The sequence below is a fragment of the Bos mutus genome, chromosome 9 (assembly GCF_027580195.1).
Source record: "Bos mutus isolate GX-2022 chromosome 9, NWIPB_WYAK_1.1, whole genome shotgun sequence".
In the NCBI taxonomy this organism is placed as follows: Eukaryota; Metazoa; Chordata; class Mammalia; order Artiodactyla; family Bovidae; genus Bos; species Bos mutus.
The window spans coordinates 75026648-75098736 of NC_091625.1; the positions used below are offsets into that span (position 1 = coordinate 75026648).

General features: G+C 41.0%; 2 protein-coding genes across 2 annotated transcripts in view; both read right to left on the reverse strand.

Moving 5' to 3' along the window:
• Positions 1–16726, reverse strand: part of IL22RA2 (interleukin 22 receptor subunit alpha 2) — a 19355-nt gene extending 2629 nt beyond the window's left edge. The window contains exons 1-3 of the mRNA XM_005899120.1: positions 16666–16726; positions 12474–12609; positions 8561–8739 (exon numbers count right to left, since the gene is read on the reverse strand). Of these exons, the coding sequence (XP_005899182.1) occupies positions 8561–8739; positions 12474–12609; positions 16666–16726 (376 nt within the window). The remainder of the gene's footprint in view (positions 1–8560; positions 8740–12473; positions 12610–16665) is intronic.
• Positions 16727–24858: 8132 nt separating this feature from the next.
• On the reverse strand, positions 24859–49272 carry IFNGR1 (interferon gamma receptor 1). The gene is made up of 7 exons (XM_005899096.2): positions 49071–49272; positions 37299–37413; positions 36477–36640; positions 34956–35128; positions 32786–32972; positions 28292–28419; positions 24859–26254 (listed from the first exon to the last, which is right to left on the reverse strand). The coding sequence occupies exons 1-7, from the start codon at positions 49255–49257 to the stop codon at positions 25706–25708; spliced, it is 1503 nt and encodes a 500-aa protein (XP_005899158.2). The 5' UTR covers positions 49258–49272; the 3' UTR covers positions 24859–25705.
• Positions 49273–72089: the final 22817 nt, after the last annotated feature.

Below are 72089 nucleotides of genomic sequence, written 5' to 3' on the forward strand. Positions count from 1 at the left end.
TCTTAAAATCAAAGTTTTAATTTAACTGATTATAATTTTATTTCTATGAGTTCTATTTAAGTACTTTCCAGTCTATTTGGTCTTAGTAATATTTTGTCCTTTGATTATGTTTTTATTCTCCTCTATTATTTCTTTAAACTTATTTATTTTATTATCTGCTTTCAATAATACAAATCCTTAAAGCGCTGGTCCAGCCAAGTGCTTGTTTCTTACAAACTTGCTCGTGTTGATCTGCTTCCTTGTGTTTTTATTGTGAACACATGTTGAAAGTTGGTACTCATTTTTGTTGCTTTGGTTTGAAGTTTTAAACTTTAAATAAACTTTTTAAAAAATCAACCTATAAGATAGATGCAGACAAATAAATCATGACAATATGGCTAAACAAATCTTTACAGATAAACACCATGTACAGATACCACCCAGACAAGAACAAGGACATTACCAGCACCCCAGAAAACTCCATGTTTTCTCCAATGACTTAACCCCAGAGAATAACCACAATTGTCCTAGCTTTTATTGCCATGTGCATTTGTTTTTGGAATCATGCAATGTACACTTTTTTGTCTGGCTTGTTTCACTCTTTCACTTTTACTTGTATGTATATAATTATGGGCTGAATTATGCCCCACCTCAGACTCATAGGTTGAAGTCCTAACCCTAGCACCTCGGGATATGACTGTATTTGGAGACAGGATCTTAAAAAAAAACACACAGTTAAGATAAAATGAAGTCATATGGGTGATCCCTGATCCAATGACTGGAATCCTTATAAGACTGAATACAGAGGGATGACCATGCAAGGCCACAGTGAGTGAGGTGGTCAAGGAGAATGGCTTCAGAAGAAACCAAACCTCTGGATACCTGATCTTGGATGTCTAGCCTCCACAACTATAGGAAAATAAACTTGTTCGAGCCACCTAGCCTGTAGTACTTGGCTACGGTGGCCCTGGCAGTCGAACGCGTACATATCCATCCATGATGCATGTGTCAAGAATTTGTTTTTTTGATTGCTGTGTGGTATTTAACTGTATGAATAACACAGTTAATCCATTGTGTTATTCACAGACTCTTAGTTTGTTTTTAGTTTTTGGATATTCTGAGTAAAGTTTAATGAACATTCTTTTGTACGTAGTTTGGGAAACAAGCATTTCATTGGGACTATAACTAAGGCTGAAATTTCTGGGTGATAGAGTTTATATATGTTTAACTTTTATAAATACTTACATTTTCCCCACAGTAAATACACCATTTTTACTCCCACCAGCAGTATATGAAAGATTCTGTTTTTCACTTGACATTATTATATTTTAAAAAGTTTAATTTTGGTCATTCTAGTAAGTGTGTAGTACCAGTTAATTGTGTTTTTAAGTTGCATTTCCTGCTGACTAGTGGAATTTCATGTTTATTGGCCATTTGAATGTTCCCTTTTGTGAAAAGACTGTTCAAGTCTTTTGCCCCTTGTTATTGATGTGTAAGAATTCTTTGTACATTCTGGACATAGTCCTTTTTCAAAAACAGGCATTGTGAATATTATATCTCTGTGGCTTGCATTTTCATTATTTTAATGTTATATTTTAATAATCAGAAGTTCATAATTTTAGTGTAGTCCAATTTATCAGTCATTTCCTTCTTCATTAGTACTTTTGGGGTCTACCTATCTCCAAATCATAAAAATATTCTTCCATGTTATTTTACAGTGTTGGTTTAGTTGCTGAAGTTGTGTCCAACTCTTGCAACCCCATGGACTGTAGCCCACCAGGCTCCTCTGTCCTTGGGATTTCCCTGAGCCATCAGGGATTCCCATGTTATTTTATAGAAATCAGCAAAAGTTCTCTGTAAAGGGCCAGATAATACATATTTAGGCTTTGTGGGCTGTATATGGGGCTTCCCAGCTGTCTCAGTAAGTAAAGAACCTGCCTGCCAGTGCAGTAGACATAAGAGATGTGGGGTCAACCTCTGGATTGGGAAGATCCCCTGGAGGAGGGCTTGGCAACCCACTCCAGTATTCTTGCCTCAAGAAACCTATAGACAGAGGAGTCTGGCAGGCTACATAATCCATAAGGTCCCCAAGAGTCAGACATGACTGAAGTGACTGGGCATGCACACACATACATGAGCCATATATGTCTCGTTGTAACTGCTTGACTTTACCATTGATGACTGAAAGCAGTCACAAACAAAGTGTAAATGAATGGGGGTGACTTTGCTCCAATAAAATGAGATTTTAGAAACAGAAGTAGGTCAAGTTTGGCCCACAGTCTGTAGTTGCCAAGTTTTACTGTTTTCATTTCGCCATACTTGATTTTGAAAATGAGGGATGTAGGGGACCAAGATTTCTTATTTTTCCAATTGATCCAGTCTCCTTCATTAAAAAGACAGTGGGTACTCTACTGAACGGCACCATGGACACAGATCACATGACCTCATCTCGGTAGTGCTGCTTCTGAACTTGGGTCTGAGCATTTGCTTCTGCAAGGTATCCCATGGCACCGTCAGCGTGGTACAGCCTCAAAGTGGTATTTTCTGGAACATGAAGCTTGTATGTATTTGAATCTCAAAATGTTCTGAATTTAGGAAACATTTGATTCCTAACAGTCAAGACTGAAACTGTACACCTTTCTTTGTTTCTCTAAAGGGCTTTTTCCTGCACTTTTATTGAGAGTGTAGCCCTATGTGGGGGCAAGATTTTCTGGAAGTACACTCCCCACGCTGTGCTGGCTATGACATTGTCTTCTGTTCAGGGAAGGGCTGTTTCCCCTCCCAGGGTCCAGTTACTGCTAGTTACTAAATTGGGCAAATGTCCTCAGGGCAGTGGAACTTCACTTTGTTTCTTCTCTGGTTTCTAGCTTCTTTGTTTTGGCACCTGGGGATTTCCTTCCTTTTCTTTCCCTTTCGTCTACAGAGTTAAGAGAATGTGGTATAATATATTCAGAATTTCTAAGCCTCTTAGAAAAGGGGGATTCATTTTAATTTGTAACCAAAAAAAATGTTAATTCACTTTTCAACTATGTTGGAAACTTTGCCCGATTGCTTGAAGAAGGAATTCTTGTTTGTTTACATTTTAATCATGCAAAGTGGTTGATATTTAATTTTGTTTATGGTTTTCATGCTCCGAATTCTGGTGACCATAGACCTCCTGCCTATCACTTGAAAGATGAGAAGCATGAGTCAGTTTTGTAGGCCAGTATGATATGTATAGGGCTTCCTGGTAGCTCAGCTGGTAAAGAATCCGCCTGCAATGCAGGAGACCCCGGTTCAATTCCTAGGTTGGGAAGATCCCCTGGAGAAGGGATAGACTACCCACTCCAGTATTTATGGGCTTCCCTGGTGTTTCAGACTGTAAAGAATCTGCCTGCAGTGTGGGAGATCTGGACTTGATCCCTAGTTTGGGAAGATCCCCTGGAGGAGGGCATGGCAACCCACTCCAGTATTCTTGCCTAGAGAATCCCCATGGCAGAGGAGCCGGGTAGGCTACAGTACATGTGGTCACAAAGAGTCGGACATGACTGAGTGACTAAGCATAGCACAGCACGATATGCATAACTGATTTTCTTCTAGTAATTTTGTTATTTCTGGCCCAAGTTATGACTGTTGAAGAATTTTCCTTTAATCATATGCATACAGACCTCGTCCTTTGAATGTAGTGACTCATTATTTTAGAGTCTGGATGTTTAATGTGTTATTTGATCCTAAATACAGATGAAGCACATAATTTCAAGCATTGGCCTAGGAACACCAGTGAACCTGACTACAGACTTCATAAGGGCTCCTGATCTGTGATCTATGACGGAGGACTTTGTGACTCAGAGACCATTATCAGCCGTTTCACTGGACTGTGATTGTGTTGCAATGGCCAATTTAAGATTACTTGACCTCATAGCACTGTTTTATTCATTGACTTCTCTCTCCTCGAGATATTCACAAATAAAGCAGTCCCCTGATTTCCTCCTACATCTTTGGCTATTTCTTTTCAGTCTCCTTTTAAGATTTATCCTCCCTACTCAGGCATCTTTTGTTGGGGTTCTCTCAACACCTGGTCTTACTCAACACTCAACACTCTGTCTCAGTCCTATCAGGCTTCCCCGATGGCTCAGCAGGTAAAGAATGTGCCTGCGGTGCAGGAGATGCCAGTTCTTTACCTGGGTCAGGAAGGTCCCCTGGAGGAGGAAATGGCAACCCATTCCAGTATTCCTGCCTGGAGAATCCCATGGACAGAGGAGCCTGGCAGGCAATAGTCCAAAGGGTCACAAAGAATCTGACACGACTAAGCGTGCATGTGAGCAAATTGTATCAATACCCTTTGTACCGTAGGCAAATGACTCACAAATGTGTGTCTCTAACAGAGTCCTGGATCTGTACAGATATTATCCTTGGGTGTCTGAAAAGTATCTTAAACTCAATACAATAAAAATTGAACTCAACAATCATAGCTACTTTGAACCCCCATTAAACTGGTCTTTTCCCATCAAATCCCATGAAAAACATCTCAGTGATTCATCTAATTATGCCAACCAGAAACTTAGAAGTCCTCTTTCACATATCCTTCTCCCTTAACATTATATCCAGTCTATCACCAAGCCCTGACAATTTTTCCTACCAAATGTCCCTCCAACAATAAATTTTCTGTAGCCCTTTTCATTACCCTAATTCAAGCCAAATTCTATCTTATATTTCAGGAGTCTACCTCACTTACCCGTATCCTATTTGTTTTTTGTTTTCTGATATGTAACTTTCCAATGTACCCAAAGTGATCTTTTTAATACCCAAGTCTGATCATGTGACCCCTTGATTTAAATAATATTTTTCTGGAGAAAATGATTACTCCAAAGTAATATCTCATTGATGGCCTACTGCTCCAGCCCTGCCTTATTTTCTGCTCCCTTCTGCCTACTCTTCTTAACCATACGATTGTCTTTCAGTCTCTTGTATTTGCCATGCTTCTTCCTGCAAAAAGGGCATTTGCCAACCCCTGGGATGCACTACCTTCTTTGCAGTTGGTGTTGTTCAGTAGCTAAGTTGTGTCTGACGCTTTGCGACCCCATGGACTGCAGCACAAGAGGCTCCTCTGTCCTCCACTACCCTTGGAGTTTGCTCAAATTCATATGCATCTTCAGCTATCAGCTCAAGTGTCATTTCCTCAGAGATGTTTTTCCTGACATCCCTGATCAGGTCCCTCCTTAACCAGGCTCTCACAGCACTGGGCACCTCTTTGGTAGTTGCTGTTGTTCAGTCGCTCAGTTGTGTCTGAATCTTTGCAACCCCATGGACTGCAGCACACCAGGTTTCCCTGTGCTTCATGATCTCCCAGAGTTTGCTCTAACTCATGTCCACTGAGTCAGTGATGACATCCAACCATCCCATCTTCTGTTGCTCCATTCTCCTCCCACCCTCAATCTTTCCCAGCCTCAGTTCTTTCCCAATGAGTTGGTTCTTTGCAACAGGTGGCCAAAGTATTGGAGCTTCAGCCTCAGCATTAGTCCTTCCAATGAATATTCAGGACATTTCTTTGGGATTGACTGGTTTGATCTCCTTGCAGTCCGAGGGACTCTCAAGTGTCTTCTTCAACACCACAGTTCAAAAGCATCAATTCTTCAGCACTCAACCTTCTCTATGATCCAACGCTCACATTCATAATGACTACTGTAAAAACCATAGCTTTGACTATATGGACCTTTGTAGGCAAAGTAATGTCTCTGCTTTTTAATATGCTATCTCAGTTGGTCATAGCTTTTCTTCCAAGGAGCTAGTGTCTTTTCATTTCATGGCTGCAAATTGCTATCTGCAGTGATTTTGGAGCCCAAGAAAATAAAGTCTGTCACTATTTCCATTGTTTTCCCATCTATTTGCCATGAAGTGATGGGACTGGGTGCCATGATCTTAGTTTTTCAAATGTTTAAGTTTTAAGCCAGCTTTTTCACTCTCCTCTTTCACCTCCATCAAGGGGCTCTTTAGTTATTCTTTGATTTCTGCCATAGGGTGGTGTCATCTGCATATCTGAGGTTATTGATATTTCTCCAGGCAATCTTGATTCCAGCTTGTGCTTCATCTGGCCCAGCATTTCTCATGATGTACTCTGCATATAAGTTAAATAAGCAGGGTGACAATATACAGCCTTGATGTACTCCTTTCCCAATTTTGAACAAGTCCATTGTTCCATGTCCAGTTCTAGCTGTTGCTTCTCATCCTGCATATATGTTTCACCGGAGGCATGTTAGGTGGTCTGATATTCCCATTTCTTTAAGAATTTTCCACAGTTTGTTTTGATCCACACAGTCAAAGGCTTTAGCATAGTCAATGAAGCAGAAAGAGATGTTTTTCTGGAACTCTTTTGCTTTTTCTGTGATCCAACAGATCATAGAAATACTGGTCCATGATTCTGAGTTGATGGTAATCCTTGGGGACTCAGAATACTACTGTGTGAATACAGAATGGATCAAAGATTTAAATGTAGAGCTAAACTATAAAACTCTTAGAAGAAAACTTAGGATAAATCTTCATAGCCTTAGATTTGGCAAAGGATTCTGAGATATAATGCCAAAATCATGAGCAACCAGAGTAAAAATAAGTAGATTGGACTTTATCAGAGTTAAATACTTGGGGCTTCAGATGACACCATCTAGAAAGCTCAAAGACAAAACACATAATGGGAGAACATACTTGAAAATCACATATCTGATAAGATATTGTTGTCCATAGTACATAAAAGAACTTCAAACTCAGTGATTAAAAACAAAGCATTCAATTTCAAAATGGGCAAAGGGTCTGAATAGACAGTTCTCCAAGGGACATATGCCGAAGTCCAATAAACACATGAAAAGATGCTCTGTATCACTAATCGTCAGGGAAATGCAAATCAAAATCACATGAGAGACCACTTCATATCCACTAGGACTGCTATAATCAAAGAGCAGATAGTGGTGCTGAGGATGTGGAGAAATAGGAACCCTCATACTCTGCTGATTGGAGTGGAAAATGGTGCATCTGCTCTGGAAAACAATGCAGCATTTCCTCAAATGATTAAACAGAGTTATAAGGTGACCAAGTGATTCCACTTCCAGGTATGTACCCAAGAGAATTAAAACATATCAACCCAAAAACTTGTATATGAGTGTTCACAGGTACTCTATTCATAGTAGTGTAAAGGTGGAAATAAACAAACATGCAGCAACTGAGGAAAGTATAAACAAATGCAGTGCATTCAGGTACTGCAATGCTTTTCGGCAGCAAGAAGGAATGAAATACTGATATACATTACAACATTAATGAATCTCGAAAACATTAAATGCTAAATGAAAAAAGCCAATCACAAAAGATCACATATTATGTGATTCTATTCATATGAAATATGACCAATAAATGGTGCTATTTCTTCCATGGACAGAATTCACTGGTCTAAGATACAGGAAGTAAAAGATGGAGGGGCAATTCTCACTTTTAAACACAGCGGATGATTCATCAAATGGTTTGTTTCCCATACACTTGATCCTTTCCTTCTTCTGGGTTATAACAATAGTTTCCAAGAATTGGAAGTTAAGGCTTCTTCCTGATGGTTGGGAGATTTTTACGCCATTTAACCAACAAGGAGGAAGAGAGGTCCTTGTGTTGTCTAGGATGACTGGTTCCAATTATCAAAGTGAAATAGAGCTGTTATAAATACATTGGGGTCAAATATGCTAGGCATCCTCAGAGGTGCTTCTTAGAACTCCTGTTTTCAGAGATAAAAATTAATGTAGGCTATGTTAAACTAATAGAGGAAAGATCAAAAGGACACAAACTCCTGAAAAATGAAAGGCTGAGGTGCTGGCTGAAAAGAAAGCAAATGTTGAGTTAATCATGAGAGGAGACGTTATAAATATTAACTATAGATTCATGATTAGTTGCATTGTGAGGACTATAATATCTATATTTTTGTTCTTGTTCTGTTATGCATATCTTTGTACATACACTTTAGACACATTTTTCTCATACATTTTGTCTACTATTTTATATGAAGTCTGTTAGTTTTTTAAATAACTTTCATCATAAGTTATAATACATTATTCTGAGATTATGACTAAGTTAGAAGGAGAACAAACATTATTGAGAATTGGATACTAGAGAGTATTTTGGATCTCCTGTTTTGGAGAGGTAACTAAAAACCTTACTTTTCTCAATAGAAAAATTGTCTAAAGTGTATTTTTAAGAACGTAACCCTCATGCTTAGGAAGGGCAATATGAACCCTTTCTGCTATATAAAAATACTTTTTTTTCTAGATGGCAACATCCTGGCAGCAGGATGGAGTGTCAGCTTCATAATCAGAGGCAGCCCATTTTGAATCCTGACTTGGCTGATACAGGCTGTGAGACCTGGGCTACTTCCAAAGAGTCTGTCCCTTGATTTTCTGGACGGTTAAATGAGAACAGTAAAACCCATCTGCTAGAGTTGTTCTGAGAATGAGATCAAATGAGATGATGGTGTGCACCTCAGCAAAGCCCAGGGCCTGGTAGCTAGCTAGCCAGGCTCTGTGAGGGCTACTGAAGGTCAGGGAAAGCAAATGCAAAGAAGTGCCATGGAACTCACTTTCCCACCATGGAATGAACCGCTGTGTCATGGTCCAGCCTGAGTGGACCCCAGCCAGAGCTGTCTTCACTCTCCCATAATAAGGTTCCCATATATCTGATGTTTCATTGGTAAGGTCACAGAAGAACTCTCGAATCCCCCAGCAGGTCTCTTTATTTTTCCACTGTCTCTCTCCATACCTAGAGGCAGAAAAAGACAAAATCTGAGTTCCTTTATTCCACTGGAGGAGTCTTCAGTTTTTTTTCAGTCTATTCAGTTTTCAGACTGGTTGGCATTTGTCCTCCAGTATCATCAGCACCCCTGTGAAAGTTGACAGTTGTTCTTAAGTCTCTTTAAATGTTTTTTTCTTTTTGTTAATAAAAATGCTATCTTGTTGAAAGATAAATTCAAGCCTGATAATCTTCTGTATCCCTAGCATAAGGGTTTTTGGATCTTTAGTACTTAGGCAAGTTTTTCTTCTGGTGTCTGAACCAACTTCCATTTTTGACTACGTCCTTCAGGCTCCTGGGGTTTCAGGGCTTTGTGGTTTTCCTCACTTCTCATCAGCCTGCTGTTGAGTAATGCGGCTGGTTCTGAGAAGTTGCTACCACTTTTCATCTCAGGTGATGTTTACCCAACACCTAAGGTCAATCTCTTTTTTTGACAACTGATCAGGGGTGGTAGTGAGGGTTAGCTAAGGAGTTTTGCAATTAGAGGCTGGGAGAGAGGGAGGAGAACCCAAGAAGAGAACATAATGAGTCAAAGAGCCAGATACAGTGATTCAGCCTAACACTCTGGGATGGTGTAACAGCAAAAGGGAAGATTACCAGTCACAGATAAGAGAAAACGCAATAAGGTGATGGTGGAAACAGAGGAGGGATTAGATGCTGGGGAGAAAAGCCCCCAAAGTATTTGCTGAAGGACTTGAAATATAATTCTATAGTCATATAAGGAGGAACATTCATGGTATTTGTTCTCTGCAAACTATATGTTGACAATAGTTTCATTATATCAAAAGATACCATATGGGCAGAACCAATAACATATATTGAACACAATTTAATGTTTTCTAACTGCAGATGGTGATTGCAGCCATGAAATTAAAAGACGGTTACTCCTTGGAAGGAAAGTTATGACCAACCTAGACAGCGTATTAAAAAGCAGAGACATTCCTTTGCCAACAGAGGTCTGTCTAGTCAAGGCTATGGTTTTTCCAGTGGTCATGTATGGATGTGAGAGTTGGACTGTGAAGAAAGCTGAGCGCCGAAGAATTGATGCTCTTGAACTGTGGTGTTGGAGAAGACTCTTGAGAGTCCCTTGGACTGCAAGGAGATCCAACCAGTCCATCCTAAAGGAGATCAGTCCCGGGTATTCATTGGAAGGACTGATGCTAAAGCTGAAACTCCAATACTTTGGCCACCTCATGTGAAGAGTTGACTCATTGGAAAAGACTCTGATGCTGGGAGGGATTGAGGGCAGGAGGAGAAGGGGATGACAGAGGATGAGATGGCTGGATAGCATCACCGACTCGATGGACATGAGTTTGGGTGAATTCCAGGAGTTGGTGATGGACAGAGAGGCCTGGCGTGCTGCAATTCATGGGGTCACAAAGAGTCGGACACGACTGAGCAACTGAACTGAACTGAACTCTTATTTATTGATGAGACATTGTCTTTGCTAGCTAAATTTAGCTGTAATGACTGGCTTCTTTTTTTGGTGTAATATATCATCTTTTGTCCTATTCCAAAGGGAATATATATCTATGAGTATGAGAGGGTAACAGGCAGGAAGGCCAGGGGTCTCCAAATGGAGGAAATAGCCTGCAAGTGTCAAACATTTTTATTTCTCTTAAGCGGCAGGAGGAAACAAACTAGCACTATTTTTTCCTTCTCTATACAAATTTAAAGGGAGGTTTCTCTTAAAATACTGTGTTGCCATAATGACACCCGGTTTCGCCTGAAGTTAGCTATTCTTGAGCCTAGAGATAACCAATGCCTTTTTCTTATGGAAATGTTCGTCTTAAGCTATGCTAATGTACTATGCCTTTACACCAAACTCTGTCTCCAAGTCGGTTCTGCCTCTTGGCCCAGAACCTACATGACAAACCAGTATGGATATTGTTCCCCTAATCTATGTAAATGAAACTATTTGTATGGTGGTCTGCCCTTCTTAAAGATTCAAGTTAATCATTTTATGGCCCAGGATAAACCATTTGGTGCCAAGATTATCCCAAAATGCATCTTATGGGTGAGGGGCCTGGTGCCATTCTGAATTTTAAGACATTCCTTTCTTTCATTAACAGACTGCTAGTGACTATATAACATCCAGCTGAAGACTACCAGGGGGGTACTCTTTCTGCCCCCTTCTGATGCCTATGTCAGAAGCTTTCTCTATCTCCTTTATACTTTAATAAAACTTTATTACACAAAAGCTCTGAGCGATCAAGCCTCGTCTCTGGCCCCGGATTGAATTCTCCTCCGGGGGCCAAGAATCCCGGTGTATTCGCGTGATTCAACAACAACCTTTCAAGTATATCTATGAGATATCTAACAGTATATCCACGAGAATTGGATAGACCCAAAGCAAAAAATTTCAAAAATATAAATCTGCATCGTGCTACTGAAAATACCACATAGGTAGGAAGGGATCCAGATAGTCTGAACTTTATACAAGTCTGGGAGCTCTATTTAAGAAAAAGAATTAGAACTATGAAATTCTTCCATGGGGCCCTAAAGTCTAATCTTCATTAATTTCATGGTAAAACAACTTCTAATCCACTGTTTATATTGAACCACAAATAGGCTCATTTTGGACATGTTTATACTGCCTAAAGGGGAAGCATAAAAAGATCATCGATCCCCACTTCCTATATGCAAGGAGCATTTCCAAAATAGATGCACAAGTCTATTTTAGAAGTGGAGAAATTTTTATCATAAAGATTCATAAAGTTTATAATTGCTCCACAAAACATGTTGAAAAAACCCACCAAGACTGAGAAACTTTTGGAGATAGTCCTTCTGAAGTTAGAGAGATTGATTAATGGAAAAATTTGACCTTGAATCTATCCCATGCTAGAGAGACAGGAATGAATTTATGGCATAAAAACTGCCATTTTAGTCCATAGCTGCATCTGATCTTCTGAATTTCTAATAGAAAACCATAAAAGCTAAACAGTAATATTGCCTGCCTCATGTTCAACTAGCATCTCAATCTATGAAAGAGAAGAGCCTTAACTCCCACCTTGTACTCCACCGCCCCACCGTGTCCTCCGCCGCCCCACCGTGTCCAGAACAAGATGTGTGAAGGGGAAAATCTGCCATCTGCAAATCTGAAACTTCTGTTCCCAGGCCTTGATCCAGGAAAGGAGTAGATTATATCTGAGTTTTTGCATTGATCCATTAGAATTAGCCTGAAGATCATGAAAGAGGAACATGCCGTGGTGTGTTCCAATTTGCGTTCATGCTTTCAAGAGGCATTCAGTTTTAAAAGGACTTTTCTAAATAGCAAACTCACTCTAAACTTAAAAAGACTTTTAATTGAAAATATACTTTACACACTCACTTCCCTGTGTTCCACAACTTCTTTTTCAACTATCAATAGCAGCAGTTTAATTGAGATTGAGTACTTATTATATGCTAAACAAGTCGCTTCTAGCACTCAGTGGACAAGTGAATAGTAAGAGTCTATTGTGAAGCTGAAGGCTGAGCCTGTAAGGCCTCAGTGGGGTCTCCTAGGTATGAAGTACCTCCCTCCACAGACTTCACGTCATCATGCATTTTGTGTCACCTTCAGGGGAGACACTCTTCTGCCCCAATCTCTGCTTCTTCTCAACCCTTCTGAAACTGCCAAAGCTCAGATCTTGACACGCCATCGCATTCTAGGACATGGAATCTCAGCAGCCATCTACTAGCTGGAGGACACTCAGATGACTTACATTTTATACTGCACAAAATAGATACTGTTGTTCCCAAGACAAGCTTGTCCAGGCTGCCAGCGCAAAATGTTGTGAAAATTTCGGGATTGAAAATGGACTCGTTGAGGTTTCAGAGACTCGTTGGCTGGCTGAGTTTCTAAAATAATAAGAAGAGAGACAAAACTGAACATTGATACAAGCACCATTGTCATTAGCCATAAGTTTCAGTGTAGTAATATCTCCATTGGGATTCTTTGAAATTGTTCTAAGAGCAGGTGGTAGACATGGAGCCCAGAAATCAACATTTTGGATCTTTGATGTGATGGATTTTGATGCATGCTAAAGTCTCAAAAGAGTTGTGATCCAGACTGTAAAAACATATGTGATAATCTCCCACATCACTTCTAAACTGGAGAGGAAGTAAGAGAGTGAGAAGATACTGTCTTGATCTGTCCCTGGTGGTGATGAAATATAATGACTGAGATGCTCATCTTCCTAGGAGGTCTTGTATTACCACTCCTCAAGGTTTCGCCTGGGATCAGTTCAGCCTCCAGGACCTCACCCTAGCACTCATTCCTCCTTTCTCTGGTTTTTCCTCCATCTCCAGGTCCTGCCTCATTGTCCTCTGCCTGTCTAGTTGACCTGACTTTATTCCATGTACTCAGGAGTAGATCCTCTTACCTGCCTGCATCCTGGCTCCAAGTGCCCGAGCATAATTGTTTAGGTGACTGGTCTAAGCTATGGAGGGAGACTGCCCGTGCCAGGAACTTCCCTGAGAGGAGTCTCATCAGGGGTCATGACAGGAATGGGCATAATTTCACACTGGCACAGTTTGTGATTTCTTGCTCAATTAATGGAATGTGAAAGCTCAGTCTCACCAGCCTTTAGTCTGCTGGAGGTAAAAGATCTTTGACAATTTTTTTTCTGGAGTCTGAAGGAAACCAGAATATATCACCCCCAGAAATGTCCCTTTGACATAAAAATTATTTTGAGCTGAAGGCAACTGAGAAGCAGCAAATGCAGTAAAAACTTTCCTGATCCCCTCCTTTTCTGCCTAAATGCTATGATATGCTGTCGCTCAGTCATGTCCAACTCTTTGTGACCCCTGACTGTAGCCTGCCAGGCTCCTTTGTCCATGGAATTCTCCAGGCGAGAATACTGGAGTGGGTTGCCATGCCCTCCTCCAGGGGATCTTCCCAACCCAGGGATTGAACCCAGGTCTCCTGCATTACAGGTGGATTCTTTACCCTCTGAGCCACCAGGGAAGCCAACATATAAATTCTTCTTTTACTGGAGACAGACTCTTACCAGCCCAAAGAAAACACTAGATGAATCTGCAAATGAAACTGACTCCATTAGTTTCCTCATATTTACTTTCCCACAGATTGCCACCTTTGGAAGCCTAGAACTGTTCTCCTTTGTCCTGTCATATTTCCACAGGTATATCATTCTTTGTTGAAGATGCTACAGAAGCTGGGATTTTAAGACGCCATTTTGAGTTCATCTTCATTTAAGTTCCTCACTAGTGATGTGCTATGTATGCATTAATAAACTGTTTTTCTTTTGCTAGAGTCCTAGTTGACTTTTTTACTGGATAAATTTGTCATGTAACATTGTGTAAGCAAATTAAATAAAAAAGAAGAGAGTACCAGATGAAAACGTAAAAGAGGCAGAATTAAAGGTTTGCCTTCCTGACAGGCCCAACGTTTCTGCTGAAGGATAGGAGATAGGCAGAAGCAGGAGTCAGGAAGCATGTCTCCCCTGCCTGTCTCTTCCTCATCTTCTATCACTTGCCCCCTGGCTTCTCCAGAGTGTCCTCCTTTCTCCTGCTCTACCATGCCGGGGGTGGCCCCATCTGAGGTCTCTGTATTGGCCCTTTCCTTTTCCTTAAATACTCTTCTCTGGATTTCCACAAGCCTCATTTCTTCACCCCCTTCAAGTCTTTGCTCAAATATCATTCAAAGGGAAGCGAATATTCTGATGCCTATGATCTCTTCCCTGAACTTTCGAAACTTGTTATTCTCGGGGCTTCCCTGGTGGTCCAGTGGTTAAGAATCCCCCAGCCAATGCACAGGACACAGGTTTGATCCCTGACCTGGGAAGATGCCACATGCTGTGAGGCAGTGCACAACTACTGAACCCGCATACCCTAGAGCCCATGCCCCACAACAAAAGAAGCCATCACAGTGAGAAGCCCACGAACTGCAACTAGACTGCAGCCCCTGCTCACCGCAACTAGAGAAAGCCTGCAGGCAGCGAGGCAGACCCAGCACAGCCAAAAGTAAGTAAATAAATAAAACGTGTTATTCTCCAATGAATAAGGCTGTTTCCTTAGGTATTTATTTTTACCAACCAAATTGCTGTTATTTGGTTTCTGTTTATTTTTTACTTTTTTGGACTTCCTTTCGTCCAAAGTACAAGAACATATCACTTGGAAAGAGTCAAATGCCATGATTGGTTTCGCTCAGGCAAGTCACTATCGGATCAATCATATTTAGCACATAAAAACTTTGAAAGTTTTCAGGAGTTGATAGGAAGTGATAGGCACAGTTTCCTAAAGATCCTGCCTACAGCTGATCTGCTATCCTGAAGACAAATGGTCCAGTGTCCTTTATCTCGTCTGTCTTCAGGCTTCTCCTCTCATTTTTGTAACACCGTTGGTAGGCACCATCAAAGAAAATAACAAGCCCTCTGCAAAACACCGCAGGTCTTTTACCTGCAAGAATCCGCCCAGCTCACCTATGAAAAGGATAATATTATGGTCTTTCTCTTACAGACCAAAATCCAAGCCTTGGGGAGGTAAAAGAGCTGGCAAAGTGGCAGACAGTGAGGCTGATTTTATACCAATGCTGTCTGGCTCCAGAGCCTGCCTCTCAGCGGCCACAGCAAACCAAGAGCAAAGCCTGGGGGGACAGGAGCCAATGGAGGAAGCAGAACAGTGAGAAGTCAAAGATATTCCTCCTTTTTGCCCTCTTCCTCCTCTTCCTGGCTGGTATTCATAAAACATATTTTGAGCATTAAACATCTATCAGGCACTGTGCTCAAAACTTCATCTCTTTTTTCATTCTTACAACCACCTAATAAGGTAGGTACTTTCATTAGGACGTTTTACAGATGGGAAAACCAAGGTCTAAAGAAGTTGTGTGATTTGCCTAGGGTTGGTAAGATGCAGCACCAAGGTCATTTTGGTGGCACTTGAATTCCTGTCATATTCTTTTAATTGAATCCTTGGTATGACCAAAGACCAAAGGCATAGTCTTCCCAAATCCACACATTTCTGGGAAATGGAGGCTTGTTGTGTTTAAATTATCAGTCACTGGGCAAGTGTAGAATGCTGGGAAAGTTACTTGAGCCACTTACACTGGAAGGTACACATCTGTTAACTGGGGGCCCTCATGGTTTTGCTCAGAGGTAAGCTGGGGTGACAAGATGCTCTCTGCTCTTGAAGAATTCTCCATGAATGCCAACAGCAAATTCTCACATGTTGTTTATGATCTATTCTATGCTAGGCACGGTGCTAAACACTTGGCATATATTATTAACTCATTTAATCCTTACAGTGACCTACAATCCCCATTCTACAGATGGAGTAATCGAGCAGAGGAGGTTTAAGCCAATCAGCCCAGTTTTTCTAGATAATAAAGAGACAGAGTTGAAATCCAGATTCAGGCAGTCTGGTTTAGGAGCTCTGCTTGTCCCTTGAAGTTGAAAGAAATGCTAAGGAGACCCAGAAGGGTGTGTATTTGTCCTGTGGAGTTTTTTGGACCCTAGAGTGCCTCCTCTTTAGTAGCTACTCATGAAGTCTGCATGTATTTATCCAGGCTATAGAGGGAAACTGGGCTTCCCAGGAGGTGCCAGTGGCAAAGAACCTGCCTGCCAACGCAGGAGACGCAAGAGACATGGGTTTGCTCCCTGGGTCAGGAAGATCCCCTGGAGGAGGGCATGGCAACCCACTCCAATATTCTTGCCTGGAGAATCCCCATGGACAGAGGAGCCTGGGGGGCTACAGTCCATAGGGTCACAAAGAGTCAGACACGACTGGAGCAACAACACACTGAGAAACTGACCCCATGTCTGTTCTGACCAATATGTGACAGGAGAGAGCTGAAATTTTTCCAAAGCCCAGAAAAGCGCCACTGCTATGTCTAATGGTCCCCTGGAGCAGACTTTGATGACAACACTGTGAGAAATTAAGAAGAAAGGAAGCACTTACCTACCACACCAGGCAGGAGGACACTGAGGAGGAAGCCTAGAAAGCAACATTTCGGCGTCATGGTTGCGAGTGTGACTGGTCGGGTGGCCAGAGTTCACCTTAATGAGACGACAGCGCTGGACAAGAGAGGAAACCAGAATCCTCTCGCTCGAAGATCCCCTTTTGGTTTTAACCATGCTTCTTGAAGTAAATACAATTTCACCCTGTTCGTGTATTATCACTTGAGAGGACTAAGTATTAAGAATCATTTCAAAAATATTGTCAGTTAAGTCACTGTAATGTGGAAGCTTGTTTTTCTTGGGAGCTTTGCTAGCTGAGAAAAGGCAGAACACTGAGGGTTGGTGGGCCGGGGGGCAGACAGGGTGAGGAATTATGCCAGGTTCTCGCAGGTGAGCGGAGGAGGCCTAAATGGCATCTGGCAGAGGGGGCAGAGGGGCTGCCAGTGACTCTGAGTAACGGGCTTGGCGGTTGCAGTGATCAGGGCCCCTGGCAGTGGTTCAAGCAGGTGGGGTCTCTGGCTAATTTTTCCTTTTCCTCCCTTCATGGGAGCTCCTCGAGTAACCTCCTCGGTGTAGACCTCATCCCCTCCACCCGCCTGGCCTCTCTGCAGGGCTCTCTCCCACCCTCTGCGGCCGTCCCAGTCCATAGCGCCCTGGGCCCCATGCAGCTCTTGCCTCTTCCTTTTCCATCTGCACTCTCCATTTCCAGCAATCTAGCTGCTAAAGATTTTGAGCCCAACAAACCAAGTAAATCCTTAAAAGGAGGAAGACCAAGGACAATCATTTTGAACTACGTTAAATCTTCATCATATCTTCTTGGAAATCTAATCAAACTAGGTCATCTGTTCTTTGCCCATGATTCACTACATCAGTTTTCTTACCAAACTTTTTTTTATTACATGTTTTTAGCAACACTAAGATTATACATTAAAGCACAAGAAACTCAAAGATTTTCTTTTAAAGAGGCTTTTGGGGTAAAAGAAGAAATACATGCTGGTTTCTTTTTCCTTTGGGGTAGTTGAACTTTCAAGCTCTTGGTGGAATAACCCCTTTAGTCGGCAATAGTGATGGCTGCTGAGCAGTATCCATTAATTAATAATTATTTAAGTAATAAGTAAGTAAATACTTGACTCAATAACATAGTTTCTGCCCTACCATGAGATAGGCATTGTTCTCAGCATCAAGGATGAAGCAGCAAATAACATAGATATTGTCCCTACTTACCTGAAGATGAGTTTTAATGGGGGAAGTAGGCACAGTTCCTAAGCAGGATGGGGGGCTTTGTGGAGACAATGCTGGGTTTTCTAGCACTTTCTGGCAGGGTCAGACTTCTGAATCCAAACTCCTTACCTCCTCCAGGTGAAGTTTCCACTGCTTCTAAGTTGACTTAGGCTTTCAAAGAAGAAACAGCAGCCTATCTCAGGTACCCTTTGTATGAATACTTTCTGAGGGATCTTTGTCCCTTAGCGTTTTCAGCATCATCCTTCATTTCCTTGCTCATAATTCACCACTGAACGCTAGACTTTTTATTCACCTTGGTTTCAAGTGGGGAATGGTGATTTAGGTTTGAACCATTGATGTTCAATATCTTTAATGCCAATAACTCATGTTTTAGAGCAACCAAATTGCTCCAACTTCCAGTTAAGAAAAAAAAAGAAATGAATTCAAGGTTTAATAAGTAGAGAAGCAGAGAAGGAAATTGGGTTTTCCACTGTAATGACTTTTTGTAGGAACAAATAAGGGGAAAATGGGGTCGGGGGAGAAGATTGGAAGAGAGCAGAGAATATACTAAGAACCAAATTTGCTCAAATATGTGTGAATGTCTGTGCTTTGTTAAATTTCAGAAACGGAGCTCATCTTGTCACCCTTAGATGAGCTGTCTGATTGTCTCAGATCACAGTCTGCATAAAAGCCAACACTGCCAACCATGCCTCAAGTTAATGAAAAGATACAATTAAAATACCACCAATTGGAAAGCAGAGGAATTTGTATAGAATTATTTCAAATCAAATGAGATCTGCTTTGGGAAGTAAGAAACTTACAGACAATGGGAGACCCCTGCTTTATTCGGCTTCAGGCATGAAATGCTGGCTGCAAACTTGTTCCTTCCCCTCCCAAATCTCCCACTCCCAGCCACCAGCCCCTTAGCAGGAAGAGACCACCTCGACAATGACCATGGATGCCTCTACCGTGTTGGATCTGGAGAGAACTTGCCTAAAGCCCTGCCTTGGACAGACCTGATTCTCTTTTCTCCTGTGGCTTCCAGCTGACCAAAAATTCATCAAATTAAGGAATCTTTATTCATTATTTTTAGGAATGATATGGGATTTTAGTTATTATTTTAGAAATACACATTGAAGTATCACAGATGACATGACATAATGTCTGGGATTTGCTTCAAAATAATCCAAGCGGTTGGGGAAGGGGGGTGACCAGCAATGAACTGATAACTATTGAAACTGGGTTCTGGGTACAAGGCAGTTCATTATACTCTGTACTTTTGTGTATGTTTGAAATAATTTGTAACAAAAGAAAAAAATTTTACGTTTATCTACAAGATGTCATCTCTGTGAAATTTCTTATAGTGATTTTAATGCCATTTTAGTGATGATAATAGTATCTAATAACTATGAGGCAGTATGTTGTATCCTTTTTGAACATTACTTTAGTTAATCCTCACAACAAGCCCAGGAGTTTGGTATTATTATCCTGATTTTGCAGATGAGGAAACAGTTGCTGAGAGGCAAGAGAAGCTGACCAGGCTTGATAGCATGCAGTAACACAGTGGGCAGTGAAGCCAGGTCTGCCTGCCCTCAGGGTCTGAGGGTTATAAAAATCGGAAGTTGCTTTTTTCTTGTAATGTTGATTCCATAAAGGGATTGAATGATGTCAAAGAAGATTCAGCTATTTATTCCTTTGTTTATTCACTCAAACAAATCTTTACTGAGCATGTGCTGTGTGCCAGGCACCCGACTAGGCATGTGGTACTGAACATACCAGCAGAGTCAGTCCACAGGGAGCCCGTGTCATTGTCTTCAGTGCGTCTTGGTAATGAAGGGCTATATGTTTCTTATTATCTTCAGAAAGGTGTTTAAAAACTGATGTTCTGCACTATTTCAGTGGGTTTATCCAAGGGGGTCGGATGGATTGGGTTTCTGCTTCATGCCCTTTCCCTCATTCTATGACTTGGTAAGCAGCAGGACATCTTTCAAACTTCAATCATGAATTATATCTCGAACACCACTCTTCTCAGCCTACAGAGAACCACATGCCTCTAATACCCTTAACTGGGAAACTATTTGTTCTTTCTTACCCGCTGGACCCTCAATAACTCTGCTGAGTAATAACCATGACCTTTAAGTACTTCTGCATTCTGGAAATAGCTGGCATGAGTTTTAAAATAGTTTATGAGCTTAAATTCAGAAAAAAAGGAGCTGCATTGTTCAAATACAGGCAATAAGCACAATGACCAATTTGATCAAGTTTAATTTTATTTTTGGACTTTGTACACTAATAGATTATTCTCAATCTCCATTCATTGGATTTAGGGCTTTATTAAGATAACTTTTTCTGCTCTTCTCTCATATTGTTTGGATAAAAGATGCTACTGATTTTGCTTCGATTGTTCTTGACTGAGGTCTTCCACGGACCTCAAAAACTCTATTGGGTGTCATCAGTCATGATACTTAAGCACTAGCATATGCCTGTACCTTGTTGCAACTCTGAAAGGATTTTTGGCATAGCCAGGTCACCCCCGTGATTGCAACCACGTAGGTCTCTGCCGCCATCATCTCCTTCCGGGTTGAGGCTGACTGTCTCCTTGCCATTCTCTCTGCCTCTGTCTCTGTCCTCTGCATCAGGCAGATTGTTTCTCTCAAATGTCAGACCAGAGCCATTGCTCAGAATCCTCCCATGTCTTCCCATGCCTCTCAGAATAAAAATAAAAATTTTGATGGTCACCTCTGAAGCTCTGTATAATCTGGCCTTGCTAGATTCTAAATTCATCTGCTATAACTCTCCTCCTAACCCCAAGCCCTCCGGCCCTGGTGGCCTTTTCTGCTGTTTGTCAAATACGTCAGGCACATCCTCCACTAGGACTTATTTTTATTAGCTGTCCCTTCTGCCTGAATGCTCTTTCTGAGATGTCCAGGCTCACTCACTCACCTCCCTCATATTTTAACTTGGATATTATCTTATCAGTGAATCCCTCTGTGACCACCCACCATGGCAGCACTTCATCTGCTTCATTTTTCTCCATCACACTTCCATTTAATGCACCGTGTTATGTTATTCTTGCTGTCTGTCTCCTCCACTAGAATACAGACTCCATGAGGTCAGGAACATTGTATGTTTTAATTGCTGCTTCCATTGGGAAGGATGCCTGACATAGAGTAAACACAGAATATATATCTAGTGAATCAGTGAAAGGAAGTGATATAGCAGTTTTCATGAATTTGCAAGATTGAAGTTAAAGGAATAAGATGCTTCTCTGTTTGGGGGGCTTCCCTGGTGGCTCAGACAATAAAGAATCTGCCTGCAATGCAGGAGACCTGGATTCGATCCCTGGGTGGGGAAGTTCCCCTGGAGAAGGGAATGGCAACCTACTCCAGTAATCTTGCCTGAAAAAATCCCGTGGACAGAGAAGCCTGGTGGACTACAGTCCATGGGGTTGCAAAGAGTCAGACACAACTGAGTAATTAACACTTTGCTTTTGCGGTCTGAGTTTTGGAGTCCTGGTGGGAGAGGGCTGAGATTCTCTGCCTGGGGTCACTGTAGTTCAGTCAGACACACAGAAGAAACAATGACCTTCACCGTGTTATGTGGCCATGAAGCTGGACAGATTAATCTATGTGACCTGAGAACTATTTGCTTCTTGAAGGTTGGAGAGATTTCCCTGAGAAATCATCTGGGTGCTTTCCTGGGTGGGACGTCGGGGAACTTGGGGGTAGCATTTCTTTGCCAATTTTATTATAATTCTCGCATAATCATTAGTCTGTTTAGATTTTCTATGTCTCCTAGGTTTAGTTTCTACAAATTGTATTTCTTTAGAACAGTCAGTCTCTACTTCATTCATGCTTTTAAATGTATTTGCAGAGAGTTGGGCCAATTATTCCCTTATGGTGCATGCAATTTTGCCTGTTTCTGCAGCTTCCCTTTTATAATTTCCTATTCTGAGTAGTGATATTTTCTCCTTGTTTTGTTATTTCTAGTTAGGTAAGCTAGTTATTTATCTTTTCCACTTTTTAAGGAAGCAGACTTTGTGATATATATATTCTTTTGAAAATTTCATGTCTCATTCATTTCTCCTCTTTTACCTTTTAAAGTTCTTTTCTTCTATATAATTTATTCTTTTTAAGAAAAATTCTCTGTGTCATATGTTTATTGCATTTGCTTTGTTCTTTATTTGATATCAATACAAATATTTACACTAGGAATTTGTTCTGGACTGTATCTCGCAGGCTCTCCCTTTGTTTCTGAAATGTGATTTTTTTCCCCTCTATTATTAACAATTCTGTAACTTGGATTACTTGTTCTGATCCAAGTGTTTTTAAAGAGAATTAAAAACAAACTTTCCAAGTGGGAAAAGTTTTTGATTTCAATTCTCATTGCTGCTTTTTCGTGATTCCCAGGGAAGAAAAAGATGCTGATTTTGGCAACCACTTGCAACTTGGAAACCCCCTTTATTACTGCTTTGCTTTCTGGGAGGAGTTGAAGAGCAGAGAAACAGATCAGTATTAATTTATTATTCACGAACAAAGATAAAACATGGCCAGACAATCCAACAAGGACACTGAGCTTCTTAACAAAATTTAAAAATCCTCACGAACATCAGAGTAAGCAAAGGAACTTTCCCATTTTAAAATAATGACTTCATGTACTATTTTATGATAGCATTGTGAGTAACTGCCGTAAGTAACTTATGCCAGTATATTCCCAGCTTCATCGAAGGCTGTTTCTGGGGGTAGGTGCCAGTTGTCAAAGAATAACACATATTCAAAGACAAGTGGAAGGTTTAGGTCCCCCTAGCCCTTTGGTTTTGAATAATAGGAAGCTAGAGATATCAGACCACAACAGAAAAATCCTGGACTGTGGAGACAAGTGACAGTTGAGTTTGAGTCTCTCAACATGAGTATCTCTGAGCTTCATTCACCAGTGTAGTCCCCAGTCAGGTGCTCAAAGGCCTGGAGGATGCCATTTTTTATCCCCCTCCACCAAATGCCCAGAAAACCCAGAGCACTAATTTTTGATTTCTGGAGTCTCTAGACTTTTAGGCTTCGTAAACTCTCCAAAGTCAGGGTCCCACATCATACTGCAGAGGTGACCTGCCTTCCCCCATCCTGTCCTTTCCTCAGCCTAAGAGGCTCCCACAGAGGTTCCTGCCCAGGGTCATGCTGGGCTGCTGGCTTCCACATTCCAGGACTTGGCTGACCCCTTCACCTCTGACCTGCAACCCACCCCACTCCCAGCTGCACTGGTCCCAGGCCTGCTGTCCTCCAGGTTTTATTGGCTTCTGAGTGCCTACTGTGCTGTGTTCCCAAGATACACCTTTGTGATTTCTAGTTTACCTAACAACTTTTAGCAACTTCCCTGTGCCCCAGTTTCTTTACTTGGAAGAAACATAGAATACTTTCCACATTAGGTCACTTGGGATCAATAAGAAATTTGCCAGACATCTGCTTAGAGCAGACTTGATAAATATCAGTCCTTCCTGCAGGCTGGGGGAGTCCAGAGAACTGTTGCAGTTTTCCAAACATTCAGGCAGGAGTCAAGGGGGATTCCTGCTGTGTGAAACAAAGGATCCCTACAGATCTAGAGAGTGAGTCATATCTTGTTCCATGTAACCCTGCAAGACACTGGGAATGATGGAAAAGAACAGTTCTATAGACACAACACAGGTGGAATTGTTGAGGTAAAATCAGTTCACTGAGTTTGATTCCCTGTTACAAAACATGGAAATTGGTACTCTTAAAAAATATAAAAGAGGCTTCCCTGGTGGTGCAGTGGATAAGAATCCGACTGCTAATGCAGGGTACATGGGTTCGATCCCTGGTCTGGGAAGATCCCATTTGCTATGGAGTAACAAAGCAGATGCACCACAACTATCCAGCCCAAGCTCTAGAGCTCGAGTGCTGCAACTACTGTGCCTCTATGCCACAAATACTGAGGCCTGCGTGCCTAGAGCCCAAGCTCCACAAGAGAAGCCACAGCAATGAGAAGCACTGCAGTAGAGTAGCCCCTGCTCGCCTCAACCAGATAAACCCGAGTACAGCAGAAAAGATGCAGCACAGCCAAAAATAAATAAAATTATAAAAAAAATTAGAAGTTTTTTTGTAACATGTCTAGCTTATCATCTGACTTTACTCCCACACCTTTATTCCAGATTTTACTTCAGTTCTTGCTTGCAAGAATTTGTGGTTTTTTCAGATTTTTCTGGAAGCACAAAAACAGGACACTTCTCTCTACACACACACACTTCGCTGCAAAAGGAGTAAAACTGACATGGACATAATCGTAAGCCAAATAGAAGTGACTGTATAGACAATTCATTTCCTCAACAAGTATTTACTGAACACTTGCTGTGTTCAGTAACACTTGCCAGGCACTGTCCTAAAGTCTGGAAATATTACAAGGGATTAGAAAAGTTCTTCCTCTCAGAGAGCTGACATACTAGCATCTACATGTTGAGGCAGACACATGACTGCTTTCTCAGGCAAGGATCAGTGCCCTCAAGAAAGACGAAGCAGGGGGCAGGGGGAGAGCTTTTCAGCAAGGTGCTGTTGCCAGTGGAGGTGAGCAGAGGCCTGAGTTGGGTGAGGCAGGGAGCCCTCCACGATCTAATCTGTACTTTTAGGTGAGAAGAAATACGTTTTTTCCATGGCTTGTTAATGTACTCACTTAATTTGCATTTAACATTCTTGAGGGTCAGTTAATTAATTTGAGTCTTAAAATTCCTAGCCTCTTAGTAATTCCCCAAACTTCTGTGTAATATAAACTTTTGGTTTTCCTTGTGTGTGTTCTGCACACTGATTGCTAAATATTAAGACATAGATACAAAAAGACCATTTTTAAAGATTAGGCTATTTTTAGGATGGTTTTAAAGATATTAATAATTAGAAAATGATTCTATAATATTAATGGATAGAAACAAGTGAATGAATAAAAAACATCCCAGTTAACTGAATGGAAACAAAAATGAATTTTAAAGTTACTTTATTAAAAAATATCCCTCATGGTAATTTCTCATAAAAAATACATACATGCTTTCACTTACACATTCTATTTAATACTACTGATTTCAAGGCAATTTTAAGTGCAGTTTTGAAAAGCATTCAGGATTTCTCCTTAAAGTATATGAAAAAATTATATACATTGCTTGCAGCATTGCGAAGTCGTTTCAATCGTGTCCGACTCTGTGTGACCCCAGATGGCAGCCCACCAGGCTCCCCCGTCCCTGGGATTCTCCAGACAAGAACACTGGAGTGGGTTGCCATTTCCTTCTCCAATGCATGAAAGTGATAGGTGAAAGTGAAGTTGCTCAGTTGTGTCCGACTCTTAGCGACCCCATGGACTGCAGCCTACCAGGCTCCTCCGTCCATGGGATTTTCCAGGCAAGAGTATATCATGCTGAGGCACAAAAAGGAAAACAGTCCTTATTAAGCCAAATAGAAATGACTGTATAGACAATTCATTTCCTCAACAAGTATTTACTGAACACTTGCTGTGTTCAGTAACACTCTTAAAGTGGTTAGAAAAGACCCTGGAGTTAACACCTACAGGAAGCAGGGTTATGTTTACCATTAACACGTAGATGCAAAGGTTCACATGTGACAATGGCTTTTTTTTTTTAAAAGAGACTGCAGTTTTCAGACCAAAAGTGACATGGCCAGACAGGCTCTTTACACTTTTATCTAAACCATGACACTCCATCTGATTTCTATCAAGTGACGCCATTTCTGAAATCCTGGATCTGTTCATGGAATAAAAGTGGAAAAGCTCTTCAGGAAAAACAGATCCTTCCCAGTTTGTCACCTTGGTTGATCTCATGAAAACTCTCTGGAGTCTGCTGTAAGTCTGTAACCAATTAAGGACTCTTTACCACCTTCATCCACAAGCAGATCCACTAACACATGTGGTTTATCATAACCAAAGGAGGTGGTGGTGTTTCTCAGCGTTATGAAGTCTTGTCCTTCAGTCTTTACTTCAGTTTTATTACTTGGGGGAAATTCTGAGCTGGAGCAGTTGTCTGACACCGCCAGGCCACTATCAGAGCCATTTCTGGAGTGATACGCATTCAAAGTGATGCTGCAGGATTCAGACTGGTTGCTGCTTGCGTGGATAGAATCCTCTCTCTCTGGGGTCAGAGGACTACATGGGGCCAAGTCAGAAATATTTTCTTCAATGGTCACCACTTCCATTTCACTAGAAAGATCTCCGTGTTCCACTTTTCCTGGATTGTCCTCAGTGTGCAGGCTTGAAATGGTCCCTGGGGACAGCTGCTCATTTTCTACGGCAATTGGCTGGTAGGTGATGGGTGATATAATTTTTGAATCAAATTTTGCCTCTGAAGAGGCATTTTTTACCACAGACAGCTAAGGGAAGAGAAATCAGTGATTAAACAATAAATTATTAAACTTAAGTGCTTATTCTCAAAAAAAAAAAAAGTTTAAAAGGGTAGAGGGTAACTAAATGTATCACTCATTGGCATATTTAGGATAACAGTGGAATAGAGTCTGATAATTGCCTTTTCTTTCTTTTTAATGGAAACACCATTAAGATTAAAATCAAGTTTTTAGAAAGTCACTATCTCACCAACATATGTTGCTTTTTGTGTTACCTTCAACAAGCATGCACATTATGTTTGTAATAGGAGTATAGTTACTTATTCTAGGTAATGTTTCACCATTTGTCTTTATAGTCTAATTTTCATAGGCTCAATAATTTTATATTGATGATGAAATCATTTATCTAATACTAAGTGTTAAGGTGTTCGAATTTTTACCATTTATAGAACATGCTAAAGTTAATACTTTTATACATCTTTTTATTTATGAAACTATCTTTTTAAGGATTAATTTTTTAGAGTGTGGCATGCTTAGGATGCTGCTACTTTGTACACCCAATGCATACTTATCAACTCCTCAGGGTTAAAATTTCTTTTTTTGCCAGCATACACTACTTTTATTACAAGGTACTAGTGGATATTCAGGTTTATTTTTCCTTCTCGAGTAGGTGTAAAATAGCATACTGCGAGCTTCGTTTGTGCTTAACCACTGCTGCTAAGTCGCTTCAGTTGTGTCCAACTCTGTGCGACCCCATAGACTGCAGCCCACCAGGCTCCCCCGTCCTTGGGATTCTCCAGGCATGAACACTGGAGTGGGCTGCCATTTCCTTCTTTTAACCACTGCTGCTGCTGCTGCTAAGTCGCTTCAGTCGTGTCCGACTCTGTGCGACCCCATAGACGGCCGCAGCCCGCTAGGCTGCCCCATCCCTGGGATTCTCCAGGCACTAGTAGTTAATAATTCATATATGAATTGTCTGCTAACTTTTGACAGTTCTTATCCCCTCGACTTAAAGACAGTGTTTCCATAACAAATTTACATGTGCCCTTTACATATCACAGGTATGATTCCTGTCATATTGGACTTAAATAGTTATCATTCTGACACTTTTAAATGTTCTTTTCATTATACTTTAAAATGTTAGGCACTAAAATGTCAACCTTCTAGTTTAGACTCACTGTTGGTCATCTTTCCTTCCACACTTCAACTACCATGAAGCATTTCTGTATTCGCAGGTTTTCAAAAGCCACACCTTACTGACAGTGGGCCTTAGCACACACTGTCCCTCGGTACCTGGACAAACTCCTCTGCCTCTCAGGACTGTTTAGCTGTCACTGCTCCTGGAGAAGCCATGACTAACCCAACTCTGCAAAGATGGACCAAGTCCTCACCGGCATGTATATAAACCTCGATCTTCAAACCTCAGATTGCACTGGACAACCACTGAGTCCTTATCATTTTTCCACTTGACTTTAAGCTCCTGAGCACTTAGGCCTAACTATGCCTCTGCCCCTCAGATAAAAAGGCACCCGGTGCATAGTAATAAAAAAAAAAGTGGTTTTGGGTATGTGGCAGATTGAGTGATTTATGATAGGTGACATGCAGCTGAGTATCATTCTACTTTAAAAAAATTTTGAAGAATTATCAAAAAGGTTTAAATTAACATTTAGTGTCCAGTTCACCCTTGAACAATACAAGGGTTAGGCACACTGGGCCTCTCTTGCAGTCAAAGAATCTACATATGACTTTTGACTCTCTAAAAACTTAACTACTAAGAGTCTGCTGTTGGCCAGAACTACCAATAACATAAACAGTTGATTGACCTGTATGTACCCTGTGTATTATATTTATACGCATTTTATACATTTACGACATACCTAACTTCACTTAATTTTTTCAATACTTCTAGGCTATATGGTGAGTTTTTTTTCAAACTGTCACAAATCTCCAAAAAAATTTCCAATATATTCACTAAAAAAATACTGAAGTGGCCCTGTGCAGTACAAATCCATGTTGTTCAAGAGCCAACTATAAATAAATAAAGAAAAAAATATCTAAATATATTACCAAGGATTTGGGTAACTTGGTGCCTTCTCGCTTAATTGGATAAAACTTCTTAATGATACAACATACAACTACCAGAGCAAATACAAGAAAGAGAAGTAAAGCAGCAACAATAGGAATCCAAACAGGATCTACGAAAAGGGAAAAAAAATCACAAATTAGAATTGCAGTCAAACAGTGCTAGATCCATCAAACAGTTTTATACAGTCTCAGTGCTATTCTTTAATGGATTTACATATCCAGTAATTAATATGGTCAGAGTTTTAAAGAACACTGACACAGAAGTCAGAAGACATGAGTAAAAAATCAGGTACCTGTCCAAGATATCAACATGCGATTCTTCCCAGCTTTCAGATTCTAAACTTTATGCAACTATACTGTCATATAGTGTGGCTAAAATTACTTTTTCATAATAATTTCCTTACAGCCCCCAATACAGGGTGTTTCTCTCAGTTGAAAAGGCAAAAAAAAAAAAAAATTAAATATATCTCTTTGGAAATAAACTCTGGTAATGTCTGTAACTCTTTTTTTTTTTGTCTGTAACTCTTAAAACAATCTGTATGTCTTTTAGTCCCACTCTTCTGAATTGTTACATTTTGTTATTTAAAGATTACAAAAACTTTATAAAATACACAGATGTACACAAATACACACATACAGGCAAGCTGCACAGGAATAAAGTCCCTTTGAATGTAAATCAGATATAAAGAATACATAAAATAGGGAAGGGAAGGTTTGTTTCAGGGCACAAACATCTATAATCACGACTGTATATTTTTCTCTAATGCTGCTTTTTATTTTCACAGCACAATCTTCAATTTTTTTTTCCAGTCCTCTCTTCAAATTAACAGTGCTCTACATGCTGTGGTGGTGTTTGCCATCCTTCACAGCATTTTATTACCTTTAATTTCTATTCCAAAGTTACTTCTTTGAAATAATAACTCTGACAGCAAGATCTTTTTTGACCCATCTCCTAGAGTAATGAAAATAGAAACAAAAATAAACACATGGGACCTAATGAAACTGAAAAGCTTTTGTATGGCAAAGGAGACCATAAACAAGGCAAAAAGATAGAAAGGGACAAAATATTTGCAAAGCAAAGGAAAGAGGATTAATCTCTAAAATATATAAACAGCTCCTGGAACTCAAAATCTAAAAAAAAAAAAAAAACCCCCAAAAAACAGCCCAATTGAAAAATGGGTGGAAGACCTAAACGGACATTTCTCCAAAGAAGACATACAGATGGTCAAGAGCACAAGAAAAGATGCTCAGCATCATAATTATAAGAAAAATGTAAATCAAAACTACAATGAGGTTATCACCTCACACCAGTGAGAATGGCCATCATCAAAAATTTTCAAACAATAAATGCTGGGAGGGTGTGGAGAAAAGGAAATCCTCTTGCACTGTTGGTGGGAATGTAAACTGATACAGTTACTGTGGCAAACAGTCTGCAGGTTCCTTAAAAACAGAACTACCATACAACCCAGCAATTCCGCTACTGGGCAAATACCCTGAAGAACCGTAATTCAGAAGTGAGATGTATGGAGAGAGTAACATGGAAACTTATATTGCCATATGTAAAATAGACAGCCAATGGGTATTTGCTTATGTCTCAGGGAACTGAAACAGGGGCTCTGTATCAACCTAGAGGGGTGGGATGGGAAGGGAGATGGGAGGAAGGTTCAAGAGGGAGGGGACTTGTATATACCTATGGCTGATTCATGTTGAGGTTTGACAGAAAACAACAAAATTCTATAAAGCAATTATCCTTCAATTAAAAAATAAATAAATTTAAAAAAAGGACATGTGTACCCCAATGTTGACTGCAGCACTATTTACAATAGTCAGGACACAGAAACAATCTAAATGTCCATCTACAGAGGAATGGATAAAGAAGATGTGGTAAGCAGTTACAATGGAATATTACTCAGCCATAAAAAGGAATGAAATTGGGTAATTTGTATAGATGTGGATGGACCTAGAATGTGTCATATAGAGCACAGTCAGAAAAACAAGGATTGTACGTTAATACATATATGTGGAATCTAGAAAATGGTACAGATGAAACTATTTCCATAGTAGGAATAGAGATGAAGACATAGAGAACAGACATGTAGACATGGAAGGGAAACGGTGGGACAGACTTGGAGATGAGCCTGACATACTTAGACCACCATGTGTAAAACAGATAGCCAGTGGGAACCTGCTATAAGGTGCAGGAAGCTCAGCTTGGTGCTTGGTGATAACCTAACTGGGTGGGATGGGGGGTTGGTGGGGGTATATACACACACACAGTTGATTCACCATGTTGTACAGCAGAAACTAACATAGCAATTGTACGCCAACAAAAAAACAGAATAACTCTGGAAGTTACTAAAATAAATGCCTGTATCACACCTGTTAGAGGACATGAAAAAAATTTTTACAAAAGGAAAAGATAAAATAACCCCATAAGCAACACAGCACCCTGCTCAAAAGCACTGGAGTGGACAGGCAGAGAATGCTGCCTGCATATGAGCCACAGAGGTACCACTGTGCAGCCACCTGTCAGTCTGGTTTGTAACTCAGGATTTCTTTTTTTTTTTTAATAAATCTGGGGTATTTGCATTATTTCAAATTTTATGCATTTTCTTACTCAAAACAGCATAACACAAACGGATATTAAATGCACTGCATCATTTTAAGTTATCTATTTGAAATCCTCACGTAACGGCCTAAAAGTTTTCAGTATTCATTTTAAGTGTTTGGTCTGATTCTTCAGGCTAGATTTTCATTCTTCGAAAAGAAATTAGCAAAATTTTTTGTACATTTTTAACCTAGGAAATATATTCTAAAAACACTTGAACACCGTAACATATATATATATATATACACACACACACACACACACGCACACGCCCAAAGACAGTCAGCAAAGTATGATTTATAAAGACAAATCGACAAGTTAATCCAAAAATTGAGAAACATTAAATATGATCTTTGGGCTTCCCTTGTGGCTCAGCTGGTAAAGAATCCGCCTGCAATGCAGGAGACCTGGGTTCGATTCCTGGGTTGGGAAGATCCCCTGGAGAAGGGAAAGGCTACCCACTCCAGTATTCTGGCCTGGAGAATTCCAGAGACAGTATAGTCCATGGGGTCGCAAAGAGTCAGACACAACTAAGCGACTTTCACTTCACTTCAATTCAAATATGATCTTCATAATAAAATATTTTAGAGACATTAAAAATACTATTAATAAAGTATGTAAAATAAAATGAAAAAATATTTATAGCATATGCTTAGCATGTGTGCATGTGTTCAGTTATGTCCAACTCTTTGTGACCCCACGGACTATATTATATATAGTCCGCCAAGCTCCTCTGTCCATGGGATTTTCCAGGCAAGAATACTGGAGTGGGTTGCCATTTCCTACTCTAGGAGATCTTCCTGACCCAGGACCAAACCCACATCTCCTGTGTCTTCTGCACTAGCAGACTCTTTACCACTGAGTCACCTGGGAAGCCCCATATACTAAGTTCTATTTGTACTACAGCATGATCATGGCTACAAAGCAAAGAAAAAATAGGATGGAAAAAACCCCACCAAACTGTGAATAATTGAATATTCATTTGGATGGCAGAACTACAGCTTTTGTTTCCTTCTGGCTTTTTATATTTTAAAAATTATCTATAATGACCTTTTAAATTTCATAACATCAAAAATAAGCCCGAAGTTTTGTTAAGGTACCTGCCAAATGAGAATGCCTGTTTAAGAAAATAATAATAAAATGAAAACATTTAAGAATGTTTTATAAAATGTCATAAAAATGACCTATAATCTATGATTTAAACCCATCTTTTTTTGTTTTTGGATGTTAATTTCCAGTGCTTGTCTAGTTCTCAGGTAACACAATTTTAGTCAGTGCACTACTGTTTAGTTTATAAACTTACTGTCCCCAGGAAGAATATTTTAATGGATATATAACATTTTGCTATATTAGAGTAAGTAACAAACTGATGTTATGTCCTTACCCATAATCCTGAAATGCAGAAGTTTATGCACACAGCTTTACGTGTTACATTTTTCTTTCCTGGGTCAAAGGTCATCACATGGCTCTCTAAACTGGTTGTTTTGTATCTTTTAAGACTGAAAAATGGCCTTATTTTTAATTTTAAACTTCTCAGGAATGGAACTACTAAAGATTTTTTGTAAAGAGCAGAGATGTACTGAAATTAAAAATCAACTCTTTTCACATTACCATTTTAGTGATCACTCCTTATACTGGGTTTCCCTGGAGACTGAATGGTAAAGAACGCACGTGCCAATGCAGGGCATGTGTGTTAGATGCCAGGGTCGGGAACGTCCCCTGGAGAATATCCACTTCAGTGTTCTTGCCTGGGAAATCCCATGGACAGAGGAGCCTGCTGGGCTAGTCCACAGGGCCCCAAAGGAATCAAACACTACTTAGGGACTAAACCACAACCCTACATTTAGGAAAAAATTGTAACAACTTACCTTCTGTGTTGTTATCATCAGAAAAGGTAATACAAAGTTCATCAGACTTTTCAGTTGTAACAGCCCATAATTCTGAGACTCCTTCTGCTGAAACACAGTACTGAGAATTCAGTGAGGACACAGGAATATTTAAGAAGCACTGAGTCTCGTTACAATCCTCTTCCTTCGTGTACATTTTATCCGTAGTCTGGACAGAAGAAGAAAACAAAGAAAATGCATGGCACCTTTTACTTTAGGAAAAAAAAAAAATCACCATACTTACCCTGGTCGAACATTTGAAGAAAAACATAGACATGATGAGTGCTGAACATGTCTGAACATAGTGTTGATATTCATACAGTAAGTCAACCTGTTACTTCAACAAAGCATGATGCATGATGCTATAAATCCATTAAAATGTTCTTTATAGAGATTATAAATTTAAAAATTAAAATATAGATTATGAATATAAAAACTCAAATAGCAGGAATGTTCAGTGTTGGCTGTCAAAGCAACAAATGCTCACTGGTCCTATTTCTATAGTGCCTGAAACTGTGCTGATGTGAGAGACGAGCATGTCATAGGAAGAATAACCCAGGCATCCTGCCGGAGCATCTCTTACCAGTAATACATGGAAGGGACTGAAGCAATCTCTGGGAGCTTATTATTCATTCAACCAGCCACAGTGCACTGATCACTGTGCTAGGGCCTAAGGACACAAAGGTAAGAAGTGGTGCCTGACCTCCAGTAACTTATGATAGAGTGTACAGGAGACACAAGAAGGAAATGCGAGTGAGTGATGAGGACTGTAAGAGAAAGCCCCACTCTATGAAATGAGGAATAACCAGACCACAGAAGAGGAAACAGTCCATGCGGTCAGAAAAGACTTCAAAGGAGAGCTGATTTGCCAGCTGAATACTGAAGAATAAATAGAAATTCTCCAAAGCAGACAAGGTGGAGAAGGGCATTCTGCAAAAGAGCAGGGTACCTGCAGGAAACTAAGAACAGTAAGCAGTTCACCAGAGCACAAATGAAAATGAAGCTGGAAGGCTGGAGACATGTAGCTGGAAAGGATGCAAGAGGCCAAATCATGAAGGCCAAGGGGGCCATGTCAACCGAAGATAATTTAGAAATGATTTTGTACTTAATGGGGACTTGTTAAAGGGTTTTAAGCAGTGAAGTAATGTGGTCAGGTACACACTTCAGAAAGACAACTCAGCTGGCAACCAAAGTGATGTTTCACAACCTAAATCAGATGTCCTTCTTCTCGTAACATCTTTCCATGACGCAAAATGACTCAGTGAGAAGAGTCAGATCTCTCCAATGTCTCAAGAGAAGTGGTCCCCAGTGAACTTTCCAATGTCAGCTGCCCCAGTGCTCTGCCCAGCTGTGGTGCTCCCTTCGCGTGCCTGGGTGCCTCTGCCAGGCTCTGCCTGAAACACTCTCCCCACGTACATCCAGGAGCTCACCTCCTAACATCCCCCAGCCCTGGCTCCAGTAACACTTCCCAGCAAGGCCTGGCCACCCTGCTGGAAATCACTACTGCCCCACCCAGCCGCCCGGCCCTCCTCCCTGCTCTGTGGTTCTCCCACAATACTTATCACTGGAGCTTTGTCTGCACTGCTCACGGCTACTCCTAGGGCCTAAAAGGCACCAGGCATGTGCTGGACAAATGCTGTTAAGTAAAGGAACGGCAGTGCTGTGGACAGTGGATGCAACAGAAAAATTTTAGGCAAAGTGTGGGCTGCACGTCACTGCCAGGGTGCAGTCATGTCCTACAGAAGTATGGGTAGCTGCTTCTTTCAAAGACAGTGATTCCAATTAGAGCTTTGTATTACTTCACGTCACTACCAATGAGAAGAAAGGATTAAAGCTATCCTCATCTTACCAGTGGAGAAATGGAGATACACAGGTTAACAAATGGAGATACACAGGTTAACAGTCTAGATTAGAACCACACTGTTAAAAGAGGCAAAGAAAAAACTTAAAATGTATTCACGTGGCAAGTATTAAAGATTAACTCCAATACTGAGTCCCTTCAATATATATTTCTTTTTTTCTTACTAAAACTGATGAGCCATGAGTCTTGACTGAATATTCATAAACATTCTACTTTCATTTTACCACATACAAAACAATTTATGCAAACAGGAAAATTTCAGTGTAGAAAAAGATGAGATAGAACGCATACCTCGCTTCTATTGACGCTCACAAACACACTGTATGTGAATGTATAACAAGTATTTTCATCATCATACATAGCTTCTGGCTCTTTTCCATTTACAGTAATTAAAGGGTGAAATATATCAACAATGATTTGGTTTTCCTTCTTTCTGATACCCAGTTTAGGTGGTCCAACTTTCCCTGGAGGGTAGGGAACAAAAAAGAATTTGCATCAGCCTTGGAACTGTGATCCACAGCATATTACATAACATTACCAAACTCAATCCATCAACCTACTCTTTTCGTTGCTGTTGTTCTAAAGCAGGACTGCATTTAAATCGTTCCACAAACATCTAGAATATATTTTAACTGTCTTTAATGAATCTTGGTAAAAAGCCTTGACATAAAAGAAGCTCAATGAATTTATCTTTCCTTTATCTTTGATTCTGTAGATTAAAAATCATTAAACAGAACATGGTTTTTAAAATACATTTCAGAAAAGGCATTGTAATTATCTTTGAGTCCTCATCAAAACCCTTCGTATTTCCAGTGCCTATGGACACGGGGCATGAAGACTTCATAAAAGTTTGCAAAATACATTCAATTTTTACTACGAAAATCAGAACTAGCTATTCACTGATTCCATAATATTATTATTATGTCTTTGATGTCTGGAATTTGTAGATGAACCATTTATCTATTCTTCCCATATTTACTGCACACCTACTATGTGCCTGACAGATCTGTTTTTACTCACCAATATACCCTAGGGCCTAGCATACTTTCTGGCACATAGTATGACCTTGATAAATCTGTGTGGGAAAAATCTGACATAACAGTATAATTATCAGGGGACAGAAGCGTGGGATCTGGGGAATGAAACTACTTCAAGGGCGGGTAGAGGCAGGGCTTTTAGAAGAGACGAAGTAGGCACAAACCAGAAGGAAGGAGCAGACCTGGCCAGTGGCTGAAGTCACGAAGCATGGAAGCTGAACGAGGATCAAAGAGAAGCTAGAAGGCAAGGCATTAAGAGCTACAAGACTGGGAAGGAACCATGTGACTACAGACTTCTCTTACCCATGAGTGACGATATGAAAGCTACAAGGTAGGGTGTTAGCCAAAAAAGAAGAATGGGCCCTGAAGAGTCTGGAGCTTGAGGTGACAACGAAGATCAGGCAGATCATGGGAATGGGATGTCGGAAGCGTGAAGAACTGAAAAATCACTGTGATTGAAGAGATTATAGAGCTGTAAAATTTTTAATGTGTTAAATTAAAAATGTTAAATTTAATGTGTTAAATTGCCAGAGGCCTTGAGGGGAAGACTGAGGGCAGTTCTCAGGTCCTGAGAGCAGTTCTCAGGTTTAGAAGGGCAAAGTGACGGGTACCTCTTATCTTGTGGGGCTTGGGCGAAGAGAAGACAGGAACTCCCTATATTTCTCCAAATGTTCCTGAGGACATTGTGATAATTTTTAGCAACTGCTTATATAAGCAAATATATACAGAAGACACGAATGAAATTAAAATTCAGACATGTATACATTCTACTCACCTTCTTTGCATAAAATAAATTCTTTGGACTGTGCATAGACAGATTCTTCTTGTCCAACCCTGACTTTAACTCTACCCCAGACAGAACTTGATGGATCATTAATTACAGAAAAGATATTACAAGAATGATCAGAGGTATTGCAGGCATCAATCCATTTCCCGTCCCTAAAATAAAGAACACAAAGGTAACTTTTACTGTTAATACATGAACCGTCTCTGTCCGTGCTTTGCTGCTCATTCACAGCATGGAGCTGATAGAAAGAGATGAATAAGAACAGGATCAAGAAGCTAGATAAAGTGGGAAACTTTTACTCTTTGGTTAGAAAATCTGTAAAATCATTTACAATGAAGAGGCTCAATTCAGAATAAGACCTATATAAACCACATTCCACATGCAATTTAAAAAAATCTGTTCTTTAAACAAATCCAGAGTCCATTAACAGTCATAACTTATAGAATCCAACATATAATAACCCCTGACACTTGTCAAAAATTCTGTTGAAATTTTTCTTTCTACTTCATACATATACTATAGGAAGTAAGATGACTTGGCTGTTTTTAACACAGAACTGTAAGCTTTATTCGTCATGCCTTAACATGTCAGAAGTTGGTCATACTCCTCTACCCTAAATCTGACACAAAGAAGAACTAAGAGGCAGGAAATATTCTGAAAAGAACTAATTTGCATCCTTATTACATCTGGATGTTGTTAAGCAGTTCAGGCAGTTCTGCCACATGGGAAGGAATGATGACGGAAGAATCAGTTATGAGATGTGCAAAGGCCTTGGCATAAACAGGATAAAAAGATAAAAGTGACACTCACTCATAGTTCATCACTTGTACGGTAAACATAGGACTCTGTAGTATAACAGGATAGTCCCAAAATATAACCGTGTTCAAGTTGTAGGCTTGTATTGTAACATTGGTTGGTGGTGGCACTACAAGAGATGCAAAAAGTAAGGATCATAGTGAGCAACAAACATTAACATTACAAAACCTTAACGGAAGAAGCCAAATATACACTTGAAGGATTCACCAGGATACAAAATTTATTTAAATTAAGCGTTTCTAAAAATTAATTTTATTAAAGAATGTACAGAAGCATTCTAATTCATTTCAAATTACTGAAACAACATTGTGATATAAGGGACACACAAATACAGTATGAACAATGGTGGTTCCCAGGGGTGGAGGGAGGGGGAAACGTGGAATTGTGTCCAATGGGTACAAATTAGGCATGCAAGATTAGTAAGTTCTCGGTATCTGCTGTATACCCTTGTGCCTATAATTAACAAAACTGTATTGTTTACTTATAGGAAGACTCTTGACAGTCCTTGGACAGCAGGAAGATCAAACCAGTCCATCCTAAAGGAAATCAGTTCTGAATATTCACTGGAAGGACTGATACTGAAGCTGAAGCTCCAATACTTTGGCCATCTTATGTGAAGAGCTGACTCACTGGAAAAAAGTCTGATGCTGGGAAAGATTGAAGGCAGGAGAAGGGAGTGGCAGAGGATGAGATGGTTGGATGGCATCACCGAGTCGATGGACATGAGTTTGCGCAAACTCCAGAAGATAGTGAAAGACAGCTAAGCCTGGTGCGCTGCATGCAGTCCAGGGGTTGAAAAGTTGTACAGACTTAGTGACTGAACAACAACAACTGCTGTATTTAAAATGTTTTTTATGAGTGTAGATCTCAAGTGTTTGTACCACAATAAAAAATGTGGCATATACATATAATGGAATGTTACTCAGCCTTAAAAACGAATACAATGATTCTGACACCTGTTGCAACGTGGATTATCCTTGAAGACATTATGCTAATTGGAATAAGTCAGATACAAAAGGACAAATACTGTATGATTCCACTAATATGAAGCATACAAAATAATCAAATACATTGAGACAGAGACTAGTACGGTGGTTATCAGGGGCGGGTGCGGGGGTAGGAGACAATGGGGAGTTAATGTTTAATGGGTACAGAGTTTCATATGTGATCACGAAAAGTTCCAAAGATGGAGTGCTGGCTGCACAACAATGTTAATATACTCAATGCTACTGGACTGCACATTTATAAGAAGAACAATGGTAAATTTTACATTATATATATTCTACCACAGTAAAACACAATTGACTTAAAAAAATACTAATATAGTATAAGCAACACACTGCTAGAATATTTTAGGAGTTTTTATCAATAATCGCACTGCAATTACAATTGCACTGCAATAATAATCTTCAATTCGTTTAATCACTAGAATTTTCTCTATCTGGTACCAAAGATTGTATTCAATGGCTAGAGAAGAACTGACCATAAGTGGGATGGTCAATTTCAGTCTAAAGTGCTACCTGGGCTCTCAAACCTCCACTCAGCACTGTTACACACCTTTACTGCCTTTTCTCCAGCACAGCAACAGATACTGAACGGCTGCCTGACGGAGCCATCAAGCAGTCCAGTTTCGTCAGCAGCTTTTTTCAAAACATACCCTATATTTCCTTCTGCCTTTGCTCTTTTAAACCATTTTAGAAAATGTCTGTTGATAAGATGTACAAGTGTCACACAAGAAAATAGGCAGAAGTCATTTTAACATCTTATATTCAAACTCTACCACAACCATTATCTAGTTACTAAAAGCTGCCATTTCTTCCCCTGCTGGGTGTAAATGGTTATCGTCTACCACCCCACAGAAAACTGAACACACACCTCCCTTCCTCCTTCTCTTTCTCTCCCCCTCTCCTTTCTTGCCCTTCTCTGTGAACAAACATGAAGGTATAGAGTTAGCAATATGACCTGAAATGTAAGACCATTCAATCCTACCTATCTAGAAAACTCCATCAAACATGATCTGCTTGTACAGCTAAAATAAATAAATGAATAGCAATGTGGTTAGGTGCAGTGGCTTCCAAACATAACTTGTCACCCTAAAAACCTCAAAGAGAGCCAAAAGTTTATACTTTTAAAAAATGTATTCCAGATAATAATGATAATCACTTAGATTTATACTGAATTGTTTGTTGTTTATTCACTAAGTTGCGTCTGACTCTTTGTGACCCCATAGACTGCAGTCCGCCAGGCTCCTCTGTCTATGGGATTTTTCAGGCAATACTGGAGTGGGTTGCCATTTCCTCTCCAAGGGGACTGTCCTGACCCAGGGATCAAACCTGCATCTTCTGCACTGCTGGAGGATTCGTTACCACTGAGCCACTAGGGAAGCCCTATACCCAGTAGCCTTATACCTAGTAGACTGTTCTAATAAGAAATATATTCCCTAGGTTAGACCTTAAGAAATCTGGATTCTTTCCTTGCTATATTACTAAAGAGTTGTTTCAGAATCCCTCACCTGTCAAGTAAGGTGTTAATTTCACATACACAGGATATTTGCTTACTGCTGAAGAAAACACCTACTATATTTTTTCCCAAAACAAAAATTCCAATATTTGAAGCCAAACTGGTACACTGTCTTAATTTACAATTATTTAGCAATTGCATTATTGTTTCAAAGCAGAACACAGATCAAGAGTTATTTAGGTAAAAAACACAGTGTGTGCCTGCATGCTTAGTCACGAAGTCATGTCTGGCTTTTTGCAACCACCTGGACTGTAGCCCATCAGGCTGCTCTGTCTATAGGATTTTCCAGGCAAGAATACTGGAGTCGGTTGTCATTTCCTCCTCCAGAGGATCTTCCCGATCCAGGAATCAAACCTATGTCTCCTGTACTGGCAGGCAGATGCTTTACTGCTGAGCCACCTAAGGCAGCCCTCAAGGACAGTGTGATTCTATTGTCATACCCCAACCCCTTTTTTATTTTTCCCTTTATATCAGTGGTTTTCCACAAGAGGTGCTATGTCCCCTAGGGATATACGGCACTGTCTAGAGACAGTACGGTTCTCCTAAGGGTGTGGTGCTGGTGGGGTTCTACTCGCGTCTAAGGGACAAAGGCTGGGGATGCTGCTGATATCCTGCAACACACAAGACAGCCCTCCACATTTTGGCAGTCAAAAATGCCATCAGTGCCGAACACTGAGAAACCCTGCCTTATCAATTTTAGGAATCGTTTTTATTTAAGAAGAAAATTAATTTAAAGACAGAATGGAATTCAAAATCACCCCACACCTGTCAGAATGGCTATCATCGAAGTCTATAAACAACAAATGTTGGTAAGCATGTGGAGAAAAGGAAACCCTAGTATACACTGTTGGTGGGAATGCCAATCAGTGCAGCCTCTATGGAGAACCGTATGAAGGTTTCTTAAGAAACTAAAAACAGAACTACCATATGATCCAACAATTGCACTCCTGGATATATACATATATCTGAGGAAAATAAAAACACTAACTTGAAAAGATATATGTACTCCAATGTTCACAGCATCATTATTTACAAAAGCCAATATATGGAAGCAACTCAAGTGCCCCAAAATGGATGAATGGATAAAGAAGATATGGTGTTTGTATGTGTATATATAATATACATATATGCATATATACACACATACACAATGGAATACTACTCAGTCACAAAAAATGAATGGCATTTTGCCATTCGCAGCAACATGTTTGGACCTAGACTGTATTATGTTTAGTGAAAAAAGTTAAAACACTGTATATCATCACTTACATGTGCAACCTAAAATCAAATGGATGACTGTATCAAAAAGAAACAGGCTCACAAATATAGAGAACAAACCAGTGGTTACCAATGGTGTGGTAGGAGTAAGAGAGGAGTAGGGGATTAAGAGGCACAAACTACTATGTCTAAAATAAATAAGCTACAAGAATACACTGTACAGCACAAGGAATATAGTTGATTAATAAGTTTAAATGGAATACAATTTAAAAATATTGAATCACTGTTATATACCTGAAAGTAATACTGAAAATTAACTACACTTCAATAAAAAATAAAAGACAAACAGAATTTTTTGATAAACTAATACATTTTACACTTCCTGCTCAGCAAATAGCCTTGGTGTCTCTTGAAATCTCTAATTTCCATATTATTCACCAAAGTAGTAGAACACTTTGTACCTCAAGATTGAAATTATGAAGTTGGAATGATGTCTCATGTTCAAATACTCAATATGCCCTTTAACCTGTAGCCAGTGATCAGACAGCATTTTTCTACTTTTCCTTTCTGGAATAATGTTGATGGCTTTTGGTATCTATCATCACTGGTTCTCTAAGCAATTTTCTTGCAGGCAGTCAGGAAGCACTGGACTTGCCAGATTTCGCCCTGGTGTTAGTCGAGTTCCCGTGGCCATACACAGCAGGGTGGACTGAGCCCTCCTAACAGGGCTCCTTCCTCTATGGTGTGTTCACACCTCAGCTTCATGAAGCAACCTGTCTCAAACAGTTTACTTTCTATGGTTGAGAAGGAAATTAAAGGCATCCCCCTCTAGGGTCAATTCAACATTAATATCAAATATCAATCACACATATAAATGTAATTTTGCAATTACATAAGAAACCTAATGTTAAGAAAATTCGTAATAAATCAGAATGTCCCTCAGATGCCATTTCTTAATTTTAGCATCTTTTGCTGCTCTTGTTGTTCAGTCTCAAAGTTGTGTCCAACTTTTTGCGACTCCATGGACTGCAACACTCCAGGCTTTCCTGTCCTTCACTATCTTCCTGAGTTTGCTCAAACTCAGGTCCATTGAGTTGGTGATGCCATCCAACCATCTCATCCTGTCACCTCCTTCTCCTCCGCCTTCAGTCTTTCCCATCATCAGGGTCTTTTCCAATGAGTAAGCTCCTTGCATCAGGTGGCCAAAATATTGGAGCTTCAGCATCAGTCCTTCCAATAAAAATTCAGGGTTGATTTCCTTTAGGATTGACTAGTTTGATCTCCTTTCAGTCCAAGGGACTCTCAAGAGTCTTCTCCAACATCACACTTCAAAAGCATCAATCTTTGGCGCTCAGCCTTCTTTATGGTCCAACTCTCAAATCCATATATGACTGCTAGAAAAACCATAGCTTTAACTATATTGACCTTCGTTGGCAAAGTGATGTCTCTGCTTTTTAATACACTGTTTAGGTTTGTCATAGCTTTTCTTCAAAGGAGCAAATGTCTTTTAATTTCGTGACTGCAGTTAGTAGCTGAGAATTTACAAACCATCAGTTCCTGGTTTCTTTTAACAGTCCTTCCCTTGATTACTCTCTCTAACCTTGTATTTTACAGTAAGAAATAAAAAGACACCACATGGCGCCTTCAATCTGCTTGGAAACCTCCTTTGCTAGGTCACTGGGCTCACCAGGCACATATCCTACTTTCCCTGCTATTAAAGGTGATGGTGGTGTTAAGTTTCCTGCCACTATGTAACAAGGATCCTTTCACAGTTTCCAGTAAAGACAAGTCCTTCACTTCCTTTTAAGTACCTTTTAAAAAATTATTCCCAGTAGGAATATGTATGTACCCAATCTGAAATTAGTTTCTGCATTTGAGGGAAAGGCATATAGAAATAAACCTATGTACTAGAATATAAAATAAAGTGCAATTTATATTTAAGAGGTTACTGAATGATACATTACGAAATACAAACAGCAGCAGACTTATGTTGCATTCATCTTTAGAGTGAATCAAATATTTCCCAAAATTTAAGTAAAAGCTTGGCATGATTAGACTAGGACAAGGACTTAAATCACAGCTTTCAAAGCAATCAAGGCAGGTAGTAGGAAAAGAGGTTTCAATGGATTCTAAAACACAGAAATTACTTACTAGATTATAGGAGAGACTTTTGAATATTTACATCAAAGGATGTAACCTGTGGTTTTAATGCTACAGAAGAGAAACCATGTGGTGATCAGACATCTGCTTTTGTCATCCTTGCCAAAATCACATGATAAAGTAGACATGAGCAGTGTTCTCCTTAAGTTTCAGAATTTTGTAACCTAAAGTTTAAATGGTTACATAATCAGCTTAAAATAATTGAGGCTTACAGCTAACTTCTATTCATAATGAATGTACTCTATGTCAATAAAAATATGTGTAGAAATAGCAAGAGAATGGAGTTAAAGGAGTATCTCATGAAGTAGCATCATCTTACAGATGTCCCCATCTCTTAGAAATGCCCAGAAGTTTTCTGTAACACATGTTGTTTTCGGAAATGGGTTTAGAGTCGTTGTAGCATTATATCTGGCATTATACAACCCAGAGTCAAGTTCAGCTCTGTTTTAAGATCTGCTTCCCCAAACTCCTCTAGAGCTAGCAGCTGAAGGTTAAACAAAATCAAACAAAGGAGGGAGGAATCACTTTTCATAACATTCTAATTACAACACAGATAAAAAGGAGAGATCTGGTTACAGCGGATTGTTTCCTGGTGATAAGATATGCAAAAAAGAGCAAGGATATGAAAAAACAGCAAGGGAAAGGACAGAAAAGACAAATGAAGTTCAGCACGTGGTGAAGCCCTGCCACTAGATGGGGCAATGGAGGTGTCACCGAAGCCCCTAAACCAGTAGCTAGGACAGCTCTATGATCCTCACTGGGAAAGGCAGCAGGGGGGAAGCACATCATTACAGACACCTCCAGATTTCCTTTGCAGGGACGGTGATAGGGGTGCAGGCAGCCTCCTATGCACCATCCCGTAGCCTCTGAAAGCATCTGTGCTTCGACCGAAAGACGGACAGTCACAGTAGTTCGACGATTTTTACATAATAGCATTCAAAGACAAAAAAATTATGTGAGTGCGTGTGAGCATGGTCAATCATATTTGACTCTGCGACCCCATGGACTGTGGCTCACCAGGCTCCTCTGTCCATAGGATTTTCCAGGCAAGAATACTGGAGTGGTTGCCATTTCCTCCTTCAGGGGATCTTTCCAACCCAGGGATCAAACCAGCATCTCCTGCACTGCAGGCAGATTCTTTACCACTGGGTCATCTGGAAAGCCCCAAAAGTTGTGTACATCTAAATGCAAAACAGAACTCTGCACTCCATGGACACCATTCGACTATCTGCTCACAATCTCTCCAGGGGAAGGACAAACAGAAGCATAAAGAGGTTAAGGAGACAGTGGCCAGTAAGTAAGTTGTTTTGGAGGATTCAAAGTCATCTGACACTACAACTCAAAAACAAACTAACTTAAAGCATCTAGACTTTTTTTTTGAGTGAGCAACTCTCAAAATATCTAACAACTTCCTCATGTTAAAGATGTGGGGTTATGGACATTTTCACAAAGGTTTCTTCTTACACAGCAAAATAAGAAATGACATGAGAAATCCAGGCAGAAAAAGGGAAAAACATTAAGACTTCTGCATTCTTTTCAGAATATATTTATGATTATGATCTATCTACTGGTTTTACGATGCTGATAAAATAACTTTTTCTTAGGGCTTTCCAACTTCTTCTCTTAGCAAATATTGATAGCACCATCCTCTAAATTTAAGCTGAATAAAGACATTTAAGAATTCTTGCACATGGTGTTTCAAGCATTCATAAAAGTTTAAAAACTGAAACATTTAAATATTGGGGGGCTTTGAAAGGAATCTTATCTATCACTTTGTGAAACAAAAGGAAAAAATGATCCTATTTAAAATTCCTTCTATTATTTCCTTGTACCTTCGTAAAAAGGGTGTTAGAACTAAGGGTTCAAGTGAGTTCATTAAAATATTTCAGGTCTGTTTCACCTTCCAGAGTTCCTTAGCTCTAGTGTCCTTGAAGTTTTCTCTTCCTCCTGTCTGCAGGTTTTATCACTCACTCTCTCTCCCTTAAAATATAAGACCCAGAAGTAATGTAATTGATGTGAATGAAATACTTTTCTGAAGGATGGTTCTATCAAATCGTGGCTTACACTTAATTTGTAATGAACTAAAACTCCCCAGGTCTTTCACAGAAACCACAACCAAATTAGGGCTTATCCAATAAACTTCTTCCCAGACACTTTTCTGATCTGAAATGCAGCACTGTAATATTGTTCCTGTTTATTCAATTTCATCTAGTTGGGTTTGCTTGGCATGCCAATAAAATTCTAATTGAACCAGGTCCACCTAGTCCATGAGAGAACTCATTTCTCAAGACCAATTCTCATTTGGACTGATAAACTCTAAGTTGAGAAATAGTTTAGGAACAGAAAAAATTAAACAGGACTTTTCAATCTTAGGAAGAATGGGAAAACGTTGGAACAAGGAGTTAGTCACGGAGCTTATTTTAAATTTTTCATATTGATCTGGATGAGTTTGTTTTTAAAGCTGACACAATTTCTCATTCATAACTAAAACAATGCAATATTTAAAATATATATTTGTGAAAATGATGCACATAATTGAATGACAGTCACCAACATATATGAAATATTTACTGGACAAGCTGTGAGCTCAACTTTGTTATGCATTATCTCAGTTAAACACCACAACCGTCCTAGAAGGGAGGTAGTATTTACATCTTTTTACCGAAAAGAGAGGGAAAAAAAAAAGCTTAGAGAAGTTACTCAAAGACTTGACAGTGTGCAAAGTTTTGTTGGTTTTAATTAATAAAAGCTGTGTAAGCATCATCTTTGTGATAGTTTACTAAAAGTGGGGAAAAAATATAAATAGAAACTGGAGATAATTGTTTTCTGATGACTTCATAAGCATTTGCTTCAAGTAATTTTGCCTAATTTATTACACTATCACAATTATAAGACAGTCACTGAAAATCTGAACAATATACTAAATTATTTATTTAGAATGGACATGATTGAAATGGATATCTAGTATTGGGATAATCTAAAACAAAGACACTCCCTTAATAAGAAAATTACAAGTAACTGATTCCTTTTTGTCAGGAACTCATTTAATTCTGGCTCATCTTTCATTTTGATTCTTTGTCCAATTAAAATGGAGCCATTAATTATCCATTTAGCTCAGTCTTTAAAGGGGTTATTTCTCTCTTGAGTTCTTTAGGTTTTCTTTTATATAGAACTAAAATGTGGATCTTTCAAAAACCCATATAAATCATGGATCACAATAAAATGAAAACAAATTATTAATACCCTCTTCAATAAATATAATTGAAATGCACTGATTTAAGCATTCTGAATCTCTGAAATACATATAGAATCTAAAGTAATGAAAACTCTCAGCACACCCAGAGCATTACCTAAAGTCAGAGAATAAACAGCTAATAATCAAGTGGAGAAGGTGTTAAGAGCCTCACTCCTGTTTTAAAGCAGTCTGCTCTTCAGATAATACCCAGAGTGGAAGAACAAACTGGAAAAAGGTAGCTGACACCTGTGGTTATACAATGCTCAAGTACAGAAGGCCACAGATCTTCCTATGGAGAAAGGCAGGCAATCCTCCTCCCAGGGCTGGTATCAAGAACACAGGAACTGTGTAGTCCCAAGGGACCCATGGTCAGGAGGCCTCCGGTCTCAGAAGGAAGGGCCTTGTACTTGGTTTACTGCTCTGCCCTAGCCAGGAACCTCAGTCACTCTCTTCCCACATCCAGTCATCCCCAAGTTATGCTCTCTATTCTGATTTTTTCTTTTCCATTTAAACTTACCACTGTCTTCTCCCAGACTTAAGTAGCAGCCTCCTATGTGGCATCCCTCCTTTGAATCTATCTCAAAACTATCCTCTAAGATGAATGGTCTTTCTAAATGGCGTATCTGATCCTGCCTAAAATCACTGATCTCCTGAAAATAATCCCATGGCTACCCACTGATTTGAGCAAGAGTGAGCCTGTTATCTTGTTGGCTCAGCACCTGTACTTCTTTCACGAACATTATGGCTCTCCCTCCCGGGATTCTCCTACTGTTACCACCTGCAACAGTATCCTTCCCATAGCTGGCACCTGATCCAAGCTGGGCAAATCGGAGCCTTCTTCTGGGATTTTTCCAGGGTGGAGGAAGCTGCAAGATGTCAAAATCCAAAAGCCTATCAACATCCATGATTCCTGCCAAGTAGAGAAGGCTGCCAATAGCCAAAGTCAGTAATAAAAAATGGAGGGTCTTGGCACTTTGAGTTTCTGGTTCAGCCGACATCTCTACGTTTCTGTTTTAACTCTGGTTTGGATTCTCTGAGCCAATAAACTCCTCTTTTTGTTGAAGTGAGCTGAAGCTGTGTTTCTGTCCTTTGCTGTTACACATGACAAGGCACTTCATTAACTGGTTCCTACCAACCAACTGGTTCCTAAACAACAATTTTGCTGTTGTTGTTAGTCGCTCAGTTGTGTCTTTTGAGACCCCGTGGACTGTAGCCTGCCAGGCAGCCTCTGGCCATGGAATTCTTCAGGCAAGAATACTGGAGTGGGTTGCCAGTCCCTTCTCCAAGGGATCTTCATGACCCAGGGATCGAACCCAAAATGCTTAAATTATTCCACAAATTCAACTTGCTGTTTCAGAGCCCTTCCTCTGCACACATAAGTCTCTTTGCACCTTCAGCTCCAACTCTGGAGTCACCTTCTCAGTGAAATCTTCCCTGATTCCCCTGCTGAGTCAGGCATCCATGTCTTGCTTTCCAGTAAACTATGTGTAAGTTCTGGCTCTTATCACCATGGACTGAAACTGCTCCTATGGGTGACCAACTTGCCCTAGTAATGGCAGAGGACAGAGTTAAGTACTTCGGACTCTGGAACCCAACTGCCAAGCTTCCCAGTGAATAGCAGCAATTTAGTAGATTCCATGCCTCAATTTCTCATCCATAAATAAGAGCTAGAACAGCGTCTACTTTACAGGACGTTTGGGAAATGATGTGATAAGAACTTACAACAGAGCCCAATAACTGCTAGCTATACCATCAGGATCCTTGAAGGCAAAAACTGAAGTTATTTTTGTCTTTCCAACACAAATGGCGCAATGTCTCTTCCAAGGAATGACTTAACTGTTTGCTTGACTTCTAAAGAGCAAGCCAAAGGAGAGCGGGATACGAAGGGATCGCACCTAACAAGTGTCACAGAGGAAGTTATAACACAGGTGCAGACCCGGAGTTCGCCAAGGGTAAAGGAGGCGGGGTCGCCCTGACCCCTTCCAGGCAGCTGCTAATCGCATACACAGAGGAAACGCTCAAGAATGCCCCGCTTTCCGATAATCTAGGTTTGCCCCTTTTGCAGAGTTTACTGATTTCACCGGAGCTCCTAATTATCACTACACTGAGCTTTAGAAAAATATGTTTCCCGGGAAATCTCTTTAAGCAGGCGGAGATAAAGGAGGAACTGAGGTCTGCCAAGAGACCTACTGCCGGACAAACGGACTCGAGAGTACATGCCCTGAACCACTTCCAGACTCGCATGTAAGACGGCCACTTAACTGCCTTTTAATAATTCTCAGCTGGCGAAAGAACGTCTAAGGATTTGGGGCCGACCTTACGAATATTTAAATCATGAGCTGTGGCCACAGTGTGCAACTGCTCACCAGGTAACTCACTTATTTAAAAACGAATGAAGAAAACGCGTTTTGTTTCGGCAACCGCGGAAGAGGGCAGAAAAAGGGAACTCCGCTGCAAACCGCGGAGACTCGGCGTCACCTTCCCAGCGGCCGCCCCCTTAGGACCCGAAGCCGCCGCCGGGCGTCGAGAACCGCCGCGGGCGCGGCCCCGACCCCGGGCGGGGCTTCCTGGCCGGTGGGGCTCCCTCCTTTCCCGTCCCCACCCGCCTGCGGCCCTGCCGCGAGCGACAGTACCCGAAGAAAGTCCTGGATTCGCGGCGCTCATCTCAACCCAGCTTCCGGTCAGCAAGACAGGGACGAGGAAAAAGAGGAGAGCCATGTTTCTCCAGACTAACGCGGGTGCTGCCCAGCACCACGGCGGGTATACACCCGCGCGGACCTCGGGCTTAGGTCTTGCGTCACTTCCTCCGCCGAAAACCATCCCTCCAGCGGAGGCGGGGCGTGGACGGGAAAGTAGGGCGCGGACAGGGAGGCCGAGACCAGGACTGGGCGGCCAGCCTGGCCAGGAGGCGGGGCCAGGGCCGGGAGGCGGGGCCTGGGCGGGGAGGGCGGCCTGCGTGGGGGTAATTAGGGTTCCTCAGGGGAGGCTGAGGTGGCCTAGGAGGTTGAATCGGGTAGGCGAGCTGGAATACAGCGGGAAGTCAAAGAGAGGTCGCCTCTGTGGAAGCTCGGCGTTAAGGGCACGGCAGTCTGTGGTGGAGATCTTGGCTCACCCGTTTGTGAGCACCTTGGGTCCAAAGGTTATGTTCTTTAAGCTTGGCACTACTTGCCGTAATTCATCTTCCTCTTTTTTTGCAGTGTTCTAGGATTGCTGCTGCTGCTGCTTTTAAGTCGCTAGGTAGTGTCCGACTCTATGCGACCCCAGGGATGGCAGCCCACCAGGCTCTGCCATCCCTGGTAATCTACAGGCAAGAACACTGGAGTGGGTTGCCAGAAATTCCAATACTTTGGCCACCTGATGCGAAGAACTGACTTATTTGAAAAAACCCTCATGCTGGGAAAGATTGAAGGCGGGAAGAGAAGGGGAAGACAGAGGATAAGATGGTTGGATGGCATCACCGACTCAATGAACATGAGTTTGAGTAAACTCCGAGAGTTGGTGATGGACAGGGAGGCTTGGTGTGCTGCAGTCCATGGGGTCGCAAAGAGTAGGACACGACTGAGCAACTGAACTGAACTGAGGATTGCAGAACTTTGTTCTACGCCACAGATCAGATCAGATCAGTCCCTCAGTCATGTCTGACTCTTTGCGACACCATGAATCGCAGCATGCCAGGCCTCCCTGTCCATCACCAACTCCCAGAGTTGACTGAGACTCACGTCCATCGAGTCAGTGATGCCATCCAGCCATCTCATCCTCTGTCGTCCCCTTCTCCTCTTGCCCCCAATACCTCCCAGCATCAGAGTCTTTTCCAATGAGTCAACTCTTCGCATGAGGTGGCCAAAGTACTGGAGTTTCAGCTTTAGCATCATTCCTTCCAAAGAAAACCCAGGGCTGATCTTCAGAATGGACTGGTTGGATCTCCTTGCAGTTCAAGGGACTCTCAAGAGTCTTCTCCGACACCACAGTTCAAAAGAATCAATTCTTTGGCGCTCAGCCTTCTTCACAGTCCAACTCTCACATCCATACATGACCACAGGAAAGACCATAGCCTTGACTAGACGAACCTTTGTTGGCAAAGTAATGTCTCTGCTTTTGAATATGCTATCTAGGTTGGTCATAACTTTCCTTCCAAGGAGTAAGCGTCTTTTAATTTCATGGCTGCAGTCACCATCTGTAGTGATTCTGGAGCCCAGAAAAATAAAGTCTGACACTGTTTCCGCTGTTTCCCCATCTATTTCCCATGAAGTGATGGGACCGGATGCCACAATCTTATTTTTCTTAATGTTGAGCTTTAAGCCAACTTTTTCACTCTCCTCTTTCACTTTCATCAAGAGGCTCCTTAGTTCCTCTTCACTTTCTGCTATAAGGGTGGTGTCATCTGCATATCTGAGGTTATTGATATTTCTCCTGGAAATCTTGATTCCAGTTTGTGTTTCTTCCAGTCCAGTGTTTCTCATGGTGTACTCTGCATATAAGTTAAATAAACAGGGTGACAATATACAGCCTTGACAAACTCCTTTTCCTATTTGGAACCAGTCTGTTGTTCCATGTCCAGTTCTAACTGTTGCTTCCTGACCTGCATACAAATTTCTCAAGAGGCAGATCAGGTGGTCTGGTATTCCCATCCCTTTCAGAATTTTCCACAGTTTATTGTGATCCACACAGTCAAAGGTTTTGGCGTAGTCAATAAAGCAGAAATAGATGTTTTTCTGGAACTCTCTTGCTTTTTCCATGATCCAGCGGATGTTGGCAATTTGATCTCTGGTTCCTCTGCCTTTTCTAAAACCAGCTTGAACATCAGGAAGTTCATGGTTCACATATTGCTGAAGCCTGGCTTGGAGAATTTTGAGCATTAGTTTACTAGTGTGTGAGATGAGTGCAATTGTACGATAGTTTGAGCATTCTTTGGCATTGTCTTTCTTTGGGATTAGAATGAAAACTGACCTTTTCCCGTCCTGTGGCCACTGCTGAGTTTTCCAAATTTGCTGGCATATTGAGTGCAGCACTTTCACAGCATCATCTTTCAGGATTTGGAATAGCTCAACTGGAATTCCATCACCTCCATTAGCTTTGTTGGTAGTGATGCTTTCTAAGGCCCACTTGACTTCACATTCCAGGATGTCTGGCTCTAGGTCAGTCATCACACCATCGTGATTATCTGGGTCATGAAGATCTTTTTTGTACAGTTCTTCTGTGTATTCTTACCATCTCTTCTTAATATCTTCTGCTTCTGTTAGGTCCATACCATTTCTGCCCTTTATCCAGCCCATCTTTGCATGAAATGTTCCTTTGGTATCTCTGATTTTCTTGAAGAGATCTCCAGTCTTTCCCATTCTGTTGTTTTCCTCTATTTCTTTGCATTGATCGCTGAAGAAGGCTTTCTTATCTCTTCTTGCTATTTTTGGAACTCTGCATTCTGATGTTTATATCTTTCCTTTTCTCCTTTGCTTTTCGCTTCTCTTCTTTTCACAGCTATTTGTAAGGCCTCCCCAGACAGCCATTTTGCTTTTTTGCATTTCTTTTCCATGGGGATGGTCTTGATCCCTGTGTCCTGTACAGTGTCACGAACCTCATTCCATAGTTCATCAAGCACTCTATCTATCAGATCTAGTCCCTTAAATCTATTTCTCACTTCCACTGTATAATCATAAGGGATTTGATTTAGGTCATACCTGAATGGTCTAGTGGTTTTCCCTACTTTCTTCAATTTAAGTCTGAATTTGGCAATAAGGAGTTCATGGTCTGAGCCACAGTCAGCTCCTGGTCTTGTTTTTGCTGACTGTATAGAGCTTCTCCATCTTTGGCTGCAAAGAATATAATCAATCTGATTTCGGTGTTGACCATCTGGTGATGTCCACGTATAGAGTCTTCTCTTGTGTTGTTGGAAGAGGGTGTTTGTTATGACCAGTGCATTTTCTTGGCAAAACTCTATTAGTCTTTGCCCTCTTCATTCCGTATTCCAAGGCCAAATTTGCCTGTTACTCCAGGTGTTTCTTGACTTCCTACTTTTGCTTTCCAGTCCCCTATGATGAAAAGGACATCTTTTTTGGGTGTTAGTTCTAGAACGTCTTGTAGGTCTTCATAGAACCATTCAACTTCAGCTTCTTCAGCATTACTTGTTGGGCATAGACTTGGATTACTGTGATATTGAATGGTTTGCCTTGGAAACGAATAGAGATCATTCTGTCGTTTTTGAGATTGCATCCAAGTACTGCATTTCAGACTCTTTTGTTGACCATGATGGCTACTCCATTTCTTCTGAGGGATTCCTGCCCACAGTAGTAGATACAATGGTCATCTGAGTTAAATTCACCCATTCCAGTCCATTTCAGTTCACTGATTCCTACAAGGTCAACATTCCCTCTTGCCATCTCTTGTTTGACCACTTCCAATTTGCCTTGATTCATGGACCTGACATTCCAGGTTCCTATGCAATATTGCTCTTTACAGCATCGGACCTTGCTTCTATCACCAGTCACATCCACAGCTGGGTATTGTTTTTGCTTTGGCTCCATCCCTTCATTCTTTCTGGAGTTATTTCTCCACTGATCTCCAGTAGCATATTGGGCACCTACTGACCTCGGGAGTTTCTCTTTCAGTATCCTATCATTTTGCCTTTTCATACTGTTCATGGGGTTCTCAAGGCAAGAATACTGAAGCGGTTTGCCATTCCCTTCTCCAGTGGACCACATTCTGTCAGATCTCTCCACCATGACCTGCCCATCTTTGGTTGCCCCATGGGCATGGCTTAGTTTCACTGAGTTAGACCAGGCTGTGGTCCTAGTGTGATTAGATTGACTAGTTTTCTGTGAGTATGGTTTCAGTGTATCTGCCCTCTGATGCCCTCTTACAACACCTACCGTCTTACTTGGGTTTCTCTTACCTTGGGCGTGGGGTATCTCTTCACGGCTGCTCCAGCAAAGCACAGCCATTGCTCCTTACCTTGGACGAGGGGTATCTATGCCACAACCTGGCCATAATTCTTCCTTTACCACGTATTAGCTTTTGGCATCAATGCCTCTGGGAATTTGAGAGTTTCAGGCAGAAAGAGCCCTTACATGGCTTCTGTAATCCCTGCATTTGTAGTTGAGGAACCAGAAGGTTTGCCGGGAAGTGGTTTGTGCAAACTGTCACAGCCCAAATCTAATTGGCTCGGGCAAGAACTACTTTATTTCTTGGAGGAAAAAGAACTTGCATTACCTTTTCAGCTATTAAATAGCAGCCTCTCATCATAAGATCTGCCCTCTTATCTCTATGACCACATCTCCTATTACTCTGCATCGCCTCACCTATTCTCTTTCAGCCACATTGGCCTCTACCCTTCTTAGAACATTCCAGGATCATGCTTAGATATGCATATGGCTAACTACCTAGCTTGCCTCAAGTGTTTGCTTATGGCTTTCTGCAAAATTTTGGGATTGCAACCCATCTTCCCATCCTCTTTACCTTGCCCTACTGTTTTTTTGGTGTGTGTGTGTGTGTGTGTGTGTGTGTGTGTGTGTGTGTGTGAGGGGCATTTATCACCTTCCCTCATGCTCTACAATATGTATATTGATGTTTATTTTCTCATCTTTGTAGAATGTAAGTGCTGTAGGGTTGAAATCTTTGGGACTCATTTAGTATTTGTTGGATGAAAGAAGGCATGATCACATTAAAATTAAAAATTTTTTTAGAAAAACATTATGAAGATGTACAACATAGACAGGAAATATTAGCAAGATCACTTTATTTATAATAATAAATCCCTTAGCTCAGTATTTCTGAAAATCAGTATGAACAACCTGGGATCTTGTTAAAATGCAGATTTGGATTCAGTTGGTCAGATTCAGGTTGGGCCTTGAGAGTCTGCATTTGTAACAAAATACACAAAGAATGCCAATGGCCATAGTTCTAAGATCATACTTTGAATAGGAAGGGTTTAACACAAGTAAACTGTTTGGGGTAATATTTTATTTTTTGAGTTTATGGTGTTCAATGTCTGCTTGGTTGGTTATAACAGGATACCACAAACTCAGTAGTTTATAAACCACAAGATTATATTTCTCCTAGTCTTGAGGCTTGGAGAAGGCAGTGGCACCCCACTCCAGTACTCTTGCCTGGAAAATCCCATGGATGGAGGAGCCTGGTAGGCTGCAGTCCATGGGGTCGCTAAGAGTCGGACACGACTGAGCAACTTCGCTTTCACTTTTCACTTTCATGCATTGGAGAAGGAAATGGCAACCCACTCCAGTGTTCTTGCCTGGAGAATCCCAGGGATGGGGGAACCTGATGGGCTGCCGTTTCGGGTCGCACAGAGTCGGACACAACTGAAGCGACTTAGCAGCAGCAGCAGTAGCAGTCTTGAGGCTACAAGTCCAAGATAAGAATGCCAACATGGGCAGATTAGGGCTGCAGTACTCTTCTAAGTTGGGCTTCCTTGGCAGCTCAGATGGTAAAGTGTCTGCCTACAATGCGGGAGACCTGGGTTTGATCCCTGGGTCGGGAATTTCCCCTGGAGAAGGAAATGGCAACCAACTCCAGTACTCTTACCTGGAAAATCCCATGGATGGAGGAGCCTGGTAGGCTACAGTCCCCGGGGTCACAAAGAGTTGGACACGACTGAGCCACTTCACTTCACTTCACTCTTCTAGGTGGCAGGCTTCTAACTGTTTACTCACTTGACAGAAGAGGGAGGGATCTCTCTTTTATAAGGTGTTAATTCCATTCCTGAGGGCTCCACCTTCATGACTCCAGCACCTCCCAAAGGTCACACCACCTAATATCATCACCTTTGAGGGTTAGAATTTCAACATGTGAATTTTGGTGGTATATATACAATCAGACCATAGCACTCCCTTTATAAAAGTCACCTTCTAATCAGTGCAAGGATACAAGGATAAATAAGTTCCCTGGTGGCTCAGACAGTAAAGCGTCTGCCCACAATGCGGGAGATCCGGGTTAGATCCCTGGGCTAGGAGATCCTCTGGAGAAGGAAATGGCAACCCACACTAGTACTTTTGCCTGGAAAATTCCACAGACAGAGGAGCCTTGTAGGCTACAGTTCATGGGGTCGCAAAGAGTCAGACACAACTGAGCGACTTCATTTTGCTGTATAGGAGTTTATGGAGCATAATGTTCAATTCAATTGAACATAATATTCAATTCAGTTCAGTAAATATTTTTGTAGTAGCCATCAAAGGTTGAGTTACCCATGGAGTAGACTCTTAGGGGAGATTAGTGTACAGACATGCTCTTGTATGCTCTTGGGATTGACTCCTGCGAAAGGGAGGTGGAGGAAACAGGATTGAGCAGAGGGAGGTGAGCTATGATGCCTTCCTAATAAAGACTTCAGCTGATCCCTTCCAGGCCTTTTAGAGGTATCTTTGAGTTGGCATGAGTGGCTGGGTCTTCAACTCCCAAGACTGATTAGTCATTGAGTATCAACCACCCAGAAAAGGGACATGTTTGGGGTTGCCTGTTTCTTTCAGTGGGGCATTCTCTTCAAAAAGATACATATACCCCCAGTGTTTATTGCAGCACTATTTACAATAACGAGAACATGGAAGCAAACTCAGTTCAGTTCATTCACTCAGTTGTGTCTGACTCTTTGCAACCCCATGAACTGCAGCATGTCAGGCCTCCCTGTCCATTACCAACTCCTAGAGTTGACCCAAACTCATGTCCATTGATTCAGTGATGCCATCCAACCATCTCATCCTCTGTCATCCCCTTCTCCTCTTGCCTTCAATCTTTCCCAGCATCAGGGTCTTTTCAAATGAGTCAGCTCTTCACATCAGGTGTTCGAAGTATTGGAGTTTCAGCTTCAACCTCAGTCCTTCAAATGAACATTCAGGGCTGATTTCCTTTAGGATGGACTGATTGGATCTCCTTGCAGTCCAAGGGACTCTCAAGAGTCTTCTCCAACACCACAGCTCAAAAGCATCAATTTTTCGGCACTCAGCTTTCTTTATAGTCCAACTCTCACATCCATACATGACTACTGGAAAAACTATAGCCTTAACTAGATGGACCTTTTTTGGCAAAGGAATGTCTCTGCTTTTTAATATGCTGTCTAGGTTGGTCATAACTTTTCTTCCAAGGAGTAAGTGTCTTTTTATTTCATGGCTGAAGTCACCATCTGTAGTGATTCTGGAGCCCAGAAAAATAAAGTCTGACATTGTTTCCACTGTTTCCCCATCTATTTCCCATGAAGTGATGGGACCAGATGCCATGATCTTCGTTTTCTGAATGTTGAGCTTTAAGCCAACTTCTTTACTCTCCTCTTTCACTTTCATCACAAGGCTCTTTAGTTCTTCTTCACTTTCTGCCATAAGGGTGGTGTCATCTGCATATCTGAGGTTATTGATATTTCTCTCAGCAATCTTGATTCCAGCTTGTGCTTCATCCAGCCTAGCATTTCTCATGATGTACTCTGCATATAAGTTAAATAAGCAGGGTGACAATATACAGCCTTGACGTACTCCTTTTCCTATTTGGAGCCAGTCTGTTGTTCCATGTCCAGTTCTAACTGTTGATTCCTGACCTGCATACAGATTTTTCAAGAGGCAGGTCAGGGGGTCTGGTGTTCCCATCTCTTTCAGAATTTTCCACAGTTTATTGTGATCCACACAATCAAAGGCTTTGGCATAGTCAATAAAGCAGAAGTAGATGTTTTTCTGGAACTCTCTTGCTTTTTCAATGATGCCCATCAACACATGAATGGATAAAGAAATTATGGTACATATATAGAATGGAATGTTAATTATAAAATAAAACGAATTTGAGTCAGTTATAGTGAGGTGGATAAACCTAGAGGGTATTATACAAAGTGAAGTAAGTCAGAAAGAGAAAAACAAATGTTATATATTAACACATATATATGGAATCTAGAAAAATGGTACAGATGAACCTATTTGCAGGGCAAAAATAGAGAGGCAGACATAGAAAATGGACTTGTGGAGACAGCGGGAGAAAAATAGTTTGAGTTGAATTGAGAGACTAGCATTGACATATATACACTACCATGTGTAAAATAGAAAGCTAGTGGGAAGCTGCTGCATAACCCAGGGAGCTCAGCTTGGTGCTTAGTCATGACCTAGAGGGGTGAGATGCAGGTGGGATGGCAGTGAGGTTCAAGAGGGTGGGAATATATGTGTACACATTCACTTTATTGCACAACAGAAACCAACGTGACATTGTAAAGTGATTATCCTCCAGTTAAAAATAAATTAAAAAGTGAGGCATTCTCCAAAGGCAGCTGGCAGCTGAGGGTGTCTGCCAGTAGCACTCCCAGTAGTAGGGAGAGAATGGTACGAAATTTTCTATTCCTGGGCAGAGCTCTGCAGTCAACATCTGCTGCAGTATCTATTTTTTGGCAGCATTATGCTAGTCACTTGGAGACTAAAGTTACTTATTAATTCATTAAATGTTATTGAGCACCACTGTGTATATCCAACACTGCTACACACTGAGGTGTAGACTTAAACAAGAGAGAGATGGCCTCTGTGTTCATGGAGCTTACAGTCTAGTGAGAGATTGAGCAGGTATTAATCAAGCTATTGTTGTTGTCATTTAGTCACTTAATGAGTCTTGACTCTTTTGCGACCCCATGGACTGTAGGCCACCAGGCTCTTCTGTCCATGGGATTTCCCAGACAAGAATACTGGAGAGGGCTGCCAGTTCCTCCTCCAGGGGATCTTTCTGACCCGGGGACCAAACCCATATCTCATGCATTGCCAGGTGGATTCTTTACCACTGAGCCACCTGGGAAGCCCAATAAAGCTATTACAAGTATTGAAATTGTAAGTTTTATCAGGAGAGTGATGGGTTTACAGGAGCATGAACAGGAACTTAATCTAAGTTTTAAGGACTCTTTTTTTAGGTGGTTACAACTTTGTTAGAACCTGAAGGATGGAAGGGTATTAGCCTGAATAAAGCTGGGTGATGGGGGAATCACAGGCTAATAAGAGGGGTAAGAGGAAGATCAGTAGAATAAGTTAAAAATTCAATATATAAATCTTATATAGTCACACAGAAGTCACATGAGCAGTGCCAGTTTCCTTGGTAAACATCTAATGCCTAAGGCCAGAGAATATCCAAGTATATGTTGGTCCGCGTTATATCCTCTGGTGAGTTTTTAAAACCAAGACCACTAATGTGGGGTGAGGGATGGTTAAATCCAAGGTCAAGTGCATAGAGAAGTGCTGCTCAGGAGTAAAGCTACATTTTATAGGCCACATTCAACATATCCTGCTGCTGCTTCTGCCAAGTCGCTTCAGTCGTGTCCGACTCTGTGCAACCCCATAGAGGAAGTTAAATAAAGGCCAAATAAAGTAATTTTAGAAGTCAAAACTATGTTCTAATGAGAATGGGGACAGGGTGTACAGCAAAAACTATGCTTTTGGCTCCTGGCAGTGTGCATTTCCTTCCTTGTTTCTCTAGCACAAAAATGTCTGTCAGTTTCTCTGTAAAGGGGACAGACTGAAAAGTCTGTGGCTAAAACATTTAGTTCTGAATTCTGATTGTTCTATAAATTAAACCCAGTATGCCCTCCACACTGCTCCTTACTTAACTGTGTGGAGGGCATACTGGGTTTAATTTATAGAACATTCAGAATTACTTAACTGTGTTTTTGTCATTATATGTCCGCAGACACGTAAGCACTGAAATTATGGTGATCATTACAAAGAGAAGAACAGGATTATTGGAGCCTAAGTTTTCTCTGTCTTCCGCTAGAAAATAATCTCAGTGTTTTCCTCACTGTAGTAGTCCCTGCACCTAGGCAAGTGCCTAATCGCAGAGTTATGTTGCACAATGGTCTTCCTAAAATCAAGTGGCATAATTTGATACCATGGGCATGTTTCCCCCATGATTCTCCCAGTCATAAGTAATGCTGTACAGTTCAGTTCAGTCGCTCAGTCATGTCCGACTCTTTGCGATCCCATGAATCGCAGCACGCCAGGCCTCCCTGTCCATCACCAACTCCCAGAGTTCACTGAGACTCACGTCCATCGAGTCAGTGATGTCATCCAGCCATCTCATCCTCTGTCGTCCCCTTCTCCTCCTGCCCCCAATCCCTCCCAGCATCAGGGTCTTTTCCAATGAGTCAACTCTTCGCATGAGGTGGCCAAAGTACTGGAGTTTCAGCTTTAGCATCATTCCTTCCAAAGAAATCCCAGGGCTGATCTCCTTCAGAATGGACTGGTTGGATCTCCTTGCAGTCCAAGGGACTCTCAAGAGTCTTCTCCAACACCACAGTTCAAAAGCATCAATTCTTCGGCGCTCAGCCTTCTTCACAGTCCAACTCTCACATCCATACATGACCACAGGAAAAACCATAGCCTTGACTAGACGAACCTTTGTTGGCAAAGTAATGTCTCTGCTTTTGAATATGCTATCTAGGTTGGTCATAACTTTCCTTCCAAGGAGTAAGCGTCTTTTAATTTCATGGCTGCAGTCACCATCTGCAGTGATTTTGGAGCCCAGAAAAATAAAGTCTGACACTGTTTCCACTGTTTCCCCATCTATTTCCCATGAAGTGATGGGACCGGATGCCATGATCTTAGTTTTCCAGCATTTCTCATGATATACTCTGCATGTAAGTTAAATAAACAGGATGACAATATACAGCCTTGACGTACTCCTTTTCCTATTTGGAACCAGTCTGTTGTTCCATGTCCAGTTCTAACTGTTGCTTCCTGACCTGCATACAGATTTCTCAAGAGGCAGATCAGGGGGTCTGATATTCCCATCCCTTTCAGAATTTTCCACGGTTTATTGTGATCCACACAGTCAAAGGCTTTGGCATAGTCAATAAAGCAGAAATAGATGTTTTTCTGGAACTCTCTTGCTTTTTCCATGATCCAGCGGATGTTGGCAATTTGATCTCTGGTTCCTCTGCCTTTTCTAAAACCAGCTTGAACATCAGGAAGTTCACAGTTCACATATTGCTAAAGCCTGGCTTGGAGAATTTTGAGCATTAGTTTACTAGCGTGTGAGATGAGTGCAATTGTGCAGTACTTTGAGCATTCTTTGGCATTGCCTTTGTTTGGGATTGGAATGAAAACGGGCCTTTTCCAATCCTGTGGCCACTGCTGAGTTTTCCAAATTTGCTGGCATATTGAGTGCAGCACTTTCACAGCATCATCTTTCAGGATTTGGAATAGCTCAACTGGAATTCCATCACCTCCATTAGCTTTGTTGGTAGTGATGCTTTCTAAGGCCCACTTCACTTCATATTCCAGGATGTCTGGCTCTAGGTCAGTCATCACACCATCGTGATTATCTGGGTCATGAAGATCTTTTTTGTACAGTTCTTCTGTATATTTTTGCCATCTCTTCTTAAAATCTCCTGCTTCTGTTAGGTCCATACCATTTCTGTCCTTTATCCAGCCCATCTTTGCATGAAATGTTCCTTTGGTATCTCTGATTTTCTTGAAGAGATCTCCAGTCTTTCCCATTCTGTTGTTTTCCTCTATTTCTTTGCATTGATCGCTGAAGAAGGCTTTCTTATCTCTTCTTGCTATTCTTTGGAACTCTGCATTCAGATGTTTATATCTTTCCTTTTCTCCTTTGCTTTTCGCTTCTCTTCTTAATTAATTCTAAACCCTAAACTATTAATTAATCCTTAATTAATTCTAAACCCTAAACTCAGCAAACTTATTTTGCCATAAACATTCCCCTCACAAACAGTTCTCAGATAATAATCCTTCCCATGGCCTCAAGCTGCGGCCTACATGCTCATCCTGGGACATTCTTTGTAAAGATCCTTGAACAAATGTCAATGGTTATTTTATAGATTATTTTCTGGGCACAACTGCAGAAGGCTTTGTGCTTTCTCATGCTTCTCTCAAGCACCTTAACAGTCTTTCCAGCCAACTCAACTGAAGAAAGGAAAGAACAAGTCAGAATCACAAGGCCTAAATCCTTCATCCCGGGACTGTGCCTGTGAGATGAGGAGAGGGAGTTGGGGCCGTGCCTCCATTTTGTCAGTAATGCCTAACACGGCTCCCGACAGTTAATAACCTTTCTTCTTGTTTCCTTCCCACTACAGAGGCTATACAATCTCAGTAGTCACTTTCAGAACCTTCGTGGCAGCAGCATAGTCATATGACATAGTTCTGGTTCATGAGACATAAGCAGAAGTCTGCGAGCATGTGTATGCACGTGCTTGTGTGTGTGTGTGTGTGTGTGTGTGTGTGTGTGTGTGAGGCAGATTCAACAAGAGAGCTTGCTGGCTTTGACCCTTCTCTAATCTTTTTGGCTTAAATGTTGGCACATGGTGCCTGGATCTGCAGCAGCTATCATAAGGCTGGTTTTTCACAATTAAGGATGAAAAACCAACAGCTAAAAATGGAAGGCCAGAAAAAATAGAAAGACTGAGATTTGGGTGTTAGCATTGAGCAGGTGAACCAGTATCTGGTACCACCTACCTCTGGGTTCTTGTTATAGGAGGTAAAATAAAATCCTATGGATTGAAGTCATTGCCAGTTGGATTTTTTGTTAATTAAGCTTTAATCAAGTTAATTAAGTTTTCTATTAATTTTTCTCACTCAGTGTCAGACCAAGTTAAATAAATGCTCTTTCAGAGAGCTGAGATGTAACACAGTGGAAGGAAAGATGGCTGGACAGAGGGGGTGCGAAAGAGGGAAAAGGAAAAAAAGAAGCACCGAGAAACTCAGGGACAGAAAATAGAGCACTAGAACAGTAAGCAAAGAAGAACCTTTGTTGAAGGGAAACAAGAGGCCCAAGCCTTGGAGATGCAGCAGTAACCCAAGGCTTTGTAGCACTGCTGTGTACCTGAACAGTATTCCCTCACTGTGGTCTCTAAGGACCCCCTCACCGGTGACTGTTTCCTCTTTTGACTTTCCCATACATTTGCACCACAATTCTTTGTCACTTAAGGTAATCAGAGTCTCTGTCTCTTGCAACTAAAATAGCCCACCTGTCATAATTTCTAGCCAGTGTGTGGTCAGTTCCATAAAGAAGAGCTACCATGTTTTTAGAAAACATTTCTCAGTATCCCACAAAACACTGGGCTGGGTAAACTGTTGCTGAGCAAGAATCAAGCAATGTAAAGAAGCATGCAGTTTGTCTTGGGTGCCTTGAACTTCCTCTTTCAGAGTTTCTTCCTCTTGAAGTGCTTTCCTGTGTCTCGCCAATGCCCGGTACCCTCTTACTGCTTTTCAGACAAGAGTCCTTCTGCTTTGAGAATAACTAGAACTGCCTTGGTTAACAAGGTTTCAGCTTAAGGTTTCTCTCCACCTCAATCTTTGATCAACATTTAGGTTGTTCCTAAAGAACCACAGTAAGTGGTTCTTTAATCTGCAAGCAGATGTTCTTTGCTGGCTGTGAGTAAAGATGGGTAAACAGATTAGTTTATAGATATCAGCATTCTGATAGCCATTTTTGGAGATATTTTAGCATTATAGACAGTTTCTAAGTAACAAAACAATGGATTTACAGTGACGGTGTAACAACAGTGACATTGGAAATCTTGACAAGAAGAGTAAGATACTTGGCTCTGAAACAGGGATCTTTTAGGTGTCTTTAAAATTATGCTATGACAACCCACTTTCCAAAAGACAGGACACACCTAATACTAGTTACTGCAAACTCACAGCTCATGAACTAAAGTCAGCCAATAGACATGTTTTGTTTGGTCACCAGGGCTGGTAGAGTATGTATGCATGTGTGCTAAGTCACTTTAGTTGTGTCTGACTCTTTGTGACCCCGTGCACTGTAGCCTACCAGGCTCCTCTGTCCATGGGAGTCTCCAGGCAAGAATACTGGAGATGGTTGCCATACCCTCCTAGAGGGGATCTTCCCAACCCAGGAATCAAACCCACATCTCCTCTGTCTCCTGCATTGCACGTGGATTCTTTACCTGCTATTGGGGAAGCCCAGGTAGAGTATAGATTCCTTTTAAGTTTTTAATATCTACATTTATTAATATTATCCTGTACACCAATACTCGGCTTCTGGAGCAAAGCAGAATATTATTTACTTACAGCAAATGATCATTCCATCTTCTCTCTGTCCCAACTCTTATCCCTGGGCCATGCAGTGAGAACCAGATGTCATCCTACTCAAAACAGTGTCTACTGTAGGTGAGCAACTCACTCCCCAGAATCAACCTGCACATTTATTTATCTCTCCCATTCTGAGAGGCAAAGTAAAATCTTTTGCTTCATATTATAAACAAATTCTCCTTGAGGAACAAAGGAGCAGGATCCTGGATTTTTACTCTTTGGGATGTAAATAAATTTATTGACATGAAGATAAGACTAGAGTTTCCAGCTTCACATCACAGATGTCCTGAATTGGGTGGGTGGGGGGGAGATGATGGGGATAGGGGGAGGGGATTGCATCGCTCTATGACATTAAAAAAAACCCACAGCTCTAAGTAAATCTCTCTGGAATTCACAATAAGTAATCACTCATAAATTCATGTCGAGTCTTGTTCTTTTAGCTCAGATTACAAAGGCCCTTAAAATTTGCTCAGAAAATCATGACATAAAAATATAAAACATGAAAACTTTCTCTACTGTTTACTGTCCCAGTTGAACCACAGTCTCACTGTCTCAATCACTTCACACAGTGCTTAATTTAGTCTGCCTTCTGAGTTCTTGCAGCAATTTGAGTTTGGGACTCCCTATTTCATATCATCCTTTACTTTAGTTCAGTTCAGTCGCTCAATCGTGTCCGACTCTTTGCGACCCCATGAATCGCAGCACGCCAGGCCTCCCTGTCCATCACCAACTCCCAGAGTTCACTGAGACTCACGTCCATCGAGTCAGTGATGCCATCCAGCCATCTCATCCTCTGTTGTCCCTTTCTCCTCCTGCCCCCGATCCCTCCCAGCATCAGGGTCTTTTCCAATGAGTCAACTCTTCGCATGAGGTGGCCAAAGTACTGGAGTTTCAGCTTTAGCATCATTCCTTCCAAAGAAATCCCAGGGCTGATCTCCTTCAGAATGGACTGGTTGGATCTCCTTGCAGTCCAAGGGACTCTCAAGAGTCTTCTCCAACACCACAGTTCAAAAGCATCAATTCTTCGGCGCTCAGCCTTCTTCACAGTCCAACTCTCACATCCATACATGACCACAGGAAAAACCACAGCCTTGACTAAAGGGACCTTTGTTGGCAAAGTAATGTCTCTGCTTTTGAATATGCTATCTAGGTTGGACATAACTTTCCTTCCAAGGAGTAAGCGTCTTTTAATTTCATGGCTGCAGTCACCATCTTCAGTGATTTTGGAGCCCCCCAAAATAATACTTAGTTGGCTGTGCTGGGATCTTTAGTTGCAGCATACAAACTCTTAGTTGCAGCATGTGAGATCTAGTTCCCTGACCAGGAATCTAACCTGGGCCGCCTGCATTGGGAGTGCAGGGTCTTAGCCCCTACACCACCAGGGAAATCCCTCATTCTTTGGTTTAAATTAACCTTTAATGTAAGTTTTCCACCAAGCTATCACAGTCAGTACTTTGATCAAAGAATGTATATGTGCTACCATCTAGACCTCTAAAAGGAGAATTGAAATACATTATGTGAAAGAAGAATTTATAATTTTTTGGACTAGAAATAAAACCAAAATGAGAAGAAAATTTCTTACTACTTGCTAAAGATGGAATGTCTGTGTCTCCCCCACCCCTCAATTCATATGTTAAATGCTAACTCCTAGTGTGATGTATTAGGAGGTGGGCCTTTTGTGGGGATGAATAGGTCACAAGGTAGAGCCCTCATGAGTGGCATTACTGCCCTTATAAGAGAATAGTATTGAAACATGTATATTACCATATGTGAAATAGATCGCCAGTCCAGGTTCAATGCATGAGAGGGCGCTCAGGGCCGGTGCACTGGGATGACCCTGAGGGATGGAATGAGGAGTGAGGTGGGAGTGGGATTCAGGATGCGGGGACACATGTACACCCATGGCTGATTCATGTCAATATATGGCAAAAACCACTACAATATTGTAAAGTAATTAGCCTCCAATTAAAATAAATAAATTAATTTACAAAAAAAAAAAAAAAAAAAACCCCAGAGAACTTGCCCCTTCCCTCATGTGAGAACCCAGCAAGAAGATGACTGGCTGTGAGCCAGAAAGAGGGCCTTTACCAATTCTGCTTTGGTGAATTGGTCTTGGACTTTGGTCTTGGGCTTCCCAGCCTCCAAAACTGTGAGAAATAAATTTCTGTTGCTTATAAGCCACTCAGTCTAAGATATTGTTCTATAGAAGCCTGAACAGGCTAAGATATTACTCCAAAGTATGTAGCAAACAATTTTATCTGCATGGAAATTTGTCATATGGAAGTGTGTTAATTTTGTTAGAGAATCCTGGCTGCTGCTTGGGAGTGAGCAAGACAGTCTTTTCTTCAGTCAGTCTACCATCAGACATTTCATCAGTGCAGTGCACGGATTAAGCATGAAGCCTCTGAAGTTGGTCTGCCTGGGTTTATCACCACTGAATAACTTCTCTGTTCCTCAGTTTCATTACCTGTAAGTGGAGATAGAATCATGTGTACCACATAGGGTCATTGTGAAGGTTAAACGAGATAGTTGTGCCTGTGGCTTAGCCCCAGGCCTGACAAGAAAGTAGATAAATATTAGCTGTTTGTTATTATTTGCTCAATATGCCCACCACAGTTATATAAATAAGAATAAGCTGTCATTCCTTTTCTGAAGAACTTGTTTTATGAGAGAGAAACAGAGGGGGAAGAGTTGTAAACTAAAAATGACATTACAGCTTTATTTGTCTTTCAATAAAAGTTTGTGCCAACTCTAGTGAGAACACAGCAGGGAGTGGCCAGTTCTACTCAAAGTGGTGGAAAAAACAATCAGGAAGTTCTTTACAAGATGCAGGGATCTTTGAACTAAATCTTGAAACCAGTTTTTTTCTCACCATCTTGATCTCCTAGCAACCACCAAATACTGGTGGAGAAAATAAAACAGAAATTTTTAATAGTACGTATTTTCCTATAGACTACTAAGAAATGACTATCTTTGACAAAAAAAAAAAAAAAAAAAAGCTTACTGCTGTAGATTTCAATGATGCAAGTACTCTCTGCTTGCATTTCCCCTGTTTTTGTTTTTCATGGCTCCTGAACTTATAGACCCACAGACTCTACACTTCTACCACACCCACTTCTTTAGTCATTCATGTCAGATTCAAGAACATTGGCAGTCTGGTAGAAGACTATAAGAACTTGGTCTTTTTGTCTTATTGAGGTATAATTGACATATAAAATTTTATTAGTTTCAAATGTACAACATGATTCGATATTTTATACATTGTGAAATGATCACCACGATAAGTCTAGTTACATCTATCACCATATATAATTACAACATTTTTCTTGTGATCAGAACTTTTAAGAGCTACTACCAAAGAAAGGCAATGCTAAAGAATGCTCAAACTATCACACAATTGCAGTCATCTCACATGCTAGCAAAGTAATAACTCAAAATTCTCCAAGACAAGCTTCAACAGTATGTGAACTGTGAACTTCCAGATGTTCAAGCTGGATTTAGAAAAGGCAGAGGAACCAGAGATCTAATTGCCAACATCTGTTGGATCATCAAAAAAGCAAGAGAGTTCCATCTATTTCTGTTTTATTGACTATGCCAAAGCCTTTGACTGTGTGGATCACAATAAACTGTGGAAAATTCTGAAAGAGATGGGAATACCAGACCCCCTGACCTGCCTCTTGAAAAATCTGTATTCAGGACAAGAAGCAACAGTTAGAACTGGACATGGAACAACAGACTGGTTCCAGATAGGAAAAGGAGTACGTCAAGGCTGTATATTGTCATCCTGCTTATTTAACTTATATGCAGAGTACATCATGAGAAACGGTGGGCTGGATGAAGCACAAGCTGGAATCAAAATTGCTGGGAGAAATATGAATAACTTCAGATATGCAGATGACACCACCCTTATGGCAAAAAGCGAAGAACTAAAGAACCTCTTGATTAAAGTGAAAGAGGAGAGTGAAAAAGTTGGCTTAAGACTCAACATTCAGAAAACGAAGATCATGGCATCTGGTCCCATCACTTCATGGCAAATAGATAGGGAAACAGTGTCAGACTTTATTTTCTTGGGCTCCAAAATCACTGCAGGTGGTGACTGCAACCATGAAATTCAAGGACGCTTACTCCTTGGAAGGAAAGTTATAACCAACCTAGACAGCATATTAAAAAGCAGAGAGATTACTTTGCCAGTAAAGGTCCATATAGTCAAAGCTATATATGATTTTTCCAGTAGTCATGTATGGATGTTGAGAGTTGGACTATAAAGAAAGCTGAGTGCCAAAGAATTGATGCTTTTGAACTGTGGTGTTGGAGAAGGCTCTTGAGAGTCCCCTGGACTGCGAGGAGATCCAATCAGTCCATCCTAAGGGAAACCAGTTCTGAATATTCATTGCAAGGAATGATGTTGAAACTGAAACTCTGATACTTAGGCCACCTGATGCGAAGAGCTGACTTATTTGAAAAGACCCTGATGCTGGGAAAGATTGAGGCGGGAGAAGAAGGGAATGACAGAGGATGAGATGGGGGGATGGCATGCCGACTCAATGGACATGAGTTTGAGTAAACTTTGGGAGCTGGTGATGGACAGGGAGGCCTGGTGTGCTGCATTCCATGGGGTTGCAAAGAGGCCAACACAACTGAGCAACTGAACTGAACTGAACTCTTAGCAGCTTGCAAATATGCAATACTGTATTATAAGCTAGAGTCACCATGCTGTATGTTACATTTTCATGACTTATTTATTTTATAACCAGAAATTTATCTCTTTTGACACCCTTTAGCTATTTCCCCCACCTCCACCTCCCATTTCTGGCAACCCTTCAATTTGTTCTCTGTCTATGAAGGAACTTGCTTATGAAAACCACGATATAATGAAGTTATCACTATCTCTTAGGCCAAAAGAGGGACGAACAATTTAATCCTGACCTAAGTGAAGATATTTAGCATAATTTTTCAAAACCACATCAAAAAAGGAGATATGATTTTGATGGAAACACAGAAAAAATGAAGAATTCACATAGGTAAAATCATGGAGTATGTCACCAGCAGTGTCGGAAAAAAGAGATGTCATTTCTGGATTATACATGCATGTAGTCCCTTTGCCAGAGAATACTATGGTTAATTAAGAGTGTAGTAAGCCAGACTGTCTGGGCTCAGATCCCAGCTGCATTACTTAATAACTCTGTAACTTGAGTACGTTATTATACGCTGCATGCCTCTCCTTTCTTGTCTCTGAAATGTTGAAGAAGAGTCATACTCACCTCAGTAGGGCAGATCTAAGACTTCAGTGAATGGGGGTAGGAGTGTTAGCGCAATGCCTGACACACAGAAAGTGCTTGAGAAATCATAGCCAGTATTTCTCTTTTCTCAGCATTACCTCATCAGTTTCATCATTTTTCCTCCAGCCCCAAATACCAGCACACTCTGTAACACAAGTCCGGTCCATTTTGACATTTCTGATATTAACTTTAGTTATTTAGTGGGACTGAAGCTGAACCTGGCTAGTGGTGTTAGGTGTGATGGAAGAAATTGTCAAATATTTAATGTATGTGGAAGTCCTTCTGACTTATACATGATTTAGCTTGAGTGGAGCTGGGTGGCCATTGTGGCTGTGGTTTCAGTCACGTTTCTACATCCCTGAGAACTTGAGTGTTTTGAACTGTACCAGATTCAAGGACATCACCAGTCATCCTCAAAACAGTATCTGCTAGCAGTTGCCAGCTGTAGCCTTATGGTCTGAAGGGAACTAGGAAACCAGTTCGAATCCCTGTTAATCCTTGCATAACAAGCACCCTTATTTCTTGCCAGCTCCAGTGGTGATTGGTGACAAACAACTTACGTAATTTTACAGGTTTTGCCTTTAGAAGACTCTCCCAGTGCTTCCTGAATCCGTGTCCCCCAGGCTATATAGTCCTCAGTTTGATTAAAATAAAACTCTTTTCTATTCCTATTATAGATTGTTTATTATTTCTATCAACAGGTGAAACCCTGCTACAACTCCTCAGATTGCAGGAACAAACAAGTTGAGGTTTATCACAGATTGTTGAGGACTTGTTGACTGTCGTGAAATGTTCATGAGCTAAACAGCTGCTAGGCCACATCCAGACTTCCCAGGTGGCCCAGTGGTAAAGAATCCACCTGCCAAACAGGAGACCTGGGTTAGATCCTTGGGTTGGGAAGATCCTCTGGAGAAGGAAATAGCAACCAACTCCGGTACAGTCAATTGGGTCTCGAAAGAGTCGAACATGACTGAGCGAGTAAACAATAACAGCAACAGGCCTTATCCTCTGATTTAAATGGAACTGGGACTCTCTTGAGATGACCTTGTTTTGCTGTTTAGTTTCTCAGTCATGTCCAACTCTCTGTGATCCCATGGACTGCAGCATGTCAGGCATCCCTGTCCTTTACCATCTCCTGAAGCTTGCTCAAACTCATGTCCATTGAGTTGGTGATATTATCCAACCATCTCATCCTCTGTCATCCCCTTCTCCTCCTGCCTTCAATCTTTCCCAGTATCAGGGTCTTTTCTATTGAGCTGGCTCTTCACATCAGGTGGCCAAAGTATTGGAGCTTTAGCTTCAGCGTCAGTCCTTCCAGTGAATATTCAGGACTGATTTCCTTTAGGATTGGCTGGTTGGATCTCCTTGCTGTCCAAGGGACTCTCAGGAGTATTTTCCAGTATTACAGTTTGAAATCATCAATTCTTTGGCACTCAACCTTCTTTATGGTCCAACTCTCAACATCCATACATGACTACTGGAAAAACCATAGCTTTGACTATATGGACCTTTGTTGGTAAAGTAATGTCTCTGCTTTTTAATATGCTGTCTAGGTTGGTCATAGCTTTCCTCCCAATGACCTTGGACTCTGCCTAAAATTGGGACTCAGGGACATAGACCCTGATACAAAGGACTGAGGTGGAGAGCAGGGCTCTGAGAGAAAATCATGAGACAGAAGGCTGGCGGGGGACCCATAATAGGCCACAGGGCCCTACATTAGTGAGGGCTTCATTTAATCAGATGAACATCTTAATAGATCAGTGACTAACCTCCTCCTCTAAGAAGGAATTCTGCTAGCAGACAGCCTTCAGACTTGAACTGCAACCTCGGCTCCTGGGTCTCCAGCTTTCCACTCCCACCTTGCAGATTGCGGATTTGCCAGCCTCCGTAATAATACAAGCCAAGTCCTTAAAATAAATCTTGACTTAGGCAATTGGTGCTTAGCATTTCACAAGTTGACTTGGTTATTTATAGACTATGCTGCTAGCTCTTTCTGCCCAAGTCTCAGAAACTGTGGGGCTCTGCTCTGAAAGTTACAGTTGTCCTTGCAACCCCCAGCCCAACAGCCCTTGCTGCATAGCAATCATGGGTTGTGGGTTGAGTTGCTCTCACCCTGCATTCTAAGCCCACATCTGTTAGGTAAGGGCCATTTGCCTTCTCAAAGTCCACCAACTTAAATGTAAATCTCATCCAGAAGCACTCTCTCAGAAATATCCAAAATAATGTTTGATTAACTATCTCAGCGCCATGGCCCAGCAAACTTGACACATAAAATCAACCATAGAGATTCAAAGTAGAGTTAGGCACTGAGCGCTCTCAGGATCACTGCCTTCTAGGTTTTCCCACTTGCTCAGGTATTGGTTTGTGATATGGACAGAGCTTGGTCTTCCTGTTTCAGATCGTGGGGTACTTGTCTCTGAGAGGGCTGAGGGAGGGAATAGGGACTGGCAGAACACCAAATTCCCAGAAGCAGGCCTGGGAGAGTAAGAAAAGGCTTACCTTCCTAGTTACACAGTTGAACTTGGACCTAATTACCCCAGAGAAGTAAAACATCCAGAAAAAGGCAAATTAGTAGAATCTGCTTCAGAAAGAATACAATTAGTGTCCAGTACAGCTTTCACATATGTGCTGGGCATAGTGAAAGTGAAGTCGCTCAGTCGTGTCTGACTCTTTGCGACCCCATGGACTGTAGCCTACCAGGCTTCTCTGTCCATGGGATTTTCCAGGCAAGAGTACTGGAGTGGATTGCCATTTCCTTCTCCAGGGGATCTTCCTGACCCAGGGATCGAACCCAGGTTTCCCACATTGTAGACAGATGCTTTACCGTCTGAGCCACCAAGGAAGTCCTGGGAATAGTACCTCAGGAAAATCGGAAATCTGAGATGAAGGCAAAATTAGGGAGGTGAATGGTATCCTGATGCTGCCTTGTAGGACCTGGGCCCATTTCTGACTAGGTGGGGATGAAGATAAAACCCTCCGTTCTTAAACATTTTAGTACTGTAGTAGTTTCTTTATAAAATGATTATTGCAATGATGCCTGCATTACATTTTTTTAGCAAAAAAATGAAACTAGAGACATAATCATATTTGATGGCAAAAGCTTGTCATTTTCTCTGTTTAAAAAAAAAAAAAAAGAGCCTAGAAGTTTATGTAGCTCTAGTGAAGTTTCCTTTTTAGAAGGTGTTAAATTCTAATCATTATTTCATTATCATTTCAAAAGATTTGTGTTTTTCATCTCTGTGGTTGAAAATGTATGTGTTAATGTGTCAGCAATAAAGAGCTGGGGACTTGGTTGAGTTCCACAACGGTAGTTTTTAACTAGACCACTCAATGTCACTTTGCTTTAGTCCAAATTTCTGTG

Excerpts from the sequence above, each read along its gene's own strand:
- IFNGR1 (XM_005899096.2), bottom strand. The coding sequence starts at position 49,257 with ATGGTTTTCGGCGGAGGAAGTGACGCAAGACCTAAGCCCGAGGTCCGC. Across the intron at positions 35,129-36,476 it reads ATTTATTTTATGCAAAGAAG|GGAAAGTTGGACCACCTAAA; the intron begins GTGAGTAGAATG and ends CCTACCCTCCAG. Across the intron at positions 32,973-34,955 it reads TGAGCGTCAATAGAAGCGAG|ACTACGGATAAAATGTACAC; the intron begins GTATGCGTTCTA and ends TCTTCTGTCCAG.